The sequence below is a fragment of the Polyodon spathula genome, chromosome 12, assembly GCF_017654505.1.
Source record: "Polyodon spathula isolate WHYD16114869_AA chromosome 12, ASM1765450v1, whole genome shotgun sequence".
NCBI lineage: Eukaryota > Metazoa > Chordata > Actinopteri > Acipenseriformes > Polyodontidae > Polyodon > Polyodon spathula.
This window is the reverse complement of record NC_054545.1, coordinates 19,372,944-19,438,506: the sequence shown is the minus strand read 5'-3', so window position 1 is coordinate 19,438,506 and position 65,563 is coordinate 19,372,944. Positions and strand designations below refer to the sequence as shown.

Below are 65,563 nucleotides of genomic sequence, written 5' to 3'. Positions count from 1 at the left end.
GCCTTTTAAGCCCAGAATAATTCTGGTCGCTCTTCTTTGCACTCTTTCTAGAGCAGCAATATCTTTTTTATAGCGAGGTGACCAGAACTGCACACAATATTCAAGATGAGGTCTTAGTAGTGCATTATACAGTTTTAACATTACTTCCCTTGATTTAAATTCAACACTTTTCACAATGTATCCGAGCATCTTGTTAGCCTTTTTTATAGCTTCCCCACATTGTCTAGATGAAGACATTTCTGAGTCAACAAAAACTCCTAGGTCTTTTTCATAGATTCCTTCTCCAATTTCAGTATCTCCCATATGATATTTATAATGTACATTTTTATTTCCTGTGTGCAGTACCTTACACTTTTCTCTATTAAATGTCATTTGCCATGTGTCTGCCCATTTCTGAATCTTGTCTAGATCATTTTGAATGACCTTTGCTGCTGCAACAGTGTTTGCCACTCCTCCTACTTTTGTGTCGTCTGCAAATTTAACAAGTTTGCTTACTATACCAGAATCTAAATCATTAATGTAGATTAGGAATAGCAGAGGACCTAATACTGATCCCTGTGGTACACCACTGGTTACCACACTCCATTCTGAGGTTTTTCCTCTAATCAGTACTTTCTGTTTTCTACATGTTAACCACTCCCTAATCCATGTACATGTGTTTCCTTGAATCCCAACTGCGTTCAGTTTGAGAATTAATCTTTTGTGCGGGACTTTGTCAAAAGCTTTCTGGAAATCTAAATAAACCATGTCATGCTTTGCAATTATCCATTATCGATGTTGCATCCTCAAAAAAATCAAGCAAGTTAGTTAGACACGATCTCCCTTTCCTAAAACCATGTTGACTGTCTCCCAGGACCCTGTTACCATATAGGTAATTTTCCATTTTGGATCTTATTATAGTTTCCATAAGTTTGCATATAATAGAAGTCAGGCTTACTGGTCTGTAGTTACCTGGTTCAGTTTTGCTTCCCTTTTTGTGGATCGGTATTACGTTTGCAATTTTCCAGTCTGTCGGTACCACCCCTGTGTAAAGAGACTGCTGCATGATCTTGGTTGGCGGTTTGTAAATAACTTTTTTCATTTCTTTGAGTACTACTGGGAGGATCTCATCCGGCCCAGGGGATTTGTTTATTTTAAGAGCTCCTAGTCCCTTTAACACTTCTGCCTCAGTTATGCTAAAGTTATTTAAAACTGGATAGGAACTGGATGACATGTGGGGCATGTTGTCAGTATCTTCCTTTGTAAAAACTTGTGAAAAGTAATCATTTAATATATTTGCTATTTTTTTTTCTTCATCTACGATTTTGCCATTTGTATCTCTTAAACATTTAATCTCCTCTTTGAATGTTCTCTTGCTGTTGTAATATTGGAAAAACATTTTGGAATTGGTTTTATCTCCCTTAGCAATGTTCATTTTTATTTCTCTCTTGGCCTTTCTAACTTCCTTTTTGACTTGCGTTTGCAGTTCTGTGTACTCTTTCTGCGTACTTTCTTTTTGGTCCTTTTTTAATGCTCTGTAAAGTGCCTTTTTTCGCTGAATATTTTTTTTAATTGATCTATTAAACCATTTTGGCAATTTAGTTTTACATTTAGATTTGTCTACTTTAGGGATGTAATTGTTTTGCGCCTCTAGTACTACATTTTTGAAGAACAACCATCCTTCTTCTGTGGGTGTTTTCTCTATTTTACTCCAATCTACTTCTGTTAGTCTCTGTTTCATACCTTCATAGTTTGCTTTTCTAAAATTGTAAACCTTAGCTTTAGTCATTACTTTTGGGGTTTTAAAAAACACTTCAAATGAGACCATGTTGTGGTCTGAGTTTGCCAGTGGTTCTCTGACCTCTGTTTTAGTTATTCTGTCTTCGTTATTTGAAAAGACTAAATCAAGGCATGCCTCCCCTCTAGTTGGTGCCTTGACAAATTGTGTTAGGAAGCAGTCATTTGTCATTTCCACCATTTCTATTTCATCCTTCGTGCTACCCACCGGGTTTTCCCATTTTATTTGGGGGAAGTTGAAATCCCCCATTAGTATGGCTTCTCCTTTGCTACACGCATTTCTAATGTCATTGTATAACAGATTATTTTGCTCACCGTCTGAATCTGGCGGTCTATAGCATGCTCCTATTATTATGCCCTTTGAATTTTTGTCTGTTATTCTGACCCATATTGATTCGGTTTTATTTTCTTTGTCCAGGTTTAACACCTGGGCTTCAAGACTGTTTCTTATGTATAGCGCTACCCCTCCTCCTCTTCTGTCCTGCCTGTCTTTCCTATACAGTGTATACCCACAAATATTATATTCGTCCCCATCACTCTCAGACAACCACGTTTCTGTAACACCTATCACATCATAGTTACCTGTTAGTGCAGTAGCTTCAAGTTCTAGAATTTTGTTTCTGATACTTCTAGCATTTAGATAAATACATTTAATGGTTGTCTTACCTGAGTTGTTGTTCTTGTTTTGATGCAGTCTCCCTTCTGTTTTTTTTGTTGATTTCTCCCCCCTTCCTTTCTAGTTTAAATGCTTCTGAACCTGCTCGAGGATCTTTTCTCCAAGTAGACTGGTTCCCTTGTTATTTAAGTGCAGTCCATCCCGTCTATACAGATAGTCCTCGTTGTAGAATGTGGTCCAATGATCAAGATAGGTGAAGCCTTCCCGTGTGCACCACATCTTCAGCCATGCGTTTTGATTAATTATTTCCAGCTGTCCAGATGGTCCTTTGCAAGATGCCGGTAGTATACCAAAAAATACCACAGTTTTGGTTTTCTCTTTGAATTTCCTTCCTAGCTCTTTGAATTTGTTTTGCAGGGATTTTGGTCTGTCTCTTCCAATGTTGTTTGTACCGATGTGGACGACTACTACCGGGTCGTCTCCTGTTCATTCTAGGAGCCTGTCCATGTTCTCAGTGATGTGCTTGACCGAGGCTCCCAGAAGGCAGCACACTGTTGTAGTAAGGGGGTCCAAACTGCGAACTGAACTTGCTGTGTTTCTCAATATGGAGTCCCCAACAATCATGACCTCCCTTCTTTTTGCTGTCTGGTCACCACTGTCAATAGGGTCCTGGATGTTGTTCCTTTCATTCTCTTGTTGTTGGTTCTGCTCATCAAAATTCTGAAGTGACTCAAATTTGTTGGTTGTTTTGATTTCTGGTGGTTGTATTTGAGGAAGTTTCTTTTTTTTCCTGCTTCTGCCTACCTGAACCCAACCATTCTGACCTTCTATCTCCCTGGTGGCTTTCAGTCTGTTAGGGGTGATGCGGATTTCCCACATCAAGCAGGTGTCACAGATTACTGGCTTGAAGACCATGTTGAGGTTTTTTTTTTTTAAGTTTAGTTTCTTCTGCAGCTGTCAGCCTGCTTTCAAACTGCTTCTAAACTGCTCTGTACTTTTCCACGCCTGTACTTCTCCCACTCGCTGTCGCTGGGAAGACTGCCTCGTTTAACTGCGTTGTTCTGCTGTGCTGTTGGCTCCTCCCCTCACCCGTGTCTCAGAACGGCACTGAATTTGAATCAGCTGCTCCGAGTTTCAGTTTGTTTGTTATCAGAAAAACACACGCGGCTGTTTGACTTTGAGCTGCTGCTGTGTTTCTCCAATGTCCTCTGTTTTCTGATTAAAGCAATTCAAGATGCAATTTCTCCTTACTGCTTCTAAAAGCAGTAAGGAGCAGTGAGAGCAGTCCAGTCAGTATCCACGCTATGTCTTTTTTGAAAAGGTGAGCCTTGCCAATGGTCCTAGACAGTTTATTGGTGTGTACTGTACACTAAGGCTAAGACCACATAGCTCATTTATTTTTGTGACTGAAGCTGGATTTTAGCCCAGGCCACAAAATATTGTGATTACCTTGTAAAAACTGTATCCAGTAAATTCTCATTAAGACGAACTTGGATTAAACAATACTACAAATGTCCTACATGGCCCCGGCCAAATTTAACAGTGGCTTATTGTAAATTACTTCTTATTCTACGAATTCACTTAACACACATTTTCTGTTTGTGTAAATCATTCTGGACATGCAGGTTTCAAGTTGTAATGTATACTTTTTAAAAGTTCACTTACTACTGTATTTTTAATAAAATGCACAGTCATTTTAAATATATAATACTGTTTATTGTCCTGTAATTGAAATTAGATTTAAGTATTACTGTAACTTCAATAAAAACTGACAGTATGCATTTTGCTCCTGGTAGTAAGAATTGCTGATAGGACCATTTTTTTCCAGTCCCTTGAAATTTGTATTAACAAGAGTTGACTGTAGTTAGAATAAATAAATATGTCTAGGTTATTGTTTTTTATGGTTTAAAGGAGTGTTCCTAATTTTTTTAAAATCAAGTCTCCTACCTCTTAGTTTATTAGCATTACACTGTGTAACAATTTTTTTTTTTTTTTTGGTTCCTGGGTAGTAAGTGTTATTTCCTAACTGCTTATGCCTCAAAAGTATAGAAAATGGCTATTATTCCCCACAAACTTTGCTTTTGTGACCAGGACAGTGATATTTTGAAATTTACCTATTTTCCAGAACATTCCAGATAGATTCAATGATGAGTAAACTTGGAGTAACTTCTAGAACTTTCCAGTAATATAAATAGTAGTATAAATACAGGGGACTTAAGCCCACCAGTTCAGTTTAGTTCCAGCTGCCTAAGTGGATACATATCTGCATTTTTCTGAGATGGCATCAAGAGGCTGCAAGCATCTGGCAGACACATTTTGCTATGTCTGCGGCCAATTTATCAAGACAAGAGCGAAAAACTACTTCGTGGAAGCATCTGCTAAGATGTATGAGGCCTATAAGGCATATTTCGGCATGCCTGTCGGGGATCAAGACAAACCCTGGGCACCTCATTTCACCTGCGAGCACTGCAAAAAAACTCTGGAAGGTAAGATGGTAAGATGTTGCTCGGAATTTTATGTTATAAAATTTGTTAAAATTTTTAAAATTGTAAAAGTTTTTAATTTTAAAACGTTTTACAATTTTCAATGTTATTGAAAAAATATATATGAAAAATGTTGCGAGAATCTCTTACACATTAGTCATGGGTGAAATAAATGTATTTTTGTAGGATGGTACAGAGGGGAAAAGAGAGCCATAAAGTTCGCTATCCCAACAATTTAGCGGGAACTCACTGACCACTCAAGCAACTGCTACTTCTGCATGGTGGACCCTTCCAAACGTCGGACTGGCAAGAATGCACCTGCTATCACGTATCCGGACCTTCCTTCATCCATCGCCCCGGAGCCACACTGCCATGAGCTCCCCGTACCCACTCTTTCGGAGAGAGAGCAGCCGTCTTTAGAAGAGAGCAGCAAGTCAGAGATCGAGGAAGTCGTTGTAGATCCAGATGACAATTTCAGAGGTGGAGCTGAGGAGAGAAACCCATACTACCCCAACCAAAAAGACCTCAACGACTTGATTAGAGATCTTGGTCTCGCCAAGTCCAATGCTGAGCTTTTGACGTCTAGGCTCAAGCAATGGAACTTGTTGGATGAAATTGTGCAAGTATCAGATCAGAGGAAGCGTCACCAACCTTTTTCCAGCTTCTTCACCCGTCAAGATGGGCTCTGCTTCTGCCACAATGTGACCAGTCTGTTCGAGGCAATCGGAATCGCCTGTAACCAGAATGAGTGGCGCCTCTTCATTGACAGCTCTCCAGGAGCCTCAAAGTCGTGCTGCTCCATAATGGTAACAAGTACCCGTCTCTTCCCCTGGCTCACTCAGTGCACCTCAAAGAGGATTACAACAGCATCAAGACCTTGCTGGACACCTTGAAGTATGATGAGTACGACTGTGAGGTCATAGGAGACTTCAAAATGGTGGCATTCTTGATGGGTCTCCAAGGCGGTTTTACCAAGTTTCCCTGCTGTTTTTGCCTTTGGGACAGCAGGGACACCAAGGCGCACTACCACAGGTGGGACTGGCCACAGCGGACCGAGTTCTCTGTGGGGAGGAACAACGTCAAGTGGGAGCCACTGGTGGACCCCCGGAAGGTGCTGATGCCACCACTGCACATCAAATTGGGCCTTATGAAACAATTTGTCAGAGCTCTAGATAAGGAGTCGGCAGCCTTCAAGTACCTTCAAGACTTCTTCCCTAAGCTGTCTGAGGCAAAGGTTAAAGCCGGTGTCTTCATTGGATCACAGATAAAGAAGATCCTGGTGTGCAATGAATTCCCCAAGAAGCTCACTAGTAAGGAGAAAGCGGCTTGGAACAGCTTTGTCGCAGTGGTTCGGGGCTTCCTGGGCAATCACAAGGCCGAAAACTATGTGGAGCTGGTTGAGACTCTGGTGAAGAACTACAGCACAATGGGCTGTAGGATGTCCCTCAAAGGCCATATCCTTGATGCTCATCTTGATAAATTCAAGGAGAACATGGGAGCGTACTCGGAGGAGCAAGGCGAGCGCTTCCACCAGGATGTACTGGACTTTTAACGCCGCTACCAAGGACAGTATAACGAGAACATGATGGAAGACTACATTTGGGGGCTGATTCATGAAAGTGATTTACAGTATAATCGTAAATCTCGAAAAACTACTCACTTCTAAATCTTTTGTAGTCATTTTTGTATTACTTTAGTATAAATACATGCTAATTTGGATTCATATGTTGTTTTTTTCTGACTTGATGTGAACGAAGACGCAGAAATTCGCCCATTTTCTCATTGGAAATAGGTGTTAAATGTGTTAGATCAGTGGAATGAGATAAAGCTCCACTTCATGATTTCCCAAGAGAAAGAGCAATGCTACACAGCCAGTTTACTTTATAAGATGTTCAGTGATAACCTAAATAAACTGTACTTCACATTCCTACACCCAGTATTAGAGTCTTTCAGCACTATGAATCTGAAATTCCAAGCCAAAGATGTTGACCAAACCAAGATCTTTCAGGAGCTGGAAATATTTGTGAAACACTTGATGCAGAAAATCATGAATCCCAGTTTTATTTCACGTACGACTGACTTACTGGACAGCGAGTGGAAATTGCGTATCATGCGTACTGATGCTTGCCAGTTTGGGGCCTCTTTTGCCTTAACTTTGACAGAAAACCTTGTGCCTCATGATATGTTGGCAGAAATAAAGGAAAGGTGCAAGTCATTCATTGTCACTGCTGAACAAGTCTTACTGCGTTTCTCCGGTAATATACAGCAGCTACGACACATTCAATGACATGTGTGCTGCGTTCTCAGACTTCATCATCCCGACAATGATTGGGAGACTTGAAAATTAATACAGCCAAATATCACAGCTTTCCATTCAGGAAAATGAAAAGGATAATGTCACAAAGTACTAGTGTTACCTCTAACTACAGGGACAGTGCTGGGAACTACACAGAGAGCGCAAACTTGGCGAGTTTGGCTTTGAAACTTCTGATTCTACCTGCTGCCAATGCTGAAACAGAAAGGATGTTCAGTGCTGTTGCTTTTCTGAAAACGGATTCATGAAAATCTCTCAGCCTGCTCCAAACTTTGGAGAATATGTTGCGGGTGCAGTTTGCCTACAGGCCAAAGAAAAACTTAAATTATTATTATTATTTTTAACAGCTGAGTGTTACTGACCAATAAAGTTACAAGGCATGTCAGTCACTGAAGTTTATTTTTGAACTATATAAAATGCCTGTAAGAGAATAAAGAAAGACTGCTGTTTTTTTTTATTTGCTTTTAAACAGGGCAGTCAATGTTACTGTATATGAGTTCTGGACAGTTTGTTTCACTGGGATTCTTGTGTACCACCTTCATTTTTCTTCAGGATGGTTCCTTGTTGCTGGTTGCTTGCAGTTGTAGCAGGTAAAACATTTCCAGTGCTATTGTTTTGAAATGATATCAACTAATTTATAGGCCTGTTAGTAACATTGATTAGCAATACACGTAGAGTTACTTAAAATAAATAAAGGATATCATATAGTATTTAAGCCTTTACTGTACGTACTGACATTTGGCTATTTTTTGGCTGCTTAAAAAAAAAAAAAAAGCGATTTATCTCTTTTGGCTGGTTACGTCTGAAATTTGGTGGGGTGTTATGAAAAAAAATCTGGCAGCACTGCTTCCAGTACTGCTTGGAAGAAAAGCCAGATTGGTCTCAGGTAAAATTATTTAACATTTGATGGGGATTAAAAACAGAGTTTAAGCAGAAAATAAATACTGTATTAGTGTTTTTTGAGGTGGAAACGCATGTCCTAACCTGTCACATTTCTCCATTATCCCTAATGGGACACATTATTTTAATAGTAATGATTTATTAATTGTAAGACAGTCCTCTTGTCCACACAGTATAGCTGGCCGTCAGGATTCACTTGTGTTTTATTTGCTCATTGTCTTCTTCACTCATATTGTCACTGACTAATCTCAATGTTCTTGTTAACATCAGTATGTAACTCTGGCCACTCACTCTCACTACACATGATTTGGTGGCGGTGACGTTTGATATTCCATCCTAACTCTCTCAGTCACTTTCAGACTGGAAACACCTGAACTCTGACCAAACTAACTTTGTCATAATTTTGTTGTGAACTTTACTTTTATTATTTGTGAAAAATAACTTGTTTTACAGAGTGTTAGCACGTGAAACACTGCAAATAATACAGCTGTGTGCGTTTGGGAGCGGGACAGACAGTAAAGTGAAGAGAAGCAGCACAGTGCGTTTGGGAGCGGGAGAGACAGTAAAGTGAAGAGAAGCAGCACAGTGCGTTTGGGAGCGGGAGAGACAGTAAAGTGAAGAGAAGCAGCACAGTGCGTTTGGGAGCGGGAGAGACAGTAAAGTGAAGAGAAGCAGCACAGTGCGTTTGGGAGCGGGAGAGACAGTAAAGTGAAGAGAAGCAGCACAGTGCGTTTGGGAGCGGGACAGACAGTAAAGTGAAGAGAAGCAGCACAGTGCGTTTGGGAGCGGGAGAGACAGTAAAGTGAAGAGAAGCAGCACAGTGCGTTTGGGAGCGGGAGAGACAGTAAAGTGAAGAGAAGCAGCACAGTGCGTTTGGGAGCGGGAGAGACAGTAAAGTGAAGAGAAGCAGCACAGTGCGTTTGGGAGCGGGAGAGACAGTAAAGTGAAGAGAAGCAGCACAGTGCGTTTGGGAGCGGGAGAGACAGTAAAGTGAAGAGAAGCAGCACAGTGCGTTTGGGAGTGGCAGAGATAGAGTAAAGGTTACAAAGAAGTGAGGAAAAGTCGTAGAGTCCAGGACAGAAAAGAAAAAGCAGAGTATGTTTTAGCCAAACAACAAAACCATGCCATAATAATATTTGTGATGTCTCTTCCTCAGCAGGGGGCCTATAAAGGGAACAAGCATGCATTTTGTGAGCACTGTGCTTGTGGTTCCTCCCTTTCCTATGGTGGTATTTATTCATAGTAGACCACCATCACAAAGCACTTTACAAGATGCAGTAACAAAAAACCGGTATTTTCCCTTGGGATCCATTCCTATGGTAATTTAAATAGAAAGATGCCACCCATCACAGGTCACTTTACATAATACAGTATATACAAGATGCAGTAACAACAAGAAAATCCCTAAAAATTTAAATACCGAGAAACGCATAATACATGATATACAGTAAATAAAAAAAAAAAAGCATAATACATTAAATAGAGTGGAAAGTGCATAATCCATGATATCAGCATAATACATGAAATAGTAAATTACATGTATTATTTAGTGATGTGAAGGACCATCTAAAAACCGCCAATCACTTGTCAAATGTTGAACTAAACAGGAGTTTAAGCTCATCAAGTGCTCTAGTGAATAGCAGGGTCAGTCCACATAACCCAGTGAATAATGGAGGAACAACAGCTGAAGTTCTTTTTCAGGCATTTCTGTTGCAGCAATCCTTCCATTTGTTGTGAATAATAGCCTCATCAAAAGGACTGCCAGGCAGTTTCCAGGCGTACTCACTGGTAAATCCATCTCAGTTGCATATGTGAGCAGGAGGATGGTGGGAAATGTAGTTCTGAGAGGTCCATGTGGGTACATGGGGAACTTATTACATGGGCCATATTGAGGCAGGGAATGCAATTTAAAAGTTTAAAAAAGTGGTCAAAATGTTAAAAAAATTAAAACAATACACACACCTTGCGTAAACAGTTGTAGAAACACATGGGAACATGTAACACAATAAAATAAAAAAAGGTCCTTATGTGCTCTTTAACATTGCCATCAGAGTTATGCAAAATAGAAAAATAGGCTCTAGTTCTGCCACACAGTAATTCTTTCTGTGAAAGCATATTTAGCATGGTGGGGAAAAACACAAGTGAGGTTCAAAGCGCATTAAGAAAATCAGCAGAAGAACATGCTGCAACCGGAATATGCTGAGCATACAGGCATCAGAAACAACCTGTGCAGTGACGGCCTCCACAATCAACGTGTTAAAGAACACCCGTGCACAGTGTGTCACCAGCCAGTGATCTGATCCAAAAGGCAGAGTCTGCAACATACTAGAATTTGATGGCAAGAAGCAGAGAATTAGGAAGCTGGCTTTGGGGACTGATGTTGTGATGTATGTTGTGAATATCTATGTAGAGATAGCAATACTTTATCATACATCTTTGTTCCTGAAAATACAGTGTAGCCTTTAATGACGGTCATTTCTTTTATTGGAAAACTTTCCCCTAGTCTCAAACCATTTTATATATTTTAAATTGCAATGTTATTAACAACTACTTGTATCAAACATCTTACCTGTTGTCATGGGATACATAGGTCTTGTGGTCAAGTATCAGAAATTATATTCACTTTGTCAAATGACTGACGTTTCCTTACGTGTCACACTGGAGTTGGCTTCTGATAGTACAGCTTGATAACCTACTCAGTAGGCTTCCAATTTTCAGTACTGTAGCTCCACTACCCCTCACTTCTCATACTACCACATCCTAGAAAACAAAACCTAAAAAACAAATGGTGTCTGGCATTTCTTCTCTCTACTCAATATGTGTTTTTAAAAGAATATACAAATATGTACTTATCATGCAGCCACAGAAATTGGTATGCGTATGTTGTTGCCCTGCTGTGCACTTGGGTAAGAGATCAGAGTTCTTAAAATTAAAAACAATGCTTTTGGTGCGATTCAGTTTACACCACCTACTTCAAAAGCACGTGTGGGCCAAGACAGGGCACTGAGCACAGGGCAAGGAAACATGGAAGGGTCTGCAGCATATAAGAGATCTTATGTGATTATGAAACATACACAGAAATTGCATATTTTGGGGGGCATGCTGGCTCTCTTAACGCAGCACAAGTGCACCTATTTTCATCTGTCAAATATTGGAGGGTATGAAATTACAAGAAAAGAACCAGAGATATTCAACAGAAGAAAATGGATTGCAAAACTAGTTAGCGCCCCCTTAAGGAGACTGTATTACAAAGGAAAGTAGAAATGTTGGTGGGTTACAGTAGATCAGTTATAGTATTTGTTGCAGAGTTGTGCAGATGGGCAGCGTGTTGGAAGGGCCTGGCACATAAATGCAGTTGAGGCTATGTGGGGGCCTGATAAATCAGTGAGCTCAATATGACATTTTATGTGTCATCTAATAGAACATACCTTGAATGAAGTCCCCCACTTCCTGTTTCACACACTAACAAAACATTTCTCAATAAGTCTTAATAAACAAATACATACATAGAAACTACAACATTCATTGGTTTAAAATGTTATTTGCATTGAATCAATATACTGACTACTACTGTGCAAGATATCAAGATAATACTTTTACATTGTGAGTACTGATTCTTTTTTTTTTTTTATAACAGATGCATAACCTTTCACTTTATGAATATTGTATTACCGCTTTTGAGCTGCCAGGGGACGCTGTGGGAACAACACATAGCTGTTTTACAAAATCTTCGTTTCTCCTCGACAGTTAGAGAACCCGGTAGTAGTCCCTCGCTCCTCCTCCTGAGTTCAGGATCTCTGGCTGCGTTCGTGTTTTTTTTTCGCCCGGCTTGGTTATAGCCACAGTTTGCAGCCAACGTCACGGACTGCAGTCCCTGCGGTGATGAACGCAGACTGTTTTTCAGGTTGCCCTGAGCAGATCTGCGGCACACGTCACCTGCATTGCGGTGTCTCAGTCATTTTCAGGCGCTCTATGCAGTTTTACATGTTTGCACCACTTGTCAGGATGATGAATCTAGTAAAAATAAATAACCTGTCATGACACTGTCAGTCTCCTTACACAGGGGTTTGTTCTTAATTTCCCAACTATTCCGGGACTCTAAGACAGGACAGGCTTTTTTTTTTTTTTTTTTTTTTTTTTTTAAACTCGCCTCTAAACCACAAATTAATCTATTTTAAATCAGTAAGTAAAGTGAGTGTGAATTGCGCGAGCGGCTTCAATAAATGTGTTTAGTGGTTTGATTGCCGTGGCGATTCTATCGGGAGAGCATCATAACACGTATTAAAATCGTGTTGCTTGGAATTTTACCTAGAATGGCAGTGTGAAAAAGAGCTTGTATAAATAACAACTATTGTATTGTGAATGACAAAAACCGGTACATATGTTATGCTTTTGCATTTAATTTTCAAACGGACGAGTAAAACTATGGAGGACATTCCATGAAAAAAAAAAAAAAATACAGGAATACATAAATAAATAAATGTCCATGTATGTATTTATTTCAACATGTATGTATTTATTTCTATATTTATTCATTGCAACATGTATTTATCCCGTATGTATTTATGTATTTATAATTTTGCATGGAATATCCTCCATATAATAACTTAATTGCTTAAACAGATTAATAATAAAAGATGGTCTTGGGGTTGCTGAAATAAGTCTTTACATAATTTATTTAGTCTAGTTATCATGGAGCTGTATGGGAACAGTGGAAAAAAAAACAAAAACAAAAAAAAAAACTATAATCTTCTGCAATCGGAAAATCATTCAGGTCAGTGTCTAGGTTTGCACAGTCGATAGTGCTGGGAAACCTCCCAAAGCTGCCGAGCTCCGGCTACGCAGACCGTGACGTCAGGCGCAGACTCCCAACTGCAACGCAAACTTTTTAGGAGGCGAACGCAGCCAGAGATATCCTTGCTGTTCTCTCGCTTGCACTTTGTATACCTGCTCGATAGGCGCAGGTATCTGCGTGACCCGTCTGCTGAGGGCCCGCAGACAGTTGGAAAGAACAGACTTTGTCGCAAATTTCCGCAGGTCTGCAAGTGAAAAGAACGCACGCATCGCCATGACAACCGCGCCAGATTGTGGGTTTGCCGGGAACGAGAATAATTTTTTTTGTTAAACTTTACAAATAAAATATAGTTAAAGTTAGCGCAGAGTGGAAGAAAATGATGCAACGTGAAGCAAACGTGAAATTGAAGGAGGTAATCTTCTCCCTTTGTAAACTAGTAGCCGGACTGGGAGTCGAAGCGGTGCCCAGTCCAGAAACCTTTAGGCGGGGCAAATTCAACAGGAGAGACGGGGTAAGAGGCATCGCTGCCTTATACAAAGTTGTTATTACAGTAATCGTGGAGCTCTGTACTTTTCCAGTAATGTTTCATAAATTTGTTACATTTTAGGCATGACAGTTTGGTGTCCAAGAGTGTCGCTTCCCATGCTGTGTTACTTGGCACATTTCCCTTGATATTGATCGTGTTTGCTGTCAGTTTTGTTCTGGGTTGTTGCTCCAGTACTGACTGCAAACACACATTGCGAGTGAAATTAAAAAAAAGAAAAAACAAACCGCACATTATAATGGTATTTGAAGCTACATAGTTTCAAATACTCACGAACTCACTCAGTCCTTTAGCAGTCCTTTGTTAAGCTGTTAATGACACACCTTATTGTTAATGAAAGTATGTCTTCTCACCAACCTGCTCCGCTCAACAGAACTGCACAACTTGAGTTTTGATTTCACCGTGTAACAATTATTATTATTATTATTATTATTATTATTATTATTATTATTATTATTATTATTATTATTTTTGTTCCTGGGTAGTAAGTGTTATTTCTTAACTGCTTATGCCTCAAAAGTATAGAAAATGGCTATTATTCCCCACAAACTTTGCTTTTGTGACCAGGACAGTGATATTTCAAAATATCACTATTTCCAATGGGAAAACGGGCAGATGTGTGTCTTTTCATTCACATAGTCAGAAAAAAACAAAAATGACTACAAAAGATTTAGAAGTGAGTAGTTTTTCGAGATTTACGATTATACTGTAAATACAGTACTACTCACTACTCAAAACTACTCACTTCTAAATCTTTCATAGTCATTTTTGTATTACTTTTGTATAAATACATGTTAATTTGGATTCATATGTTGTTTTTTTCTGACTTTATGTGAACGAAAAGACACACATTTGCCCGTTTTCCCATTGGAAATAGTGATATTTTGAAATATCACTGTCCTGGTCACAAAAGCATAGTTTGTGGGGAATAATAGCCATTTTCTATACTTTTGAGGCATAAGCAATTAGGAAATAACACTTACTACCCAGGAACAAAAATTGTGTTACATAGTGTTTTCGACCAAATATCTTGAAGATTCCGCCCTGTGTTGGAAAATGTAATCATCCTAGCAGCTCTGGAATAATATTGAAACCAAGCTGTGAGGGATCTACAGCTGAGGCCAAGTTTTGCATCACCTAGAATTTTAGGATTGAGACATGGGGGAAAAAAATCAATTTAATTTACATATTTTATTTAATATAGTTAAAGAAACTACATAGTTTTTTTTTTTTTTTTTTTGTTACTAAGTATGGGGAAACTACAAAGCGATAAGTAATTCAATATGTTAAGGTAACATTATTCAACTGGTTTCATTCAACTTTATGAAGCAAAATTAGTTAATTTTATAGGGTGATGCCAAACTTTTGGCCATTGCTGTGCCTATGTTGTATTATTGAATGCGTCCATACTGTGACTGAAGGGGATATACAGTAAAGATAAAGGGAAAACAGACTGTTTTCTGTTATTTTTCAGACCGCTGATTTGTGGAAGTTGTTGTACAGTCTTCTAAAACCACTACATCCAGACTGTCCCTGTGTTTCAAACAAAGCTGATCTTGGTAAATATTTCAACAGTTTTCACATCAGGCAGTGCGCAGCAATGCCAGTTCACATTCCGATCACACTGCGTGTGTTGGAGCCTTTAAATGTAGGAATAATACTTTGAGTTTCAGTCCTGAAATCTTTAACTACGTTTTCATTTTAGTTGAACCTGTTAAGAATCTGTGTAACCATACAAACAGAAAAACTCTCTGTTTAAGTGCCGTTACAACATACCTGTACTACACCACAAGTTGTTTACGAGGTCACATGCGACTTTGAATAAATTACACGTTACACTGTACACATCCTACTGTGCAATACGCCTATTTAATGGTTAAATGTTTAGGAAAAAATGTAACCCTGAAACCCTTGGAAAACATTTAAATTAATACCCCTACTTCAGTGAGATTCCTGTGTTGACCTGCTTGTTATATGAGTAGTTAAGGGCTCAAACGTGGACTTGTTTCTTACTTACATTTTAATACAGTGTATCCATCTGGACTGTGGAAACAGCGATACCAACATGACTGTGTAATCTGGTGTTTGCTTTTGTTTTATTTAGCATTGCAGGTTGATTTTGTGAAGTCGGTGCTTTTGCACTATGGCTATGGAGTCCAGGAGCTGTATCAGCTCCCAGCTGATGGATCGGAGGGGAGTCGAGAGCTCCTGCTAGCCCTGTCCTGGCTCTTTCACAAGATTAACCTTCTGGAACAGCTGCTGTATAAAACTCGACTCAGCCTTGGGGATGAGACAACACTCAGTTTGGTATGGGGATTTTAGTACTGTTCAATGTCTTTTTGTGTGATGATGTTTCCCTATTTAATCAAGAAAATGGTTAGATTTAGATTAGTTCTAAATATTCATTAAGATCTGTAATCTGTTGATTTTAGTAGTATTTCCATTCTTCCAGGTTTCAAAGTCAATTTTTGTGCTTTGAGGTATTCACATTATTTTCTAATTTGTGCAACAACAGCCTCTTATTTCATGTATTGATTACAGAAAATCGGATTCACTGGAATACATTATTTGCTCCAGTAGGTATTGTGTGGCTGAAATGGTTAAAATTCATGTGACAATTCAGTGGTCATGGATCCTTAACTGCAAGGTGATACATTCGGCCCATAGTTTTGTTATTTTTGCCAATAAACAGGATAATGCCTGGGTGTGCATCTCATAAAACACAGAGAAAACTTAATGTGCTGCCCTGGCTTGCTTTTCCACCTTGTTTTAAACCCCATGAGCAAGCCTGTAATGAGTTAGGACATTCCAAAGCGAAGCATCCAATACCAGCAGAGCATGGTTACATTGAGAGTGGAACTACATTCCACAACAGCTCCATGAGGTTCACGCTTAATAACCTAAACCCTTTCTTTAAAATTGATTCAGCATTTACACATTAGAGCAGATCAAAAATATAACTCTTGTAATTTAATAGAAAGGGCAAGTCTGTTTCCATGACAGTATGTAGGCCACTAGGTGTCAGTATAGCTCTGTAGGTGTTGTAAAATGCAGCACTGCCTGTTATTTTTTTATGTTTTATCCATGAATGTAAAGTCCATTTTGCACTGGTTGAGTCATTGCCATAGGTTAGACAACGTTTAGGACTGATTTCTGATGTTAATGTATGAGAATCTGAAATAAATAACATGAGTGATAATGTGTATTGCTGTTCAAATGTAGAATAATGGTGACAAAATGACAGCTAGATTTTTTAAACAACATGCATTTATAAACTGAAAATGCCTTATGCCAGGGCTAGAAAGATAAGTGTATATTTAGTGCTAAGCTTTATTTTATTTTGCACTTCAAATACATGTTTAACATGAGGATGTAAAGGCGTTAAGCAAACAGTCGGAGTGGCTAAAACTGGAAACAAATGTCCCACCCGCAAGCACCACCAACCACCAGTCCATGTGCTAGCTCTTTCGGGAACTTGCTTTGGACCCTGAAGTTTAAAAAGCAATTTTTGTTTTGGATCCTCATACATTAAATTCAGAAATTCAAACACGTGAGGACAATAATGCACCATGCAAGACTGGCCTTTCAGATCTATTGGGTGTTTTCTGTACTTTCGAACTCCCTGCCAATGGAAAGAAAATAATACTTCTAAAATTCATTTAATTGTATCCCAAAAAAGTGATCTGGAACATGCCAACTGAATTTACTATAATATATATATAAAAGCATCCAATAAAGTGTTTGATAAATGCTGTTGGTGTTTGAACATGTTTTCCTTTCTAAACTCAATTTTTTTCTCTCTCTCTCTCTCTCTCTCTCTCTGTTCTTGTTGCTGCTGGTGTCTGGGCTCGCCCTCTTGCTGTGGTCAGGGAGGCACTCCTCTGGTCGAGGACAGTCCCGGGCTCTCGGCAGTGCGGGAAGGAGGTGGGGGTGGTGCCAGGTACCTGGAGTGGCTGCAGGGACAGCTGCGTTTCCACTGGAGGGCGCTCCACGCAGCTCAGGAAGAGAAGGCTGCACTGCTCTATAAGGTGAGTTTGACAATACGGGGAGATAGGCCAGTAGGTGTCACTGTAGCTCTGTACGTGTTGCAGAGTAATGTATAAGGTTGTGTGTTAGCACCATTCAAAAATAAAATAAACAATCTTATGGATTATGTCTTTAATCATTCTGATTATGTGTATACCATATGTTTAAATGGTAGTAGCAATACTATTTTTTAAATCTGGCTTTAGAGTTGCTACGGCGTCAGTAAATTAAAGAAAAAAAGAAAAACACCTCCCTGTTTTACACTGTGAAAATCTGATAACCCTAAACTACTTGGACAGTGCGAGAAACTGAAGTTCTGGTAGAAAGATTAATGCGACACCAAAATCATGCTGAACTGACAAAACTCACAAAAATAGTAAAATATGTTCTCTTCTCAAATTACTTAGTTTAATGCCGACATTAGGAGAACCATGCAGAATTGCGTAAACTACATTCCCCTACTGTAGATATTCATTAAATTAGCGAAGTGCTCTCCAGTGCCTTCCTCCACAGAAATATGTAAGAATCTAAAACATGCTATATTAAAAACCGGAGCAATACATCAATAGCTGCTATCTTTCAATATGCCTTGCAGGATATTGTAAACATCCCATTCACACACCATATAAACGAGCCGAGTTCACTTGCAAACTGCATTGTGAACACAAACAGACTCTGTTCTGATAAAACACTTTGCTTGCAGATAAGTGTATACAGCAAGGACGTTGATACATTGTTTCAAATGAAACGAACCAGACCGAGTCAGTTTGAAATGGACCCAGTGTGAATGCAGCCTTATATGACTGTTCATGGATAGCCCAGTTTATTCTACAGGCTCCAGGTCAGATTTCATTAAGATAGGGTAACCTGATGGCACTGGTACATTGTTGCATTTTATAGAAGATAACAATCTATTGATCTACAGTCCAGATATTTCAAAAGATAACCTGGAGGTTAACAGGTCAAAACTTATCAAGTGAACTGACAAATGAAAAAGGGCTTTGTTTGTTCAAAGCCTACTAACATTGGCTTCAAGCAGTATTGTTTTTCTATGTAACGGTTGACATCTTCTGTTTACAGTGGTCTCCTTAGAATGATCTAAACCTGTAGGGCGTGGGAGTAGCTTGTGTATCAGCATCCTTAAAAATACATGTAGCAGTGCAGTCACACAGTTTTCATTGAAGTGTACCTGTTGAACCTGTCATATCTGATTCTATAAGATAAGATGCCCTTGTGGCAAAGTGGTTTGCAAATGCGCAAGTGGGAGGTGAAGCAATGCTTAAACAGATGACAGACAACAAAGTTCATGGTCCAAACAATCCTTTATTTGTTTTATAATCCGGGTCGTTTTGGCAACCATAAATAATAATCCCTGGCAGTACAAAGCAATGTGTATTGCACAGTGAAACCACGGGGTTCAGAACCAAAATAATAAACACAATATAAACACACACAGAACACAAACACGATCACAAGTCCAGAGTGAGTGCTAACGAAAATTGTGAAATACAATTTATTAGTGAACAGTAGTAACTGCTGTCCGGGTTGGTGCTGGCCTTTAGCGACAGCTCCCAGAATGTGTTTGCCGTCTAACAAGAATAAACGAGTACAATTAGAACGACAAACAAACACAAAACACTCACGGTTACTTGACAGTCTTTCAACGTTTCTCAAGGAGCCATAACAAAGGAACGGTTTGGTTTGCCACACCCTCTTTTGTACCTTCAGCCACGCCCCCTTGGTTAGCGAGTGCAATCGCTTTTCCTCCAAGCCGCGATTGCCACATCGCCTCCTGTCTGGGGCTATCACTTGGTGTCCCGTGGCTCCACCCACTTTCTAGATGGCTGACTTCCACCTTTCCCTTGGAGTGAATTGTCAGATCATCCAGTCTGGGTCACTCTGTTCCCTTTGCACAGCGCCCTCACAGGTCGGGAGGGAGATTTTTAACCAAGGTTCATTCTTTCTCTGTCACAGCCCTGTATTAAGCGATGGACCTCTGGCATGTGTCATTTGCACTCACTGTTATCAACTGAATGGTATCAGCAGGACATAATGGATTTAGATGTAGATCAATAAAAGAAAAGACGGAGCGTTTGGGAATTTAGTTTCCCTTTTTGCATGCTGTCACTTCACTTAAAACACACTGCCCAGTTTCACCATGTTCAATAAAAGAGAACAAGAAAGCTAGGGATGCATCTCGTTATTACCCTTAAGGATTTTTTTTTCTCTGCCCAGTTTGTTTGTGTGCAAAATTTTTTGTTGTTTCTGTCTCGCATGATGCCAAAAAAAAACCTACCGGATTCGTTTGGCATAGACTGAGAAAGCACGGTAACAACTGTTGTTGGAATGCTGTTATGTAAATTGCTAAATACTGTACAGAGCTTTGTTTTGCAGTTATTTTCACAGATTTTATTAGAATAGTACACATGCAGTAGTGTACTTTGGTGTTTTAGACAGACTGATGTACTTGACATTGTTAATGTACAATGCCCCGGTGTTAATAAAGCATCCACAGTGTAATATAACGACTCTGAGATACAATATTTATACACATCCCACGGACCCCTGGAACCAATTCCTTGACATATGATAGGTTCCACTGTCAGGGTTTTAAGTCTATTTATTTATTTATTTATTTATTTATTTAATTCATATAGACATATCAGATTTGATTAGCCTCTATTTAAACGTTTTAGACAGCAAAAAGTAAATAAACCAGATTATGCGAGCGCACGCATAGTGATCTCTATGGTAAGCCATCTGGGACAAAAATGAGTTGTGCTGCTTTAGCGCGAGTCAGAATCTCATGGGACAGAAAAAAGGCAAGCACGTCATTCTGAAATGCCTCGCTTAAACAGTACCCAACTGAAAATGTTGTGTAGTTATTTTTATGGATTGTATATATTTATATACAGTACTGTGCAAAAGTTTTAGGCAGGTGTGAAAAAATGCTGTAAAGTAAGAATACTTTCAAAAATAGACATGTTAATAGATTATATTTATCAATTAACAAAATGCAAAGTGAGTGAACAGAAGAAAAATCTAAATCAAATCCCTATTTGGTGTGACCACCCTTTGCCTTCAAAACAGCATCAAATCTTCTAGGTACACTTGCACAAGGCCAGGGATTTTGTAGGCATATAGTCAGGTGTATGATTAAACAATTATACCAAACAGGTGCTAATGATCATCAATTCAATATGTAGGTTGAAACACAATCATTGACTGAAACAGAAACATCTGTGTAGGAGGAATAAAACTGGGTGAGGAACAGCCAAACTCAGCTAACAAGGTGAGGTTGCTGAAGACAGTTTACTGTCAAAAGTCATACACCATGGCAAGACTGAGCACAGCAACAAGACACAAGGTAGTTATACTGCATCAGCAAGGTCTCTCCCATGCAGAAATTTCAAGGCAGCCAGGGGTTTTCAGATGTGCTGTCCAAGCTCTTGAAGAAGCACAAAGAAAACGGCAACGTTGAGGACCGTAGACGCAGTGGTCGGCCAAGGAAACTTACTGCAGCAGATGAACGACACATCATGCTTACTTCCCTTCGCAATCGGAAGATGTCCAGCAATGCCATCAGCTCAGAATTGGCAGAAAACAGTAGCACCCTGGTACACCCATCTACTGTCCGGAGAAGTCTGGTCAGAAGTTGCCTTCATGGAAGACTTGCGGCCAAAAAGCCATACCTCCGACGTGGAAACAAGGCCAAGCGACTCAACTATGTACGAAAACACAGGAACTGGGGTGCAGAAAAATGGCAGCAGGTGCTCTGGACTGATGAGTCCAAATTTGAAATATTTGGCTGTAGCAGAAGGCAGTTTGTTCGCCGAAGGGCTGGACAGCGGTACGCGAATGAGTGTCTGCAGGCAGCAGTGAAGCATAGTGGAGGTTCCTTGCAAGTTTAGGGCTGTATTTCTGCAAATGGAGTTGGGGATTTGGTCAGAATTAATGGTCTCCTCAATGCTGAGAAGTACAGGCAGATACTTATCCATCATGCAATACCATCAGGGAGGCATCTGATTGGCCCCAAATTTATTCTGCAGCATGACAACGACCCCAAACATACAGTGAAAGTCATTAAGAACTATCTTCAGCGTAAAGAAGAGCAAGGAGTCCTGGAAATGATGGTGTGGCCCCCACAGAGCCCTGATCTCAACATCATCGAGTCTGTCTGGGATTACATGAAGAGAGAGAAGCAACTGAGGCTGCCTAAATCCACAGAAGAACTGTGGTTAGTTCTCCAAGATGTTTGGGCCAACCTACCTGCCGAGTTCCTTCAAAAACTGTGTGCAAGTGTACCTAGAAGAATTGATGTTGTTTTGAAGGCAAAGGGTGGTCACACCAAATATGGATTTGATTTAGATTTTTCTTCTGTTCACTCACTTTGCATTTTGTTAATTGATAAATATAAACTATTAACATGTCTATTCTTGAAAGCATTCTTAATTTACAGCATTTTTTCACATCTTCCTAAAACTTTTGCACAGTACCGTATCTTTTGTTATGTGGAATGTAATAAACGAAAATCAAAACCATGATTTCCCTCCACCCCACCCCCTTCACTTTACAATGCCATTTCCACATTTGTTTTATTTGAAGTTGTGACAAGACGGCGTGTGGTGACATCAGGCCAGATGCATGAAGAATCCTCACAGTAGCATATCGCCATTTTCTCTAACTTCACTTGAAACAGGACACAGATTGCCTCATGCTTTCTTTGTGCTGGAAATTGGCTGATTTGTACAGTTTCGACCTACAAATTGGATTTCTAATGGTAAGCTACATTAAGGTTTGAGTGTTTTGGAGATTGGTAGTTGTCTTCGTCTCTTTTCGGTAGTTTCTACTGATTAGAGTTGGTTTCGACCCCTCTACTGAGATTAGTGATAAGCTTTTATTTTCTCTTCTACTGCCTCGTGTAGTTAAATTACAATTGCTGGAGCTATTGTGGTGCTATAGGGTTACCCCACGGGCTTGCGGCACCGTCCTCTACACCGATTGACTCAGCCTCAGCTGCCATCCAGCTCAGGCCTGTGCTCCCCTCTCAAGCCTCGGGCTCGCCTAGCGCTGCCGTGCTTATCCTCGACGCCGACGCCGATTGACTCTGCTATATCGCCCAACATCGACCATGCTGTTCCTCAGCGCTGACACCGAATTAAGTCAGCATCGGCTTGAAAATCTTCCTCGGCGACGACCCGGACGGCGAATTAACTCGGCACTGGCTTTAACATCTTCGGCACCGGCAACGATTAACTCGGCACTGGTAAGAACAGCTTGGCACCGACTGCTCGGCACCGAGCATGCTCTTCCTCGGCATCGACTGCGCTTCCTCAGCGCCAACGCTGATTGACTCGGCACCGTTCGACAGCCTGGCATCGTCCGCTTTCATTTTGGCGCCGACACAGGCTACAGACACCGACGTAGACAGCTCGGCACCAACGCGTATTGCTCGGCACTGATGCCCCGCGCCATGTCAGTGTGCTCTGCAGGGTCCTCCGCTGGGTTCAACCAGTGTGTAGCCAAACTCCCCAAACAGGATGGGCACACTTCTTGCGCTAGGTGTCTGGGGCCAGGCCATGCGGCCAGAAGTTCTCCAAAAGAACAAAGCGCAGGAGGGCAGCCCTCTCCCCAGCGGATTCTCTCTCCTTTGGGGCAAGGGAGAATGAGATCCATGGTCCAGGGTCCTTCTCAAAGGGCCCCTGGAACCCCCACCTGTCACTGACCAGGGAGCTCCCCCATACCCCTTCTCCACCACCGGTGCGGATGCATAGGCGCCCCTCCCTAGAAGCGAGATGGACACTGCAGAGGCAGCACCGCTCGATAGGGCGTTCGCCAGGAGGCAGGCGGTCACCTCGGAGGCGCAGCCGCTCCCCCTCTGAGTCACCAGAGAGACGCCAAAGCTCGGCTGAGCGGCGCTTTGAGGAGCACAAACGATGAGGGCTGAGCAAACCATGCTGGAGACCCTACTGAAGTCACAGGGTAGACTGCCCCCTACTACCGGGCAGCTTGAGCTTCCCTACTCCCGCTCTCCATCCCCGGCCCCACCTAGACCCCCAAGCCCAGACGAGCTGTCGTTTATGGCATCGAGATTGCACATGTCCAACCCCGCTACTTCAGTTGGGCAGGCCATACCGCCCATATCGCATAGTTCACAAAGGGAAGAATTCAGGCCCCTGATGCAGCATGTAGCTGCTGCCACGGACGTTCCCTGGCTGGCAGAACAGGAGGGGAAGGGGAACTGCTTCCTGAAACAACAGAAAAGGCACCCACAATAAGCCCTGTCTCTGTGTCATGACTTCATAGAGCTGGTTCGCTTGTCTTGGAGCAACCCAGCATCCCTGCTACACACTGCCGGAGCCCAAGAAGCTGGCCTAGGCACGTTGCCTCCCGTCGGGGACACGGTCACAGTGCTGGTGAAAGGATCCACCTTCATCAGAGGGAACAAAGACCCTACCTGCCCGTCCAAGCCATGCAGGACTACTGACGCCATGCTTAAAAAGGCATATGCGACAGCGGCGTTGTCAGTACGAGCGGCAAATGCAGTGTCCATACTGGTGCTCTACCAGTCGCAGCTAGAGGCGAGGCTGCAGGAACTGGCAACAGAGATGGACGCTGGAGAGCTTCAGGCGGTGTCGGGAGTGATGAGTGACCTGATGGGGGAGTTAGGTCGGGCATCAGGGAGGTCTCTAGTGGCGCTGGTGGCTGCTCGCCAACATCTTTGGCTAACCCAAGCCAAGGTCGTAGAGACAGAGAAGGTTGCGTTGTTGGATGCCCCTATAACACCGGGCAAACGTTCGGAGCGACCATTGATTTGAGCCTTGAGAGGTCACAGAAGGCCACGGAGGCCGCTTCCAAATTGTCGTGCCTTCCTGCTTACCGCCAGCGCCGTAGGTGGCCTTCCCAGCCTGCTGGGGCAACTGGGCCTGAACGCCGCCCTCCACCCCAGACCAAGCAAGCAGGCAGAGGAAGAGCCAGTGTTAAGGGACCACCGCCGGCCAGGGGTAACTTGTTCTCCAGCTAGAGACCGAGACCGGGGCCTAAAAAAGACGTGTCCCCTCCCAAGCCCAAGGGAGACCGCCCCTGAGGGGCTCTGGCTGCCCCCTCACAACCGGACTGACCACTGGACATGACCCATGGCAAGGCTGCACCCAGGACTCCTGGGTGCTCTCTCGACTATGAGATACGGTTACGCTCTGCAATTCTGCTTAGTCCCGCCACCCTTCAAGGGTGTTCTCTTTACCACCGTCGACAGGAGATCGCCATTCTTCAACAGAAGAACGCTGTGTGCTTGGTGAACCCAAGCGATTCCCTCAGCGACTTCTACTCCAGGTACTTCCTGGTGCCCAAGAGGGATGGAGGGTTTTGACCTTTTCTGGACGTCAGGGTCCTCAACATGTTCCTCAAACAAAGGAAGTTCAACATGTTGACAGCACAGCGTATCCTTCAGTCCGTCCAGCCCGGCGACCGGTTCACATCAGTCGACCTGCAAGACACTTACTTCCATGTCCCGATCCGTCCCGCACACAGAAAATATCTACGCTTCGCCTTTCAAGGCAACTCATACAAATTCTGCTTACTGCTGTTTGGCCTCTCACTGGCGCCCCACACATTTTCCAAGTGCATGGATGCAGCACTGGCTCCACTCAGGCTGCGGGGTATTCGGATCTTGAACTACCTGGATGATTGGCTAGTTGCGCGCGTTCCAAACCGTAGATATTGTGACAAAGTTAAGGCTCTCCATACATCTACAGAAGAGCAACTTCGTACCGTCTCATTCCACAGTGTTCCTGGGGATCAAACTGAACTCTGAGCATGCATGACTCACTGTAGGAAGACAGGATTTGGTCGTTGGAATTGACACTCTCCCAATTCAGAGAGGATGCTCTTCTACAGGTCAGAATATTCCAAAGATTGTTGGGGCTGATAGCAGCCACCTCGAGAATCCTTCCCCTATGGCTGCTGAGAATGCACCTGCTTCAAGCCTGGGTAAATACGCTCAAGTTGCACCCGGTCCACAATTGATACCGGCTGGTGTGAGTGTGGTGGCTCTGCCCCGACAATCTGCGCTTCGGATCTCCCCTCGACTCCCCTCACAGAAGGGAAACCTGGTCTGGGGAACGGTCTGGAATGGGAGGAGAATAAGAGGTCAGTGGAAGGGACATTGTGGGCATTTATATGCGCTTGCTGCCAAACTGCAAGCAGTAGCCCTGGCATAATTAATTTTTGCCAGCAGTTAGCGCACAAACACATGCTGGTCCAGACGGACAACACGACAGTGGTAGCCTTCATAAACCACATGGGGGGGCCCCCCTGGGAGTAGACGTGCTAGCTCACCCCTGGCCACAGGGGCTTTTGTATGTGTTCCCTCTTGTGTGCATTACCCCTGACACTAGAGAGGATCAGGGTGGAGAGAGCTCCAACTCTGAGTCTGGCCGTTGAACAGAGCAGTCTATCCAGACGAGGACTGCCAGACGCAGTTTGAGCGCTGAGTTTTGAGGAACAGCCTTTTCCCGGCAGTGCCTGGGTTGTGTGATGCAGCTTCCACTTCCTGATTATTGATCCAACTGTGCTCACTTGGATATCCAAACACTTGGATATTATTTTGTACCCTTTCCCTAATCTATACATTTGTATTACCTTATCTCTAACTTCTGTAGAATGCTCTTTGGTCTATGTTTTCCTTCAGATTCACAGCCTTACCAATGATCCTTCAACAGTGGGGCTTTTATCCAGAAAATGTGACAGCAACTTTAATGGTTCACAGGTGGAGATGGTAAGATAATTGTGTCCTCTTTTGGGCAATTTCTTTCATCGGTGCAAACTGGGAGCTTCCACAGCACAGGGGTTGAATACTTATGCAAGCAAGATATTTCAGTTTTTTATTTTTCTTAAAAATATTTCCCAACATAAAACCAATGTCACCTTACAATAATTGATTCTGAGTTTCAGTATTTAAAAATAAAATATCGAACAGAACGAAATTTCAATGTACCATTTGTAATTCAGTAATATGAGAGAATTGGTCAGGGGTCTGAATACTTTTGCAAGCCACTATATATATATATATATATATATATATATATATATATATATATATATATATATATATATATATATATATATATACATCGGTGGTGGTGATAAGATTAAACACTGTAAGAACCATCTTTATGCAGGTGATACTTTTTTTTATATTCATATAATCCCTCTCCTTCCTTGGCAATCAATAATTTGCAGGCTGATTTTTTATTCTATTCAACGAGCCTTAATTAGTCTAAAACTTCTTTTACATTCTAGTAAGACAAAAGCTATGGTATTTTCTTGTTTTCTTAATCTCAATGTGCTTACCTAGTAAAATAAAGGTTTAAAAAAAAAATGTCGACGGCCGCTGTTTACTGTGAAGAAATGGCAATGGCAAGGAATGTGAAATAAAATGCATCGTCAATTTTATGTACTACTTATTTTCAGGAATAAACAAAACAACGTTTAACTTGAACTGCTATTTGGCATCCTTTGTTTTGTAGTGAATTCACTGGGGTAAAGGAAGTCCTACACAACTTATTCTTTACTCCAGGGATATTTTTTTATTTTAACGTGTTGCATATTGTAACTTCTGGCTGCAAAATAAAGGCAAACACGGGCCACAGACACACCCCCTGCCGCTATGTTGTCTGTCTGCGTTCACAGCAATGTAATGGCTTTCCATTACTTTTTGAAAAACGAACGAATGTACGAACAAATATTTAATTTATGAGCGAATACTCAACATGAAAATCCAGTGTTCATTCCAGCACTAGTATTTTGTGTGCCTGTTCTTGAAAAAGGGGAAATAAATATTCTCTCTAGCTTCAAACACCAGGGGAGAAACCTAACATTTCAGCTTTATTTTTAAAGGTCATCCCCCACATTGAGAAAACAAGATGAGACATTAAAGTGGACTTTTATTTCAACCTTTTATAATATGTTCCCACAACATAGGGCATGAGTTACACACTCACCTGCTGTGCTGAGTAACCTTTTCCTAAACACATGTGGTCTTGCTTCAATAAAAAAGTGAGTAATAGATTGCAGAATAAAGCTTCTAGGAAAATAAAGTGTGTTTCCTACCCTATCTTACACCCAGGAATATGTGATGACATTTCTAATTTTAAAATAACATACAACATATGTCTCTGTGTTAAATATACAGTATCTCTGTATCTCTTAATCCTGTCAAGTTTTGAGGGTGCTGAGCACTCCCCTTGGTCTGTTTGATCTGGTCAAATGTGAAAAGTTGTCCTGATTTGCATAACTGGCCTAGTGAGAACACTGTTCTGTGTTTGGGGTGAGACATATGGTTTGCAGCTTATACATGTTTCTGTGTATGTTTGTATACATTCGCGCAGGGTTTCCCAGTCCTGGTCTTGGGGACCCCCATGTCTGCTGGTTTCATTCCAACTGAGTTCTCAATTACTTAAACCCTTAATTGAAGTGACCATTTGCTTAATTAGACCTTTTTACTTGTTTTCAGATCTTAAACAGTTGCAGATTTCAAGTTAGCTGTAACATTTTAAGAACTTGAACTCTGCAACTGTTTAAGATCTGAAAACAAGCAAAAAGGTCTAGGGTTGGGAATCCTGCATTAGAGGACCTACTGATCTGCTGATTGCATGGGCAGTCTTTTTAGATTTGAAGTACCATGATGTATTATAATAGTCATTTAAGACTGATATCTGTGAGAGTTTGATCCTTTTTCCCTCTTTTAGATTCATACCTACACCAAAGGATGTCACAGCGACCCCTCAATCAGCCATCTTTCTGTAGCAGAAACCCGTTTGATCAAAGGCCCTCGGCAGCAGAGCAGGGTGAGTGCTCCATTTTGAAATCTCATACCTTTTCTAAATTAAATTAGTGTTCTTACATGTGTTAAGAATTGTAAGAGTACTTCACTGAAGTGTCAGCATTTTGATGAAGACGCCCTAATGGACCTAATGACAGCAATTGCTTATCGGACTTATTCCTGTGCATGCCAATCCACTGCTGGAAAGCTTTTGAGGAAACAGGCATATGGAAGATTTTGTGATTTTGTTTAAAAATATTTATGCAGAAGACGACTCTTTCCAGTTGGCCCTGGGGTAACAGATAGAAACTTTGCCTTTTGAAGTACAAGAAAATGAGCTAAAGAGTTCTGCAAACAGTGTGGGGCAAGCATTTGTAAGTTTCCCTTTTTTTTTTAACTGGCATCTTATTGGTAAATTTTGCAAACTGACGGAACAGCACATGTTTTTACAGATTCTAAGGGTTTTCATGTGTAATAAAACTGGAACAAACTTTCCAACACAGTGACTCAGGCACTTCTCTTAATTGTTTTCATTTTCTAAATTGTAATGCCTCAATGTAATGAGTACATAGTGTTTAATAGCAAACACCACACATCACCAATGCAATCAACACACGTAAGAAAAACAGACAATAAAGCCAATGCTTTTTTTTTGTTTGTTTTTTTATCAACATCTTGAAAGTAAAACTTGTGTCCTGTAAATTAAAACATGTTGTGCATCAACTTTTCCTACTGCTGCTTTTACATCTGAGGTGTTTGTGTTTTGCTGGCAGTCTTGGTAGTCTGCTGTACAGAAACGCATTGAGAACAGGAGTCGTGACGGAGCATGGTCTGGATTGACAGCGATGTTTATAAGAGAAATTCCCTTTCTCGGGTAAATGCACCCAAACAGTTGAGAACTGTATTCCCCATTTGATATATAACCCATAATGTGTGAATAAGAATATCAAAACAATCCAGATCCGGAAAAAAATATAGCCCCGTGAATCAGGCCATTTTCTTGTAAAGATTGCATGGCGTTGAATATACCTTTGCAGCAGCTGAGACTCATTTCTGACAGACCCAGACAAAGAACTCGGATTTTCATGACAGTTCAGAGATTAATGTATTCATTATTTTATCTAACAATGTGAAATGAAAATTGCTTTACAGGTTATTAATATTTTATGTTTAACATTTGCGAAGCCTCAATATCAAATCCTTTGAGCTTTTCAGCTCTGTAATCCACCGTGACAGACACTGAAGTGAAGTATGTAGAATTTCCTAATTTAGTTATTGATGGATGTTATTGTACCCTGCTCCTGACTGACATCCTTAAGCCCTCCATAATTAGTTGTTAAGTACCTAATCAGATAACTTGACCTACAACAAATATAAGGGCACTATTCCTTTACAGTGTGCCATTATCTGAATCTCATCCACATTCAATATGGCTTAATAGGCCAAGTGTGACTAGAGGGGAGGGCAAATCTGCATAGTTACTTGACAGAACAGTAAAGTCAAGCCTTCTGTATTGACATTTCCTTAAAATTGTAAGTGTTCCCCCATACGAGTCGCTCCTTTGATGAGCAGGAAAAGCCATGTCATGGTGGCCATGCTGTGTTCTGCTCACTGTCTCTTCACACAGACTGGAATATGCTAAGGGTGTCAGTTTTACTTTCATTAACCTTCTTCAGGCAAGAATCTGTGAGGTGCAACTTCTAACCCTTCTGCTACGGCGTCACTAGAACGATCATGTAATGGTGACGTTAGACGCCCATTTTAAGCCTTTTTTGCTTACCAAATGACTGACATCTCCAAAGGCTTCAACAACCAATCAGGGATGCTTTTATATACTTTCAAAACAAAAGTAAAGTTAGATAAACAGAAAGCTAGACGAAGGGGTTTTAGTTTTTTGTTTTCTGTCGGGAGATTCGGTGATCACAAGCACAAGCTTAACAGAAATCTTACTAAATTGTCCAAAATGTTTATGAACCCAAAAATAAATTTGCAAAATATTAACTGTAGTGAAATATTCATAGAATAAACTTCAGGGATGACTCTCCAATCAAAATGCATTTCACTAAAGCCCCAAGCCAATAGAGATACCTTTTATTATGAGGTGCAGCATTTCAGTATCTTAGGTTTCAGTTTTGATTACTGTATATATCATGATTCTAAAGCGCAGCATTACCGGAAAGCAGACTAAATTGCTTTACATAACCAAGCATGCTTAATGACTCAAAAGAGAGACTTTTTTCTTTTTCTTTTTCTTTTTTGTGTAAACGATGAGTTGACAGATCTATCTGATGGTGAACTATTTAACATTTACACACCCCTCAAACAATTTGGTCTAAATTCAAAACCAGACACTGTATTTATAACATTCTTTGATCCTAGTTCCTGGGGGGTTATGGCTACCACTGATAATTTTACAGGTAGAATTTACAGGAAGGGTTAAACCAGTGTGTTTGCTCCTTGATTTAGCTGAAACTAACATTCAGAAAGGGGCATTCAAAAAGTTATAACACCATTGCAAATGTGATACAGCTGCTTTTGTTTAGCATAGCCCTCCTTAAGTATAATTCTTGTGAAGGGTTGTGCTTGCCTCCTGGGAAATGAAAATTATGCAAGTCATTAAAAATTTGTTTGAGGATGCATCTAGGTTAAAATACAAAAGCCCTGTACAATCGCATCTATGTGAGTAAACTGATGACGCATTCCTGTGGCACAGTGCCTGGATTGTGCCACTGTTCTGATGTACCTGTACACAAGGCTTGGATATTCAGGCAAGCCAAGAACTGCTGTATCTGTAGTTCAGAAAAGTTGAATTAAAAAATATTTTCTTTTAGATGCTGATGCTACTGGAGTCTGAAATCACGCTACTGGAGAGCTATCTGGAATGGAAGCGGCTGGAGCCATTGTACTGGCGTTGGATGGTTTGTCACACATACTGTAGTTCGTCCTAGGCATTGTGTTACATTTTCTCCATTTATGTTTTTTTGTTTCATGAATTGAATTTCCTCAGCTTCTTTGAATGATATTGTACCATCATGATTATGCAAGTGTCTGTTCTCAAAAGGAATCAACCACATCGTAATTGTGTTAAAGGCAAAAAAGCACAGAGATTACAGATAATTTCAAAAACACTCCAAAAAACAAATGCTTTTCTAGCAGTACTGGATTTTTTTTTTCTCTAGATTTTCTTTTATTTGGGTTGATTTGTTCTTGTATAAACCCCACAGAATTCATAATTTGGAGTGTTCAAATCAAGATTTAGGTACTTTTTTTTCTCTGCAATCTGAAAACATGGCAGGAAAGGTAACGGTTTTCCATGTGGAGGTTTACAGTTAGACTCTAGAGGATATTTTATTGCTGTCTATCCAGAGGGGAGGTAAGTCCGGCTTACTAGATGAGTAGAAAATAGCATTGCAAAATCCAAGTGAGCTGCCCTGCTGGAGGGTGAAGAGCATCCATTTGAGAATCATCATAGCCCTGTTCGGCCCCACCAGGAGACATAGGACGAGAGCTTTTGAGGAGGGTATTAGATGCAGATGCAAGGAGTTCTACATGCCGTGCTTGAATTTCAAAGAGACAAGTTCTGTCTCCTTAAGGAAGTTCCTGTGGACCTGCGTGTGTGTGTCTCAGGGAGTTGTGGCGTTATACAAGAGGCAATGTATTTCTGTGTGCTTTAGATCATTTATTTGGAAAGCTATTACTCATTCCTTTTATTATCATAGATTTTTTAATTGAATGTATTTAACATTTCCTGTCTATACAGAACATTAAACAGTTTTACTCTTTACAATTATTTTTATCTTATACAAAATCACTTGTACAGAAGTACAGTTTTTAGAAACAAAATGACACAGGCCTGCCACAATGCTATCCATAAGGTTTAAGGTTACCATGAGCATCCTGGCTGGCACTGATTCGACATGCAGAGTCTGCAAGTTGTTTAAACTGTACTGGTGGGATACATGACAATACCCCAGTGATTATGGTTTCTAATTCCTTCAGCAAACTTGGAGATGCCAGTTCCTTGTGGAAGTTTACCAACCTACAGAGGAGCCTGCAACACAGGAGAGATGTTCTGTATTACTGAATACATGTCGTTATACCTATACAAATCAGTCATGCAAGAGACAGCCTATTTGTACAGTTTGTGCTTCACATTGCATTTGTCTCCCCATTACTTCTCTATTTAGGAAAGTGTATTAGATGCCAAACTTGCTGATGATTCTCAGGAAGTTCTCAATGCAGATACTGTTGCCATGGCATCAGGAGTCAAGAGGAAAGACAAAGACAGTTGCCAAAGAAACCAATCTATGAAGAGAGAAGTGGACCAGCTCAGCAAGGAGTTGTTAGAGTTAAAGTGGGGGCTACAGCGAGAGGCATCTACCAAGAGAGCCTCCTGGTGCAAACGGGTAAGTGGGCTTGCATTTGTTTTCACGTACTATTGATTGCATGCCCAGCAAGATCCCGACACAACTGGAATTGGTTTCCACTCATTACACCGTGTAACAAATTTTTTTAACAAAATTTTTAGACAGTATAATCGTAAATCTCGAAAAACTACTCACTTCTAAATCTTTTGTAGTCATTTTTGTATTAGTTTAGTTTAAATACATGTTAATTTGGATTCATATGTTGTTTTTTTCTGACTTTATATGAACGAAAAAACACATATATTCCCGTTTTCCCACTGGAAATAGTGATATTTTGAAATATCACTGTCCTGGTCACAAAAGCAAAGTTTGTGGGGAATAATAGCCATTTTCTATACTTTTGAGGCATAAGCAATTAGGAAATAACACTTACTACCCAGGAACAAAAATTGTGTTACATAGTGTTATCTGCCTTCAGTGCCTATGGAGTGTGTTTTTTGTAAATGAAACCTATTACCTTAACAACTCGTCATGTTAGTGTTGTCGTCTGAGTGAATCTGAAGACCTTGATTATGATGGGTTATCCCCACTCTGTCCCCGGCACATAATGAATCACCCGATACTGAAGAGCACTGTTTGCATTGTTTTGATTAATATGCTGCTTTGTTGTTGTTGTTTTTTTTTACTGCCAGTAAGAAAGAGTTATGATATTGCTGCAATTTATCTTAAGCTCACCCTTGTCAAAGAATATGCCCTTTACAATACGTAGTGTGCTTTTTTTATTCAGTGGAAATTTTTATTGCAGTTTTAAATAACACACAGGTCTAATCAATGGATCGTAATAGTGTCAGATCTAAATACTTCCACTGATTGGATTACTAAAGGAATATCTTATACCCTCTGAATTTGCATAATACTTCTGATTACTATTTTCTCTGTTTATTATCCCCAGATAAGTGCTCTTAATCTTGATTGACTACTGTTTCAGCGCTCCTGGATATTTGACTTGTTTAGTGAAATAATCGGCATATTTTAGCTTCAGGTGCCAGTCTTTGAGCAAGCTTGAGAATCTGTGTGATGCTAATTTAAAAATACCCTCCTGAAACAGTGTATTTGTTAGATCTTTTCAATCAAGAAGAAATTACAGGTGCACACCCCTGTTGCACCCTTGTGGTCATTTTTATACTGCCCTCATTACAGAAATCCCACCACTCCTGGGGTTGCACAGAGACTGCCCCAAAGGTAAACGACTCATTGCACACCAAGGTTATAAGAATCAAACTTCCATAACTGCATGTGAGTCTCCTTAGTGTATGTTTGCCTGTACTACTCTATGTGCATTGTTAGCAGCTTGTTGATCCCAAAGCTTGTAACTTTGTTACCCATTATAGACCTTCTCCACAATTGACTCAATTATAACATGTGTTCTGTCTCATGTTTTAATTATATGCTTTTACAACATTTATAAGTATCAGGAAAGAGTGGATATAAGCAGATAATGTTTCATAAACTACATGTATCAGTGTAGCAGGACAGCTGACTGGATGATGTCCCCAGACCAGGAAGTTGACACACACAAGTACTGCAGGTTGAAGCACTGCTGTGCATATATATTATACAAAAATAAATCAAAAGAATAAACATAAACACAATACCTTAAAAAACAAACACTGTGCTGGTCCTTCCAGTACGCGGAGCAATTGTCAAGGCATGAAGTTAAGGTCATGAAGAGCAAGGCAATGTTGCCTTCGTTGGGCGTGAAGATTCAGGGACACCTCATAGGGGCAGAAAGACAAAACATAAATCCAAACCAAGATCACCAAGGTGATTTCATACTCATTCATAAAACAACAAAAAAGAAATACAGAGAGTTTATTATGCTGATGAAATGTTAATTCAAACAAACAAAAATCAATGTTTTCTGGGTGATTCACACACTAATTGTTACAAAAATAAAATATAGGCCACTTTTCTATTGTTAAAATAAAATGGTATAAAAAATATCCAATTTAAAAACAAACTTTCATAATGAAAAAATACAAAGGGTAATTTGGCAAAAAAAAAAATATTCAGGGTACTTTTTACTAAAGTCTTTCACCCTGTTAACGAGAGCTAAATATAACTCTGGTCTGTGTCCTGTAATTAAAGCTTTTTTTAAACCCTCGAGGCCATGTGTTTCATAGTTTAGGGTAAGCAAGTTCAACTGGATTTCATATAGCATGTTGTCTGCTGGTGAAGCGAACGTTTAATCAGTGCATTTTTAAATGGTATAGTACTCTTTCAGAAATGTAGATTTTCACAGAGAATTGGATAGTATTATTATACGGCACTGGTTCTGATTCATGGAAATCGTGAAATTCATGCTCACAGTTTTAGTTACACAAGAGTACAAATAAGCGATGTCAGTGAAGGGAAAGATAGATTTTCAGGCAAACTGGCTGAAGATTTAACCACGGCTGCAGAGTAATACCGATAATGGTTAAATGAGTTGTTCAGTCTGCAGTGTGTCTGCACAACTGTAGTTTGCTAACCACTGTAACCTGTACAAACAATGCGGAATTGAAAAGGAAAAAAAAAAACTCAAAATAGAAAGTTCTTCAGGCAGTGGAGAGTGTTCTGCATCCCAATGATGAACAGCTGGATGTACATAATGTTAGATGTTTACATTTGAGAGACTATATAGATTCACAGTTCTTGAAATTCACAGTTGCAAAGGATTTGCAGTTTTGTTCTGGTGCATTGCTGCACACTCAATTCAGGAAATAAAGGTTTGCTGTTTTTAAGCACACGCATTTTAATCCCTTTTGTTAAAGCACACGTTTTACTAGTTAAAAAGCAGAAGTACATAAGGTAGTGAGAATGTATTACATAAAAATGGATGAAAACCAAAATCGATCCACTTTTTTATATTGTGTTTCGTTCACAATTATGTTCTCTCTCTTATGCGTTTCATAACACAGGGAGCTGCTACTTGAACCATGTCATACATAGCTACTTGCTCGGGTTTTTTGTTTTGTTTTGTGAGGATTTGAGCAAAACTAACAATGATCTACCTATTTTTGTATTCATTTTCGGTGTTTGATGTTTTGGGGGGAATAACACCGAATTACAAAACAGCAATGCCCATTGAAATTAACTAAATTAGCAATGTATGTACACTGAAGACATGGAAGGCGTCAGAATGTGTATTGCACTGTTGCATTTTAAAGTATTGCAATTTTAAATATCGAATCAGATCTCCTTATTTCATATGTGGTCGTAGATTATGTGTAATGTGTTATAGGTTATATGTGTTTTTTTTTTTTTTTTTTTTTTTTTTTTTTAACTAAGCTGTAAATTTAAAAAAATTAATAAATACAGGTCTACATTATTTGAAGAATATTCACGTGTATGTGAAATAGTTGACAAATGAAGCATCAAAAACCAATTAAATTGCAGCTGCTAAAGAAATGGCCTGAAAGCCCTCTGTTGCTTTGATATTTTTTTGTGAAATGCCTAAATAATCCAAATACAGTGGAATGTAAACTGTACAAGTGGCTCTTACCACATGAAAGCATGAACGATTTCAGCAGTACTTGATGTAAGTTCACATTAATATTATTATTATTACTGTCGGGATGAATCGTTGTCCACCCATTCCTTACGTGAATATTAAGTAAATCCTGGAACACTTTGCTGCCACTTTAGACAGCTCTTCTTCCTTTTTTAACGTTTTCGAGTTAGCAAGGAGCACACAGACGGGAAAAATCACACAGTGACACTGCCAGCGAACATGTGTGATTGAAAAATCCTGAAGGAGCGGGCATATTGAGCTCCGTCTAACAGCGTTCTTCCCAATGTTTGCCCGTCATTAACCAATGATACAATACATTTGTCTCGTGGTTTAGTGCTGGGAGGTGCACAGTAAAAAGAATGGCAACAATAATACATTATGATAATGTCATTTTCTCGCAGAATGACATTAGACAGAATTCAATTGAATTGTGACAGAACAGGCCAGCTGACGCTGAGCAGGTTTGTGAATGGGTTGTAGATCATATGTGCTGGTGTTCACGGACATCGGCGGCAATGAAGGACGGGCATATAGGCACCTTTTACAGAATTTTTTTTTTTTTTTTTTTGGAGCGGCATTGCGGCAAGTGTCTTGAACTGTATTTTCTTTCTGTACAGCTCTCTCAGATCCTCCTCTCTGATCTCCCACCACCACAAAGACAAGCTTACATACATGTAGACATGACAATAATTATAAACACAAACAATAACTCCATTAAACAATTCCCTCACATGCACCCAGGTGTTCCCCATTCAGCCCTAGAGGCTTCTGGGACCTGTAGTTTTTAGGCCATGACACCCCTCCCGTGGACTACAAAATCTCAACACACAGTGAATGTACATGCAGGACTCTTCTGCCATACTACAATCAGGTATGATTTTTTTCCTTATTACTGATATTAATGGAACAAAGAACTATATATAAATATTTATGTTGAGAAAACAATCGAGTAGTGTCGATTATTGCTTACCCTGAGAATAAACATGTATTATGTCATTGCAATCACTCAGGTGAAACAATGTCTTGAATTAATTTTTATAGGAAGAGAAACCAAATACAGCCACTGGTCTTAGGGGAGCAGCACATTGAAACACAAATGATCCTTAAAGAGTAACAAAAACAAAAAATACCTGTTGGGGAAATAAAAAATAATTAATTTCTGGCTTTCTATAAGCCTTTTGTGAAATTTGAACTGGTCCCACAAATATGCGGTTATAAAAAGGTGCTAATATCAGATTTTAGCTCCTGGCTCTGATGTGACTTTCAGCACATTATTTATTTCACAAACATTAAATCACTTTAATCAGTTAAGTGTGTATACTTACAGAATTAATGTAGGTTATTCATTTGAGAGCAAGTCTCATTTTCTGGCAGTGCTTTTTATTAGGTAGGGAGGGGTAAAGAGTAGCATTTCAAAAACGTATTTAAATGACAGCAGGGTGTCTCGATCAACAATAACCATTCATTTAAAAGCAATTCATAAAATTCAGGAACGTGAGATGTAAGCGCTGTCCAGCACCCTCTCGTTTAATCAAGCCAGTGTAGAGAAGAAGCCTGTCTCTGTTTATGGGAGTTTAATTAATTGGGAGCCTGCAAAGCTATTGGAGAAACCCATTATCTCCTCCTGACTTTAAAAGAATTTAATGAGGATTTGCTGCTCTAATTTTAACGTGTTTGTCATTTGCAACATATTTAAGTGGTGAACACAGCTGGGTTTGGACACATCGACATGGGGTTCCACTTCGGACACTGATAGAGCACCACGCTTTCAGCTCCGTCATGGAACTATATATTCATATGTGACAAATTTTCACATTTATGTTAGTAACCAAATCTAATAAAGACATGCTGGACAGTGGATGTTGAAATTGTTTTCCAGTAGACGGAACGTGCCATATTTCTTCAGTTTGTGGGTAATACAGGATGATTGTAACTAGGGCTGCCAGTTGGTTTTAATCGGTTCAGGTTTCTAGCAACTTGTATCCACGTTTGCGCAGCCAGGGAACGGGACGTATCATTACAGACATTTTGACAAATAAGTTGAATACAGTGTTAATGCATCACTCATGTATTATACAATTAAAAAAAGTAGAAATAATAAAATAATGTAATAATAGATACTAAACTTTTTTATTTATTATTTTACTCGTACCCGCTGTCAATTGTTATCTGTAGAACTGCAGCTAATGTGATATACAGCTATGGCCAAAAGTTTTGTCATAACTTTTCATTTATGTTCCTGTATTAAAATTATTGAGATGTTTATATGAACCGTCTACATGCAGGAAAGTGATTGATGAGCTCCTGAAAATGCTGTCAATGCTTTTTCATTGCACCAAAAATTCAGGTTTGAGTTTTTTTCGGTATCGTTCAGTTTGGAATTTAATGAAATATCAGTTTTGGTTTGGGAAAATCATAACTGTTTCATCCGATCAGTTTTGGTTTGGGAAAATCATAACTGTTTCATCCATGGTTGTAACTCCATGCACGGTGGATTTGTCTGTTGAGGGGAGGGCTCCATTGTTTACAAATAATAATAGTAATAATCCTATCGTATTTAAAAACAAGTTTTTAAATCCTCTTAATAAAACCTTGGAGAAATGAAATCGCTGTCACAGGGTTGAAGCTGTATTTAGGCCAAAAAGTTCCGTATTAGTTTCAACAGATCACAAAACTTTTTGCCACATGGCTACAGACTCTCCTGAGTGTTTTTTTGCATTCTTCAAATGGGATTCAAGGGTGGGCTTTCTTGAGTAATGGCTTACTTCTTACCACCCTACCATATAGGCCACATTTGTGGAGTGCTTGGGATATTGTGGTCACATGCACACTTTGGCCAGTCTTGGCCATAAAAGCCTGGAGAAAAGCCTCTTGGTAGCCTCTCTGATCAATCTCCTTCCTCGGTCATCCAGTTTAGAGGGATGGCCTGATCTAGGCACGGTCTTGGTGGTGCTCCAAGGGATATTCAAGACCTTTGATATTTTTTTATACTCATCCCCTGATCTGTGCCTTTCAACAACTTTGTCCCGGAGTTCTTTCGAAAGCACCTTGGTGCTCATGGTTGAGTCTTTGCTTTGAAATGTACTTCCCTAGCAGAGATAACCTACAGGAACTGCTGAATTTATCCTGAAATCTTGTGAATCACTACAATTTAACACAGGTGGAGGCCACTTAACTTGGTGTGTGATTTTGAAGGCAATTGGTTACACCTGAGCTAATTTAGGATTGCTATTACAAGGGGGGTGGACACTTATCCAACCAAGGTATTTCAGTTTTTATTTTTAATTAATTTTCTACAAATTTTACGAATATTTTTTTCACTTAGATGTGTATATAAATGATTTTTTTTTTTTTTAATGCATTTTAATTCCAGGCTATAAGGCAACAAAAGGTGACAATTTTGAATGGGGGTGTAGACATTCTGTAGGCACCATATACAATGCCTATAGGAAGTATTCATCCCCCTTGGACATTTTCATACTTTGTTGTGTTACAACTGAAATCTAAATGCATTTAAATGGGATGAAATTTTTTTCGTTTTGATTTACACAACTAACTCAACACTTTTTGAAGAAGCAAGAGAGTTTTTATTGTGAAACAACAGTTCATGAAAATAAAAAAAAAACGAAATGTCATGCATCAAGAATGCATCAAGATTTCAGGTTGTAACACAACAAACTGAAAACGTCCAAGGGGGGTGAATACTTACTATTTGTGTGTGTGTGTGTGTGTGTGTGTGTGTGTGTGTGTGTAATATATAAATAAAGCGACACAGTCCTCAGTGCTTTAGGGTATTTTACCGCCTTTCCTGAGATTCATTTAAAAAAAGAAATATTCTCAGTGCAAGAAAATCCTGCTTTATTTCTCATTTTAACACAGAGAAAATGAGCTTTCGTGGTTTATCCTGTCATTGGATTGACAGGCTTCTTCTTTATAGCTGGCTGTATTAGTGGAGCCTGCATTGAACTGTGTGCACTTATAGATTCATTAAAGGTGAAGCCTGCTTTGACAGCTAAGTCAAAGCTGTTATCCAATATTTACTTTCTTGCTTTATGCAGTGAAGCCAAATATTCATAGGAATATATCACATTTACTGGCCTCTTATTTTAAAATTTCAATCTGAGAATGTGAACTTGAAAACCTGTTAAGCTGCTGTCATGGCAGTTGCACACATCCCTCACCCAGTCGGAGAATCAACAAGATTAGCAAACCACATCTTTATACCACAGTGGAAGTACACTATGTGTTGTGGTATTTTGTTCTTATCAATATTACAATAGACTTTATATTTGATATTATAAAAAGGATTTGTAATGTTACATGTTTATAATGTAGTGTTTTAGTTACCTGCAAAGGGGAAAAAGAAAATCTTCCTAAATTAATGGGGTGTTTTTTTTTTTTTCTTCTCTCAGCAGTAACCATTATCAGTTTGGCCAGCCTGCACAGTACATTTGGTGCTTGAACTATTAAAGGATACTTTATATCATGCGTATTCTCTAATGTTTTATTTCTTACCTGCTCAGTAGCCTATTTGATTCTCTATTGTTTCTTCACAGATCATTATTTTCCTTGCTTACTAACTATTTCAGCAAGCATTGCTTAAGGCTCCTCAAGGCTAATTGTAGGACAACAGGTTAATGTAGTGCTGTGCACTGAAACAGGTGAAGCAATATCACTGAAGTGCTATGCAATGAAACAGGTGAAGCATTATCACTGAAACACCATGCACTGAAACAGGTGAAGCATTATCACTGAAGTGCTGTGCACTGAAACAGGTGAAGCATTATCACTGAAGCACTCTGCACTGAAACAGGTGAAGCATTATCACTGAAGTGCTGTGCACTGAAACAGGTGAAGCATTATCACTGAAGTGCTGTGCACTGAAACAGGTGAAGCATTATCAATGAAGCACTATGCACTGAAACTGGTGAAGCATTGTCACTGAAGCACTATGCACTGAAACTGGTGAAGTATTATCACTGAAGCACTATCCACTGAAACAGGTGAAGTATTATCACTGAAGCACTATGCACTGAAACAGGTGAAGCATTATCACTGAAATGCTGTGAGACAGCTCAGCTGCCTGAGGTGTATCTTCAAAAGCATTTATGCTGGATTAGTTAGTAAACGTGGCCAGTAATGATCTCAGCAGATACAACAATAGAACACACACAACGGTATTAAACAGGAAAATGCAGTAGCGCTGTAATACTGGTTTCTGCATAAGGAAGCATTAAGAATGGTCCTTCTCTTTTTTTATTTGTATTTATTTTTTTTAATTCTGTTTTGCTGTCTTTGCTTATGTACCCTGGAGTAGTGCCTGGGCTAGCAATATAAAATCATTAAAAGGATGAATAGGCCAGTGCTCTAATGTACTAAAACTTGAATCTGACAACACAGCAGCTCAAAACGCTATAATGAGTGCTTTGGCACACACTTTGTGACGTTATTGATTGAGTGTGGTAACACCTATTTATTCTCAAATGTTCTTCGACCTCATCAAGGCACATGGTCTTGAAAGCATGTATGTTGGTTCTACATTTTCTAGATCAGTGTTCTTCATTGCAAGGCCCACGGCCCCTGGTGGACTTTAGTGCGTATAACTGACAATACACAAATGTGAAAAAGGCGGTGTGGCGGCGCTCACATTAATGTCTTATTGGCAAAAGTGCCCCTCTGAAAATTAGTGAAGAACACTTTTCTAGATGTTGTAAAATGGGCTAGAAGTACATTAAATGCCTCTACTTTCAACCTGTTTCTTGAACAAATAGCATTAGTCATATATAAATACATGAATTCATTTTATATATATTAGGGGTTTTAATCATGGCATTGTCTTAATCGATTAATCACCCCGTCTGGACCATTAATTCACACCTGTTTGCAATATGCAAGTGTAGTGAAAGACAGCTAAAAGTAACACTAGGTATTAATGATATTTTTGCATTTGTTAATGTCACCTAATGTTTTACAGGCAACTTTAATTTAACAATAAGTGAAAATGTTTACTTGCGTGTAATCTGAAGTTACCAAAGGAATAATACATAAAATACTGTGCCATGCATCAGTGTAAATTAGCAGCGGTACTACAACCAGTACTGTATTGGATATGTTGAGCTGTTTTTCGTATGAACTTTAAACTAACAGGTAATTTATTGAGTAGAGTGCTATTTTAGTTTAGTATAATTTAGTTAGCTGAATATGTCAAGACTTAGACTTACTGTAGCTGTAAATGTACTGCCATTGTACAGATGTAAACTAATATTAATAATTGTTTAAAATCAACTTACTTGCGACTGGTGATAAGATAAACTCGTAGTACTGCTGTGAAAGGAAAGACAGAAAGAGCAAATCTTGCAAGTTGTCTTTTTTCCTTCCTTCTGAGCCAGTGGTTCCCAAACTTTTTGCTGCGCCCCCTTTCAGAGATTTTTTTTTTACAATCTTTTTTATACTTTATTACAATCACTATTCATAAAATTATTAACACCAGTACAAAAAACTTAAATGTTGCGCTCTCGTTTTTTCGTTCTTCTTTCCACTTGAGAAAGTAGAAATGAGAAAGTAAGGACATGGAGGATTTAAAAGCCCATTTAATTGTTTCAAGGCAAACCCCTCCCTATATCTAAACTGAAGCTGTATCTAAATCTAGGTTTTTATTTTCTTTGTGAACAAAATGCATTTGACACTAAAATCCACTGCCACTACACTTTCAGATGAAGGCGGGCTGGGCAATAGAGGCACTGAGATGTGATAGGTCTGAAATGACACAAGCTCAGTGGATGGGGATTGGTCAGATTAAACATGATCCCTGCCTGGGTAATTGATCGAGTCAATCATCCGGTAGACCCACTGAGTCTGCCATTTACCCTGGAGCTTTTACAATCGCCAGGAACTGTTCTGATCTGGCAAAATGTTGGGTAGATCTCCCTGTAACCCATTTGCCATCGTCTTTTGAAGTGCTCCGCCATCTTTCTAGATTTTTTGCCCTCGCACTGCTTTTTGCTACAGCACATGGGTAGATTAGATTAATCGATCAATGATTATTTTTTTTTTTTAGATTTGATTAACAGCCATGATTAATAAGTAAATATTTAATCGATTAAAACCCCTAATATATAGTCCAAAGGACTAGTACCTTTTGAAATATTGCTAGTCCTGATGTAAACTTACTAGTGCTTATGTGACGTGCCTAACTTGGAATCAACAACACCACTATGCAGGACCTTATTTTACCCCCATTGGTGCTTGAGCCTCGGCACACTCACGGAATTGCCGCCTGTGCACATATTATTGTCCCATCCCGTCCCATCCCAGATATTTAAGAAAAAGATAAGACTGATTTCTTTTAGCCTCTCGCTGTATGACATATCTTTTATGCAGACTATTTTTTGGGTAACCCTTTTTTCTCGTGTTTTTCATTCTCGTCCTGCTCCTAGTTAAATTTTCAAAATGTCATTCACTACTGCCATATTACCTATTACAAGAATAACAAGAACCACCCAAACCTACTGCAACCGTTTTATTATGCATAACGTGATGGTAACAGAAAAAAAACACAAAAAAAAAACTCAAGGACCAGTCCTTTGAGTCACTCCAGCTTGAACTCCCAATACGTTTAATTAATCCAATTATTTGCTGAGGCAGACATATTTAAAATTAGTTGAGGTATTTTATAGTTTTTACTGTAAATGTTAGTTGCAATCAAGATGCAGTGGTGTTGAATTGAGTGGGTGGGGCACCGACCGCACTAAATGGGGTGAGTCAGTTAAAATTAGTGTCGTTGATACAAGGGTTATAGCGTCTGTCTTGGTAAATATATACGCATTTGATGATTCAATGATCATTTTTCATCATTTTACCTTTCACAGATGTGAGATGAGAGAGATCTACGAACAGATAAGTGTGGAATACATGTATCTGCTTTTCGCTTGTGTGTTACACATTAGTGCGATTCATTACGTGTTTTAAATACATTCTTTCACGTATTGTAGCCATGGTTTTGTCGTAAGTCCCGCAGCGACCTTGGGCTCCGGGATCGAACACTTTAAATCGGCAACTTGTGCTCTCGCTAAGCTGCGATCTTCGGGTCGAAGTGTAAACATAAAAAAAAGGTTTTTGTTATAAAAACTATATTTACGTTTATTTGCTGCTTGTATTGTCTGAGACAGCAGGGTTTTTTGTTACAAGTACTATATACTGCGCCAGCCCTGTTACAGTAAGTGCTGTATATAGGAGCTGCAGCTCTCGTCCTGTTACACAGCGGCATTGTTGCTTCGGCTGGGGCGTTGTCTAGAATGGCTAGAGGGGTCATAGGGGATGTGCAACCCCAATTGTACACAAATGTACCCAGCCTGTGCTACAGACACTGAACTGGTACCAAGCAGTGTTGCGTGTCATGCAAGTCTTTAGTGCTTACCAGCAGCTGTACATTCTTACTGCATATTGCTTGCTATTTGCATTATGCCTGGGTCTTATCCATGTGACACATGCAAGGCCAACCTGTCACACAAAGGAGGCACTGGTAAACCGTATTTCTGCAGTTTTGTGTTTATTCTTCAAGCGTCCAAGCACACATTGGAGAAACATTTCTCCTGCATCTCTACAGAGCGCTGTGCGTCCCTCACCTGTACAACGCTCTTCCCCATTATCCTCTCATAGTGTGGTGGCTGCGTACTCACCCCATAGCTCTGAGCCAAGGGAGAGCCACGGACCTGGGAATAGAGAACCTCTGGGCAGCAGTTTCCCACAGGCACTTCTACCTGATGGGGACAAAGTGTGCTCCATTCCATTTGGTTCCGGCCTGTTACCAACCTGTGTTCCATCCCAGTTAGGTACCAGGCAGGCCTTGTTGACAGTCATAATGTCACTCTTTACTACAGACAGCAAGTCCCAAACTTTAAACATGTTACTGTTGATAGGTAAGAACACTTTATTATGAATATATTTGTGTTATTACATTTTAAGCAGCATATTACGATAATGTTCATTATGGTCATTGTTTATTTATTAGTTTTTAAAATATTTAGTAAAACGCAGCCTCTTTTTTGCTCTCCTTAGTACTCCTTAAGTCGTTTTTTTCTTTTTTCTTTTGTGGTAGGGGGTTGCAACCCAGTATAAATGTCCAGATTTTTGTAAAATAACTTTACACATACTTCAAAGATGGAACGTGTTTCAGTAAATTCAAACGCTCAATAAACTTTGCGTCCCGTGCAGAGGGAGAACTCAACTGATTATGCTTACAAAAGTTACAAAATATATTTTGCAACATTCATTGATCCTTCTGCAATACAAAGGTCACCAGTGCCTGGGAACAATTAGAAATTATAGAAATCACTTTCTTTGTGGTTTTTCTCATTTTTTTTTTTAACTGCCAAAATACTTTTGTCTAGAGTGTGTGTATGTGTCTCTTTCTCTCTCTCTCTCTCTCTCTCTCTCTCTCTCTCTCTCTCTCTCTCTCTCTCTCTCTCTCCCTCTCCCTCTCCCTCCCCCCCTATATATATATAATGTGTGTGTATATATATATATATATATATATATATATATATATATACACACACACACACACACACACACAGTTGTAGTCAAAAGTTTACATACCCCAATGGAAATTTATAATTTCTAGAAATTTCTCAAAAACAAATTTAGCACCTTTAGCAATAATAACCTGTTTTAAACTATTAGGATATTTATCAGTGGGCTTTTGATATGATTCTTTAGTGATTTTTCTTCAAATGCAAAATTATTCCAGTTCATTCATTCCATCCATCTTCAACTCATACCAAAGATTCTTAAATAATTAATAAATAAATAACTGTAGACATATTTCTTGTAGCTTTTTTTCCAAAACTTTTGCTACAAAAGAATATTCCTAAAATTCTTTATTTTTTGAAAAATTCCTAAATTCCTTCGGATCTCGGAAGCCAGTGAGTCATGAAACACTGCAGTGGACTTTTTTCCTCTGACCTTATAAAAGGACACTGAGTGACTTCGGGTAGAAAATAGATATATTATATCTATATCTATATTATATATATATATATATATATATAGATAGATAGATAGATAGATAGATAGATATAGATAGATAGATAGATAGATAGATTTTTTTTTTAATTATTACATTGTTATACCTACTTATTGGTATCAAAACAGAGGATTGCAATATGTTAAATATGTATCATGTATATGACTGTGAATTTGGTCCACAAGTTTTTGCAAAGCTGAAGTAATATATTTGGTGTAACACTTTAAAGCTGATGGTTTTCACTTTCTTCCGTCTCCAAATCTCTACTAAAATTAGTATCAAAATCATGTTATTATCTCACATATTGTAATCCACCATACACATAGGCACATCCTCCTATTGCGGTTATACAGTAAAACAATGTATTTTCCCGCTGTTTAACAGGTAGAACACAAAGAGCAGGATATACCCTTGAACCCTGAGGAGTTTGGTGCCATTGCCCTGAAACTGCACGACAGAGTGGGGCAGAAACTGTCTGCTCTGAGGTGCAACAACGTCAAGCCAGCAACCAACACCACTTACAGACTGCTTCTCCAAGAAACAACAAAACAGAAGACACTTCCTGTGCATTCAGGAGAGACTGAGGCGTCACAGGTGATCAAGGAGCTGAAGGGAAGGGAGTCTGATTTACTGTCCGAACTGATAAAACTGCGAAGCGACTGCAAAGATGAGATGCTGGAAATGATGGCAAGGGTAGATGGAATTATTTTTATACCTCCCTTGAAGAGATGATGCTGGGGGTGGTTAATGAAGAGCAGTAAGTGTATGGAGATATGAGTGTTGCTAAGGAGAGACTACTATGTGAACTTGAAACAACCATGTCAAACAAAAAAAGATGCATTTTACACATACCTACCAGCTGTGCCTGGGCTATTTGGCTTGTTTGTTTTTGTGATTATGAATATAAATGCAATACATTTTATACAAATTACACCGTGTAACAATTTTATTTTTTTTGGTTCCCGGGTAGTAAGTGTTATTTCTTAATTGCTTATGCCTCAAAAGTATAGAAAATTGCTATTGTTCCCCACAAACTTTGCTTTTCTGACCAGGACAGTGATATTTTGAAATTTACCTATTTTCCAGAACATTCCAGATAGATTCAGTGCTAAGTAAACTTGGAGTAACTTCTAGAACTTTCAAGTAATATAAATAGTAGTATAAATACAGGGGCCTTAAGCCCACCAGTTCAGTTTAGTTCCAGCTCCCTAAGTGGATACATATCTGCATTTTTCTGAGATGGCATCAAGAGGCTGCAGTGGTAGCATTCCTGATGGGTCTCCAAGGCGGTTTTACCAAGTTTCCCTGCTATCTTTGCCTTTGGGACAGCAGGGACACCAAGGCGCACTACCACAGGCGGGACTGGCCACAGCAGACCGAGTTCTCTGTGGAGAGGAACAACGTCAAGTGGGAGCCACTGGTGGACCCCCGGAAGGTGCTGATGCCACCGCTGCACATCAAATTGGGCCTTATGAAACAATTTGTCAGAGCTCTAGATAAGGAGTCGGCAGCCTTCAAGTACCTTCAAGACTTCTTCCCTAAGCTGTCTGAGGCAAAGGTCAAAGCCGGTGTCTTCGTCGGACCACAGATAAAGAAGATCCTGGTGCAATGAATTCCCCAAGAAGCTCACTAGTAAGGAGAAAGCGGCTTGGAACAGCTTTGTCGCAGTGGTTCGGGGCTTCCTAGGCAATCACAAGGCCGTAAACTATGTGGAGCTGGTTGAGACTCTGGTGAAGAACTACGGCAAAATGAGCTGTAGGATGTCCCTCAAAGTCCATATCCTTGATGCTCATCTTGATAAATTCAAGGAGAACATGGGAGCGTACTCGGGGGAGCAAGGCGAGCGCTTCCACCAGGATATACTGGACTTTGAACGCCGCTACCAAGGACAGTATAACGAGAACATGATGGGAGACTACATTCGGGGGCTGATTCGTGAAAGTGATTTACAGTATAATCGTAAATCCCGAAAAAATATTTGGGTAATCACTGCCCCAAAGGTGCTAAATCATTGCTAGAACAAAGAGATATACCCAGTTCATGCTAAGCATCCTCATTACTACCCGGGCGATGTTAACTATCATAATATATGTAACAGTGGATGCATGCAGTTAGCAATTCGAAGACTGTTACTTATGTATTCAGGTTATCGTTAGTTATTCCGCTCCACATGGTTTCTCTGGAAATTGTCTCTAACCAGTTGCCTCTTTTTTGCTTCTGTTTCTTCAGATTGTTCCACTATCAATGTGTACTTCATCCCCTGTTGCTCAGAAGCATCCCCAGGCTTGGAGCCGAGCAGCATGCATTGTTGAAATAAGCCTACCTTACTGCTAGATTCATGAAAATACCTGACGAGTTGGTTTTATGTTCTCACCAATTGATTATTTTCCCTCTACCTATGCATTATTTCACATTTTTGACGCAAAAACTATTAAAAAAAATATATATATATATGGGATTCTCTTCTACGCTGGAATAGAAAATACACTTTTAGGAAAAAACATAAAAGGACGGTACAAAAAACCTACAACTGTTTGTTCATCCAAAGCGAATGTCCCCACAGATCCCTGGATCCTCCAGCGCTAGTGCACACAGTTCAATAGTTATCATTAATGTTATTTAGCATAACTTACTGGGAGTATCTGCCTTTATGTGAAGCTTATTTTTTTTAAATGTATTTTGAGAATATTACTCTAAATTGAAAAATACTTTATGATGAACAGAACATCTTATTTGCTTACTTAATGTAGGCTTAAATGCCAAATATCCATTTGAAGTTAAATTATTTATTGCCATTTCTTTTTCTATACTATTCTGCAGCTTCTGTTGACATATGTCATGGCATCCCCTGTGTCGTCATACTGATCAATCAGTCAATCTTTATTTTATATAGCACCTCTCATAGTGGACCATTATCAGAAAGATACAGTAACAACAAGAAAATCCATAATACAGTGGAAAGTGCACAATACACGATAGTAGCATAATACATGAAATAGCAGCAGCAACACAGCAGCTAATTGCAGATATCAGGCTTAAAGAGCCAGGAAAGCAAGAGAGAACTGGTGGGTCTTGAGAGCTGATTTAAAGCGAGCGATAGTGGGAGCATCACGGGGGGGCTGGGTGGGTGATGTGATCACGTTTTTTACATCTGGTAAGGATCCTGGCAGCGGCATTCTGAATTAGCTACAGTCGGTTTATGGTGAGTGCTGGGAAACCACCATATAGAGCAGTGGTCCTTAAAGTCGTGTCCGCGAAGCCAGGCCACCATGCTCGCGGCAGCTGTTCCTAAATTATGGATCCTTGAACACATTTGTGGCAGTTCGTAGCTTGGGAAAATAAAAAAAAGCACCACAGCAGTCTGTTGACAGTGCTGCTCGCTTATGCTGTGCTTGTACGTACTCAATATATGTATATATAAAATATATATATATATATATATTTCTTTTTTTTCCTGGAGGGCCTGTGTGATACGATCAACCAATTGAATATCTGCATTGTCTCTGCAGTAGCCCAATCATAGGTTAGCTGGGTGGGACATAAACTGTGTCTGTTTCAGGTGCAGGTACTGACTAAGTTTAGCCAATAGGAGAGTCAAATATCTGCCAACCTTACCCAGCTGTCCAGTCATAAGCAAGCGGAGGCCATTCACGGTACTCTGTATGAAAATTGAAGGCGAGTGAGTAGCCAAAGGGAAAGTGAAAGATCTGACAGCTGTCCATTCATTCGTGAGCAGAGGCAGGGTGTTAATACGCCAGGTAAGCACTGAATTTCGCCAACTTGTTGAGAAAAATAATACATTTCAGTATGTAGAGTTTAATTGTCTCTGTATATTTCTTAACTTCACCAGACAAGGGAAACCCTGTAGTACATTTAGTTACGAATCCACTTTCTCTGAATAATTGTACTGGAGATGAGCAATCTTTAAAACAGTAGTGTTGCTAAATTGCCATACTGATGCTATCAGTCCTCCTTTATTTTAGTTTTTTAATGGTTATCTGTAAACATGCTAATCAAAACTATTTGCATTGTGTATTTTATGTAAATGGTATACCTTCTGTGATTTGAATGTTTGTTTTAATATATATATATATATATATATATATACACACACACACACACACACACACACAGTACTGTGCAAAAGTTTTAGACAGGTGTGAAAAAGTGCTGTAAAGTAAGAATGCTTTCAAAAATAGACATGTTAATAGATTATATTTCTCAATTAACTAAATACAAAGTGAGTGAACAGAAGAAAGATCTAAATCAAATCCATATTTGGTGTGACCACCCTTTGCCTTCAAGACAGCATCAATTCTTCTAGGTACACTTGCACAGTCAGGGATTTTGTAGGCATATAGTCAGGTGTATGATTAAACAATTATACCAAACAGGTGCTAATGATCATCAATTCAATATGTAGGTTGAAACACAATCATTAACTGAAATAGAAACAGCTGTGTAGGAGGAATAAAACTGGGTGAGGAACAGCCAAATTCAGCTAACAAGGTGAGGTTGCTGAAGACAGTTTACTGTTAAGTCATACACCATGGCAAGACTGAGCACAGCAACAAGACACAAGGTAGTTATACTGCATCATTAAGGTCTCCCCCAGGCAGAAATTTCAAGGCAAAGGGAAATTTCTTTATTTTTTCCTTTTTTTTTGTTTTGTTTTCCATGTAACACTTATCTCACTTACCCCTACACAAATAGGCCTTGCACCTAACCGTAAGGGCCCTGGATTCTTATCTATTATCCCAGAACCAATGGTCCTTTTGTTTTTGCACACTGTTACCAGACAAACTATCACACTTTTCTTATTTAGCGATGCCTCCACCTGATGGTCACGTGGTTCCCCTATTATTGGCAGGCGTCCCCGGGAATTTATATTCAACATATAACAAATGCAAATTAAGCAAGAGCAATATACAACTAATAAAATCACACTCACACACAGTACTGCTTTTATATAAAACTAATGTTTATAAAGGGGATTCAAGTTGAACTAATATAATGAACTGCAGGTAAGTAAATTGTACATACAATATAAACAATGCCAACAACAAAATACTTTCCCCAAAATGTAACTTATTTTAAGTCACTAAACAGTAACTAAAAGCTCTATGCTTCAGTTGTATTTAACTCAAAAGGTACTCTTCTGATATATTCAATTCAAAATAAACGCTAGTGGAACACATAGGTAGACAGACGTACAAACAAACACTGTTGCAGGCCTGAATCGTGGCTCGGGTACGTTGTGGCCTAAAAATAAAACAAAATGGCCCCTTCACAAGCTTTATTGAGAACACACAGTTACGCTTGCTATTTTGAAAGAAACGCTTGGTGGAAAAACTCGCAGTTCCTAAAGGCTTCTCCCAGTTGCAGCTCTCGATTGTTTGCGGTCTCTGGATCACAGCAAACCTCTGTCGCCGAAGTCTACCTCGCTCTCTTTCTCTCTCTCTCTATCTGGAAACGTGGTCCTTCTCAAACACTGTCCAGCCGCTTCTCAATTGCTTCGTTTATTTAACGATCTAGTCACTGTCTCTTTCATTTCAAGCACGTATTAACTTACTGCTCCATTAGGGGGTCTTTGCACAGTTCTATACAGTAATCCTTCCCTAATGACCAATCTAGCTCGTTCTCTCAATAGCAGAGTTACATCAGGTAATGGGGACCTCACTGACTGGGTAGGACGGTTATCTTTAATCACTTGGTGGACTTGTCTGATCAGAGGGTCTGCTAACTGGGCTCTTTTTAAGTCTTTCTGACTTAATTGAGGCAATGACCCAACTCCAAGCGTGGTTGGGAAACTGTAGGCCTGAGGTATTCCCTCCGGCAGACTACCTAATGTATCCATCAGGCGTACCGACTTGGTAATTGCAGACTCCTTTACTCCAATGCTGTCACAGCGTTTTCACTTGAACAGGGGACATCTCAATCCAGTCCTCTCTGCTCGGGTTGGTATGCTTTCGGCGGGACAGAGCATCTGCATCTATATGGTTCTTCCCGGGACTATACTGTAAACTAAAGTTATAGGTAGCTAGGGCAGCTAACCACCTATGACCCGTGGCATTTAACTTAGCCGTGGTTAACACATAGGTGAGGGGATTATTGTCCGTCCTCACTTCAAACCTGGCACCATACAGGTATTCGTGGAAGCAGTTTACCACTGCCCATTTGAGTGCCAAAAATTCAAGCTGGTGAGCTGGGTACCTCCTTTCAGCGTCAGACAACTTCCGGCTGGCAAATGCTACAGGACGCAGGCCTTCCGGATGCTCTTGGAACAATTCCGCTCCAAGTCCATCCAGGCTGGCATCAGTATGAAGGATGTATGGCCGTTCACTATCTGCAAATGCCAACACAGGAGCTTCTGTCAAACATTTGATTATGCTGCGAAAGGCTTCATCACAAGACTGGTCCCAGCGCTCTCCAAAAGGCTCAGACACTTTAAAATACTGCTTTCCAGTATTATTTGCAGCAGCTTTGCGTTTGTACTGTGCTGGGGGGTAACCCTTGGTTAGCTCAGTCAAGGGCCTCACTACCGCAGAATAGTTCTTGACGAATCTCCGGTAGTATCCACAGAAACCAAGAAATGATCTCAGTGACTTCAGATCAGTGGGCTTCTCCCATTCAGCTACTGCTCTGACCTTTTCTGGGTCTGTGGCTATGCCTTCTTCCGACACAATGTGGCCTACATACTTTAGGCTGGCAAAACTGGCACTTCTCCCGAAGACTATGAGGTCATCCAAGTACACTAGCACTTGTAGCAGGTTCATGTCTCCCACCACACTCTCCATAAGCCCCTGGAAAGTTGCCAGCGCCCCAGTGATTCCCTGTGGCATGCGCTCGAACTGATAAAATCTGAGTGGACAGATGAAAGCTGTTTTCTCTTTGTCTTCACTAGCCATGCCAATCTGATAGTACCCACTGCGTAGATCTAAGACCGAGAATCACTTACTACCTGACAAGCAGTCCAAGGCGTCATCAATTCTGGGTGTAGTGTATTGATCTGGGATGGTACGGCGATTCAGAGTGCGGTAGTAAATACACATCCTTACCGTCCCATTCTTTTTCCTGGCGACCACTATTGGAGAAGCGTAAGGGCTACGGGACTCCGTAATGATGCCAGCAGCTAGCAACTGCTGTAGATGGCGACGCACATCTTCAATGTCAGCTGGAGCTATCCTCCGTGACCGTTCTCTGAATGGTCTGGGGTCACTCAGACGAATGCGGTGTTCCACTCCATTGGCAAGGCCAACATCCCATTCTTCAGTGGAGAAAACATTAGGCCTCTTAGCCAACTTATCACAAAGCCTCTTCTTCCAATAACAGGGAACTGGCGAGTTACCGAAATCAAATCCCTTTGGGTCCAAGGCTTTAGCAGACCTCATTGTCTTCTGTACTCCTGTCACACTGTCAACTTTGTATATGTGAGCTAGTACAGTCTGGCTAGGTAGTACTACAGGGCATGATGATTCATTGCACACTTGAATCACAACTTTGTTTGCTCTTATCGCTTTAGCTGGCAGAACCACGCTGGGCACAAGCAGTCCTCCAGGTACACTCAAGTCAGGGGTTGTTTCAAGCACAAGAATGTCAGAATTCTGTGGGACAGAACCACTAATCTCACACTCTATGTCAGAGACACTTTTAGGTTCGACAGTCAGAATGCCCTGCCGTCCCAGGTGCACATGTCCTAGGGGTTCTTCAGGCTTGAGGTCCACCTTCTCTCGTCGTTGGTAAGCTTGTGAGCACAAGGGGTGAATGTGCAACGTTTTCACGAAGTCAGGGCCCACAGCTTCGGCACACATACTCGCAAGTCGCTGGAAAAGGTTGGCATTCGTTCCTATAATCACTGGAATCTGGTCGTGATTTCGCGGTTCAGGACAAATTAATGCTAGCACAGAAATGGGCTGTTTGATTCCAACCACTTCTTTGGGAAGTTCTATTTCAGCTACAACATAGCCCTCATAGGGGTAGCTGCTCTCACTAAGCCCCCATAAGGCTAGGCCAGCAACAGGATGGAGAGGCAAGTGTGATAGAAACTTCCGGTACCATCCCTGAAACACAATAGTCACCTGTGAGCCACTGTCTAGAAGTGCTCGACAGGGGTGACCTTCGATCTTTACAGAGACAACTGAAGTTGGCCCAATCAGTCCTCTCGGCAGGTCAGGCAGGTTGTCCAACTGTGAAATGGCCTTCACAGCAACCTTCGCTTCAGCATTTGTAGGAGGTGGTGTTCGGGAGCCTCCACTGTCTCCCCTGCGCTTCCGCATCGAACAAAGTAGCTTCTGGTTCACTCTGTTAAGATCTTCCGGGGCCTCACAATGCGTAGCAATGTGCCCCTCCTCTCCACGCCGATAACAAAAGAAGGTGTCCCAGTCTGTGGAGTACTTCTTCTCAGGGAAAAAACTCTTGCGAACTGACTCTGGAGTCCTTAGATGTGGTTCCTTTCTTACAGGGACCTCAGGTTTTACAGCCAACGAGCTAACCTGCTTCAGTAGCTGGAGAATGACCTGTTTAAGCTCTTCAGTCTCGCTCTTGGCTTCAGGAGCCGTTGACAGACGCCTAGCAAGGGTTTTCTCTCCATCCTTCGCAGGAGCAATAGGTTGTTCTTGCTTTTGCTTCAGCAAAGTTGCCATGTTGGTCTGTATCTCCTTCATCTGGGCTTGCAGTTGTTTCATTTCAGGGTGTCTTGCATTGGGGTTTGCAGAAGTATACGCAAGGTTACTGCGAGCGTTCAATGTCTCCCGAGTAGCATCCTGCTCCTCTTCCTCACGAATTTCCTTCAGCAGCGTCAGAAATGAGGGGGGGGGGTCGTTCTTGCGCTCCCGCAGCCTCAGGCGCAGAAGCATGAGTTCTGACCGAGCTGCACCACGAATGATTTGGTCAAGGCGAGCGCGGTTGATCTGTGCTGGTTCAATACCTCCCTTCCTTACTGTCAGCTTCAGCATGGGCTCCAAGCATCTCAGGAATTCAGACAGCTTCTCAGTGGGCTGTTGTTGAGTGGCACGAAACTTGAAAAACAGGTCTTCACCTGAATCAGGACATCCAAATGTGGTTTCAAGGGCGTTGACATAGTCCAAGGGGCCAGCAGTTGGATTAGCCTCCTGCACTGCTTGGAGAATGTCCATGGCAGGGCCCTTCACACTCTCTGCAATCCGCTTCCGCTTCTCACGGTCAGTGCAGTCACATTCTCGAATCATCGTCAGTGCTTGATCCCTCCAGCCATCAAAGTCTTCCTCTCCTGCCGGAGTGGGTACCATTCCTGAAAATACCCGCAATCTGCGGTAATAATTATTTCCGTTATCCGGTTTTGCCCCTTTCAGCAACACCTTTTCCAAAGCCTGGAGTATGGCTTCAGTAGTATTGGCAGCCTGGGCATCCTGCTGAGTCAAATTTATACTTTCAGACATAAGTGGCTCAGTAACAGTCCCCTCTGCGACTTCTATGGGAGCAGTGGTAGCTCTACCTGCCACAATTATACTCCAAGGGGCAGCGCCCTCCACTGGTAGCACTTCAGTGGGGACCCGTCCTACATCAATCGTCTCGCGGCACTCGCATAGTACAACAAGACTATCTAGTACTGTATTAAACATTTGTCCACGCACTCTCACGCGGCCTAACACCCGAATGGTGCCCAGTACCTCCTCCACCTGACTAACCTCAGTGCCCTCTGGCACTCCAGTAACCAAAATGGCATTGTTCACATTTAAACTTTCTTCGCGGCACCATGCAATCGGCGCGCCTTGGTCAGGGCGATTCATAACCATTTTGACAACTGTTAACAATACGTGCAGTACGTGTTACGGTAACGGTGTACAGGGGATAGATCCCAGCGATGCCTCCAAAAAAGATGTAACACTTATCTCACTTACCCCTACACAAATAGGCCTTGCACCTAACAGTAAGGGCCCTGGATTCTTATCTATTATCCCAGAACCAATGGTCCTTTTGTTTTTGCACACTGTTTCCAGACAAATTATCACACTTACTTTTCTTATTTAGCGATGCCTCCACCTGATGGTCAAGTAGTTCCCCTATTATTGGCAGGCGTCCCCGGGAATTTATATTCAACATATAACAAATGCAAATTAAGCAAGAGCAATATACAACTAATAAAATCACACTCACACACAGTACTGCTTTTATATAAAACTAATGTTTATAAAGGGGATTCAAGTTGAACTAATATAATGAACTGCAGGTAAGTAAATTGTACATACAATATAAACAATGCCAACAACAAAATACTTTCCCCAAAATGTAACTTATTTTAAGTCACTAAACAGTAACTAAAAGCTCTATGCTTCAGTTGTATTTAACTCAAAAGGTACTCTTCTGATATATTCAATTCAAAATAAACGCTAGTGGAACACATAGGTAGACAGACGTACAAACAAACACTGTTAAAGGCCTGAATCGTGGCTCGGGTACGTTGTGGCCTAAAAATAAAACAAAATGGCCCCTTCACAAGCTTTATTGAGAACACACAGTTACGCTTGCTATTTTGAAAGAAACGCTTGGTGGAAAAACTCACAATTCCTAAAGGCTTCTCCCAGTTGCAGCTCTCGATTGTTTGCGGTCTCTGGATCACAGCAAACCTCTGTCGCCGAAGTCTACCTCGCTCTCTTTCTCTCTCTCTCTATCTGGAAACGTGGTCCTTCTCAAACACTGTCCAGCCGCTTCTCAATTGCTTCGTTTATTTAACGATCTAGTCACTGTCTCTTTACTTTCATTTCAAGCACGTATTAGCGGTGCTTGAACTCAAATTTTGCAATACAATATGTTGTTTTAACAATACTGTATATACCAATGCCTAAAGAAAGTAACTCGTAATGACAAACCTACGCTGCTTAAAATAAAACACGAGCTTGGTACGTGAACTCAAAAGAAATAAAAGCAGAAGTAACAGAATACTCTTCTGAAACTGGTTTAAACTAAAGTACTGCATACTAAAGTTTATAGGAATTTCCTGACTTAAGAAATCCTCACTTTTACTCTGTTGAATCACTTACTCTATACTACTCTATTCTACCTCCCGTTTTAATTTTTTCAGACTCCCTTCTCTTCTTTCTTTTTTTGTTTTACTTTTTCCTGAGACTCCCTCCCACTCTTGCAGGGACGATTTCTATTGGCTCTCGGGAGATCAGTTTAACACACGACGCCTCATTGGCCATGAGAACACCTCTTCTCCCTCCGAGTCTACTCTGCTGCAAAACAGGTCCTAAAGCCATCCATATATAGTCTATACGGAATTTCTGTATATACGTTAGTAGCATTTTACCACTGGGCTACATCCAAAAAACTGCGATCCCTTCTCTGGTCGGCGTCTAGGAGACGTGGTAGTCCCTGTTCTAACACCACGTGTCACAAAGACGGCCGGAGTGGAGGACGTCAGACCAGAAACATGAACCAGGAAATAAACAGAGAGAGAGGTGGAGTTTGGAGGAGCTGAGCGAATGGTCTCGCTCAACATTTAATGAATGAACAGACAGTAAATAAGTGCAATTTCCTGTGCTCACATATTACTTTTTACTTGCACGTGAAGTGCTGTGCAATCCTCGTGCCTAAATGAATATACATTTTAAACACTCATGTTACACAGACCCGTTTATATCCTGTGTACCAATGACTACACACCAACATTAACACACAACACGTAACACAAAATACACACAGGGACGGGCATTTTGTCGCAATGACACATAATAAACCACAGCTCTAGCGCCACTAGAGTAACAAACACAATAATAATCACAATAACAGTCAATATTACAGTGAGGGTATCAACCTCACATTTCCAGACACCTCTCCTTTTTGTTTAGCTGTCTGCAGGACATGCAACCAATCTGCAGGGCAAAAATCACCGGGAAACATAAGGTCAATAGTCCTTTATTATAAAAACTCCAGAACCATGTCCATGTCCCATTGCTACAGCAAACACACCTTGTCTCTTTGAAACACAAGCAAACTCCGTCGTCCTCCATTGAAAAGAAAACATTCACACGGACCAGGCTTCCTGCTCTCCGACTCTCCACTGAAGTCTCTCCTGGTGGAATAAGGCAACGTGCTGAAACCAGCCGTGCTTCCACCATTATTCAGACCACCTCCAGCAACCTCAGAAGTTCTAACAGTAGCCTTCATGGTCCTCCTGACAACAAAACTCCAGCCCCATGACCTCTTGTCTTTTCATAGCTGGTATATGCTCTCCCTATCGGTTAATTTGTTTGTCTTTTAACAAAGTAGTCCATCATTAAATGAACACTTCATACGAGTAGCCCACCAGGACCATCAAATTTATCATAATACTTACTGTAGCGTGTCTTGTCACATACATGAAATTTGAGTATGTGTTGTCTGTAAAATATATCTTTGTCACCCATGCCTGTTACTCTGTCAGTAAAAGCACTGCATAGTTTATCAGTGTTTTTCAGTGCTGGGGAATACTGTATCAAGCACCTATCTCTAGTTATCACAGGATTGTTAAAAAATAAATCCTTATAGTATACCTGGCAAAGGGGCTTGGTCCGTCATCCCTGGATTTTATCAACAATAATAATATTTGTACAACATCAAATATGAGCAGTATTCATTACTTCGTTTTAAACCATGATTTTCTAGACTATTCTGTCTAAGGTTGTAGCAAAATCATTTTGATTTAAAACATGTTTAATGAGCACCTCACCTGGTAAAGGCACTGTGCTGGTTGACTCATACAGTCAGGGGTGCGCATAGGGAGCGATCCATTAGCTCTGGTGCTCCCGCAGGTTTGGGAGACCCAATATTCAGAGACTGCTTCACCTCATTGCGTGACAGCACACCCTACTGGCCAAATGTTTGGTGAGCTTCAGCACCTGCAGGGTTGGCCTCCATAGCTGGCTGACATCTACTCTGCACCTCTTGGATGTAGAGACAGTTAGCTTGGTGCTGGGATTGGAAGATGCCCACTGACTTTCAGTTCTCCTGTGTGGGAAATGGCTGCGGTGAGGGAACATGACTAGACATTGTTGAAGTGTTGAATTTAAATGAAGGGAAGTAATGTTAAAACTGTGCATTGCATTAATAAGACCTCATCTAGAATATTGTGTTGAGTTTTGGTCACCTCGCTACAAAAAGGATATTGCTGCTGTAGAAAGAGTGCAAAGAAGAGTGACCAGAATTATTTAAAAGGCATGTCATATGCAGACAGGCTAAAAGAATTCATTCTATTCAGTCTTGAACAAAGAAGACTACACGGCAACCTAATTCAAGCATTCAAAATTCTAAAAGCTATTGACAATGTCGACCCAAGGGACTTGTTCAATGTGAAAAAAGAAACAAGGACCAGGGGTCAGAAATGGAGATTACACAAAGGGGCAGTCAGAGCAGAAAATAGGAGGCACTATTTTACACAGAGAATTCTGAGGGTTTGTAACTCCCCTTTAATGTTGAAGCCGACACCCTAGGATCCTTCAAGAAGCTGCTTGATGAGATTCTGGGATCAATAAGCTACTAACAACCAAACAAGCAAGATGGGCCAAATGGCCTCCTCTCATTTGTAAACTTATGTTCTTATGTTCTTATTCTAAATTGAGGAGAAGGTTGATAGTAATTGGACGCTCTAAACAGTTATTTGAATAAAAACAAATTAAAATGTGTAATATGCAATGTATTGAATTCAGTGCAACAAACTGATTAACAACTGTGGTTTGCATATTAATGATTAAGATGACTTTTCAATGACAGACGAGAGTTTGTGTGTCGAACTATGCTAATCTTTTACCTACAGTTAAGGAGGGGTTAATTGGTCAAGTTAATATTCAGTGTAGTGTGCAGCCTGGCTAGGTGCTTTAATTAGCAATCCATTACCTTGCTGGCCTCTCTGTTCATTTCGAATCACTCTCAAGATTGTCCTGCCTGGTACAATTAACCACTGCATCCATCAGTGTCCACTTCAGTCAAATATTTACCCGCTGTCCCAAAACAACTTTTGCTGCTGCTGACTTTTCACTGAAGTAAACCGAACAAGCATACTGCTACGGTGGTATTTCAGTTGGCGGGGGCGGGGGTGGGGGGGTTCATACCCCTGCGGGCACTTCTAAGGGTCATGGGGGTTGCGTGGGACAACTCAGAAGTGAAAGTAAAAAAAAAAAAAAAAAAAAAAAAAAAGATTGCATGCGAGATTTCAATTGAGTGGAGTTCTACTCTGGTCAGGGTGGGTGAAGTTGGTGTATGGCGATTCTTTCTATAATTTAGTTATCTAGAGAATTAATCCCAACTACTAATTTTGTTTTAACTTGTATTCCAATTATTGCCCCCAAATGGAAATGATTGCAATAGGAATATAAACAATGGACCCTACAGAGTAATATCCATTGAGTTCAAATCCATCAATCTTGGTGGAAATTTAACATCAATACAATATTAGACTGGATTACTAATTAGTATAGTGCGTAGCAACAGATAAAAAACAAAAGCAGACGCTGGTTTAAAAGCATAACTACATCAATTTATTTATAGCCCAGACTAACAACACAATAGAGAATTCCTAAATACCAGTGGTCAAACTAGCTTCATGTGAGAAGAAAGGAGGTTTAACAGTATTGCAAATCAGACCTGAATTCATACCATGCGCTTACATAACAGTAACAAATGCTTTCATATAACCTTTGAATTCAGAATATGTTATAACTTGGGTTAACATATATTTCAACAAACATTATTTAGATAAGGAATCATATGCTTCATCTGTGCGCCAATTGAAATAATATGAAAAGTAGAGTTTATATTTCATAGTTACGCGATAAGGTATCCAGTGTTGCAGGCTGCAGGGACCCGATCTCATTAGTTGCAGCTGGATGTCTTGTGGTGACGTCATCAGCTGGAAGTTCAAACAGAAGTGCAATCTTGCAAGCAGGAACAGGATATTTTAGTTGATGCTCAGTCATTTGAAGATACAATACCACGAGTACCCAATTCTTATGGATCTCGAAAGGTGCACTCAATTACTTGATTGTAGAAATGGCAGTTTCTCCAACAATGTACTTGATCTCACTCACATTTCCTTTGGAGATGCAAAGCTTTAATGGTGTTGACCAGCAGGCAGGCAGGCATGTTGCTTGGAAAATCATCTATGATGTAGACTTCTTCGTAGGAAGTTCGTAGGAACTTCGTAGGAAGAATGGAGTGTGGTAACCAGCGGTGTACCACAGGGATCAGTATTAGGTCCTCTGCTATTCCTAATCTACATTAATGATTTAGATTCTGGTATAGTAAGCAAACTTGTTAAATTTGCAGAGGACACAAAAGTAGGAGGAGTGGCAAACACTGTTGCAGCAGCAAAGGTCATTCAAAATGATCTAGACAAGATTCAGAACTGGGCAGAAACATGGCAAATGACATTTAATAGAGAAAAGTGTAAGGTACTGCACGCAGGAAATAAAAATGTACATTATAAATATCATATGGGAGATATTGAAATTGGAGAAGGAATCTATGAAAAAGACCTAGGAGTTTTTGTTGACTCAGAAATGTCTTCATCTAGACAATGTGGGGAAGCTATAAAAAAGGCTAACAAGATGCTCGGATACATTGTGAAAAGTGTTGAATTTAAATCAAGGGAAGTAATGTTAAAACTGTACAATGCACTAGTAAGACCTCATCTTGAATATTGTGTTCAGTTCTGGTCACCTCGCTATAAAAAAGATATTGCTGCTCTAGAAAGAGTGCAAAGAAGAGCGACCAGAATTATTCCGGGCTTAAAAGGCATGTCATATGCAGACAGGCTAAAAGAATTGAATCTGTTCAGTCTTGAACAAAGAAGACTACGTGGCGACCTAATTCAAGCATTCAAAATTCTAAAAGGTATTGACAGTGTCGACCCAAGGGACTTTTTCAGCCTGAAAAAAGAAACAAGGACCAGGGGTCACAAATGGAGTTTAGAAAAAGGGGCATTCAGAACAAAAAATAGGAGACACTTTTTTACACAGAGAATTGTGAGGGTCTGGAATCAACTCCCCAGTAATGTTGTTGAAGCTGACACCCTGGGATCCTTCAAGAAGCTGCTTGATTAGATTTTGGGATCAATAAGCTACTAACAACCAAACGAGCAAGATGGGCCGAATGGCCTCCTCTCGTTTGTAAACTTTCTTATGTTCTTATGTTCTTATGTTCTTAAGTTGGCAGTGAGTACCTTTGATGAAGGGAGAGGACGTTTCTTGAAGTGATCACATCCTGGATGAGTGAGAAAGCACCTCTTGGATGGAAGAGAGCAAGTAGAAAATAGGACAAAAATAAGCTTAAATGCATTTAGAATATCCAATCAGAGCAGCTTGTGGCAACCTCTTAGGATTGGTTAATTGGATAAAGAGGACCTCCCTTTCAAGTGTGCACTACCCCTATTTGCCTGTGTGGTGTTGAATGCTTCCTCAGCAGCGGTCAGTCGTCCGGGCGGTAGGATTTCTAAATCTAAGCAAGGGTAGTGTGTGTGTGTGTGTGTGTGTGTGTGTGTATATATATATATATATATATATATATATATATATATATATATATATATATATATATATATGGTGATCTGCAATACCTGTTGGTCAGATTCATTTTATACCTGCAAGTTCGTTTTTAATTAATGAGTTGTAAGATAAATTAGCTGAAACAGTATTCACTACTAACGACATGACACCCCACTAATGACATTTGAAAAACAATTTGGGCAAGACCAGTAAAACACATTATTAACCAACCAGCACAAGGAATTTTGCTTTATTACAGCAGCTTAGATTCATTCGTCAACCAGTTCTCTGCATGGAAACCACATTTTCACAAAATTGCACTAGTAATCTTCAAAAACAGCATGAGTACTTTACGCATAGCTAATTTGCATATCAACCCCCACCTTTCCCATTCATTTGCATGACGTCGGGTGAAAAGCCCGGTTTGCACGAGAAAAATAAACTGAGCGAACAGAAACCCAAAAAAGCATTTTAAACAGGACATTTTCGTGTAAAAAAAGTAGTTAAAAAAAAAAAAAACTTGCATGGAAACCCTGATTGTTAGTTATCATAGTTTTATCTTGAGTTTAATGACATTTTAAATGGCACACAGAATTATGCTGAGATGGAAAGTAAACGGTAACATGCTGAACATTTACAGTTAGGTCATTCATTATCTATCCATTTAATTAGAGAAAATTCCCAACGAAAAAACAGCATTTGTTCTGCATTTTATTTGCTTATTATTATCTAGAGTAAACAAGGTACGGGGAGATTAATAGTACATGATATAAACCAGTAAATTGGTGGTAATCTGCTGCAGCCCCTTGGCATCACGTATCTTCTTTGGTATTAAAGCCAGTGGTCTATAATTTGGCTCCCTTTTTTGGATATTTGTATTGGGCACTTTAGTGTCATTAAAAATGAGGGCCCAATTATGTCCTGACTGTGTCATCATTATTTTGGCCATGTCTTTATTGAGCAGACCTGTTATTTTGTAGATATCACATTTTCATATGGCTCATCCTTTGAAAAATGTTTTTTTTTTTTGTCAGATAAACTTTAAATTAAACTTGCTTGACAAATACACTCTACCTGTACAGTACATATAAGAAATCAAATGGGGAAAGGAGAGTAACATCTGAAAGTCTCATCGAATGTTTGTTATTGCATTTATTACTTTTCTTATAGTATTAACTTCATTTAGCACTATGAAGTGTTTAATAGTGATGGATAACATCTAAGGAAGAAGACCATTAATCATTGATTGTTTTATGATTGATTGACTGAATCTTACATCGCTTAAACTAAACTGATTATGTTTGAGTACTAGGTACTGTATAAAGAACAAAGGTTCGATCATTTGACTGTTCGCTGGTGTATATGGGTACTGAACATAGGATGGGTGCTTTGTTTGCCTGCGGTACATCTTTGGGCAGAGCTAGTAAACAAGTACAGCCTTGTAAAAAGGTTCATAAAATCATCAAATACCAACAGAAATAAAAAGTGATTGTGGATAAAGAATATGGAGAATTGAAAATATACCCCATACATGTTTGATAAGCTCTCAGGGCCTGCGTGAGAATGTGGCTTCAGTTGCTGGCATACATGGTGACTCTCTGCCAGAACCTTCTCTCTCCATCTCTGTTTACATCTCTCTCTCGTATGCTGCCTCAGTCTGGAGTACTGCTGAGACATCATTCACTCCCCTGCCGCGGCCCTGTCAATTATCAGGGATGACATTGGCGGGGATGTTGAATTATGGCAGGCTCTTGGTGAGAAGTCTGTTGCAGCAGTTTAGTGATAATAGGAAGTCAATAAGTGGCTGCAGTAAGGTCTGTGTACACACGTCCCGTTCACTCCAGAGGTATGTGTCTCTCGTGACTCGCATCACATTGTCTTTTAAAGTCTTGGTACTAGGTGTTAAGAAACAGTTAGAGCTCTGTGTTACAGTGCTGGAGAGCAGCTAGAAACTAAACATTATACAACCAAGGGTGAAATGCTTTAATGCTCATTAAAAGTCATGTCTCCATTAGAACCTATCCACAGTAACTATACTTGTAAGTCGTGCACTAATCCCAACTTGAAAATGGAAACTTGAGTTGAGAAATGTGTGTGTGCGCGCGTGTATATATATATATATATATATATATATCTATATATCGTGGGCGGGTAGGTGCACACGAAGAAAACAGGCAGTAGTTTCCAAAACAAAGCAAGTCTTTATTCCAGTATTCTATACAGCTGGCTCTTATATTGCAATGTCCAAAAGAAAATAAACAGTTCAAACAAGGTTTCAAACAAAAACCAAATCACCAAAGCAAAACTGCTGATGTAAACCAACCGGACCAATAACCCCATCCAGTTGGTGAATAGGTAATTCCACCTGGGTTTTGGGTTTCTTCTTTAGGAACCCTTCTCCTACCCTTATTCCGCAGTCCAGTCCCTTTGCAAATCTCAGCAGCGGACAGGCCGTTCCTCATAGCCCCTGCAGAGAACAGGGAATTGCAGATGCAAAGGACCACCACGTTATCCCGTTCCGATCTTATTGTAGTTAGTCCTCAGAAGTTCTCAGGCAGGCAAACCAAACAAACAACCCAACAGACTAGCGGCACATGCTCCCTTTTACCAGCCAGGCATTTGGCCGTTACAGGCTACAGGTGTGGGCCAATTAAGGCCAATGATAGTCTAACAATAGTCAAACCCTAATTGCCTACCTAACCACACCTGCAGCCTGTCGGTCCGTTAACTCCTTGACATCATGGCAGGCATGTATGCTGCCCACAGGTCCATCTGATCATTTCTGGCAACCTCTGTGGGCTCATACCAAACCTGCCATGAATGACTCCTGGTGGTAAACTTGTGAGC

At 40.3% G+C, this 65,563-nt stretch overlaps 1 protein-coding gene across 4 annotated transcripts; it reads left to right on the top strand.

Annotated features, from left to right (window-relative positions):
- Nucleotides 1–12,848: 12,848 nt before the first annotated feature.
- tedc1 (tubulin epsilon and delta complex 1) lies at nt 12,849–49,216 on the top strand. Of its 4 annotated transcripts, none has more exons than XM_041267025.1 (9): nt 12,852–13,395; nt 14,903–14,987; nt 15,533–15,735; nt 17,298–17,456; nt 28,203–28,301; nt 31,108–31,194; nt 32,464–32,682; nt 46,605–46,814; nt 48,450–49,216. In XM_041267025.1, the coding sequence occupies exons 1-9, from the start codon at nt 13,261–13,263 to the stop codon at nt 48,552–48,554; spliced, it is 1,302 nt and encodes a 433-aa protein (XP_041122959.1). In that variant the 5' UTR covers nt 12,852–13,260; the 3' UTR covers nt 48,555–49,216. The 4 variants fall into 4 exon arrangements, with proteins under 4 accessions (XP_041122960.1, XP_041122959.1, XP_041122958.1 ...); XM_041267024.1 differs by having other exon boundaries at nt 12,855–13,395; nt 46,605–46,977; nt 48,450–48,535; XM_041267026.1 differs by lacking the exon at nt 46,605–46,814 and having other exon boundaries at nt 12,849–13,395.
- Nucleotides 49,217–65,563: the final 16,347 nt, after the last annotated feature.

What these genes read in the sequence shown, in the direction of transcription:
- tedc1 (XM_041267024.1), top strand. Translation starts at nt 13,261, where the DNA reads ATGATGCAACGTGAAGCAAACGTGAAATTGAAGGAGGTAATCTTCTCC. An exon ending in AATTCAACAGGAGAGACGGG is followed by an intron (nt 13,396 to 14,902) that starts GTAAGAGGCATC and finishes GTTATTTTTCAG; the next exon opens with ACCGCTGATTTGTGGAAGTT. An exon ending in CATTGTACTGGCGTTGGATG is followed by an intron (nt 31,195 to 32,463) that starts GTTTGTCACACA and finishes TTCTCTATTTAG; the next exon opens with GAAAGTGTATTAGATGCCAA.